Consider the following 72,089-nt stretch of genomic DNA (forward strand, 5'->3'; position numbering starts at 1 on the left):
ATGTGCACTATTTCTACCTATCTTGTAATAAATCTGGAGGGAAGGGATGCCATCCATTGACAGACTTGAGAGTGGGCCTGTACGAACCTCATGAAGTTCAAAAAAGCCAAGTGCAAAGTCCTGCACCTGGGTCAGGACAATCCCAAGCACAAATATGGGGTGGGTGAGAATGGATTTAGAGCAGCCCACTGGAGAAGGACTGGGTGGTGCTGTTGAATGAGAGGCTGGACATGACCTGTTGACATGTGCTTACAGCCCAGAAAGCCAACCACGCCCTGGGCTGCATCAAAAGAAATGCCACCAGTAGGACAAGGGAGGTGGTCCTGCCCTTCTACTTTGCCTTTGTGAGATCCCACCTGGAATTCTGTGTCCAGCTCTGAGGCCCTGAACACAAGAAAGATGTTGACATTCTGGAGGGAGTCCAGAGGATAAGCAAGTCCAAGCCTTGAAGAGGCCTGGAACAGCTCTCCTGTGAAGACAAGCTGGGAGAGTTGGGGCTGTTCAGCCTGGAGAGAAGACTTTGAGAAGACCTTTGCTGGACCAGCTGTCCAGCACCTAAAGGGGCCCTGGAAGAGAGCTGGAGGGGAACTTTTCATAAGGTCATGTAGTGATGGGGCAGGGAGGAATGGCCTTAAGGTGAAGTAGGGTAGGTTTAGGATTAGTTATTTGGAAGAAAGTCTTTACTGTAAGGGTGTTGAGGCACTGGAGCAGGTTGCTCTGAAAGGTTGTAGACTCCTTATCTCTGAAGGTGCTCAAGACCAGATTGGATGAGGTTCTGAGTAACGGAGTAATGGAATGTTCCTTTCTTATGGCAATGCAGTTGGAATTAGAAGATCTTTGAGGTCCCTTCCAACCCAAACCTTTCTACAATTCCATAGTTCCATAATTCAATGATTGATAGTATTTAATTTCTGGTGGTTTTTTTTTTTTTTTTCCTATGCTTCACAAAAAATCCCAGTCTTGTCATTTGATTTGGAATGGATTGGCACTGGTCAATTAGAGCTGAAGAATCACCACACCTATTTCTGCTCTATGTGAAGGTTGATAAGACAGTCAGAAAGCAACAGGTGGACACTCAACCATGTGCATTGTTAGAGAGGAACATCTGGGATTTACTTAATTAAAGCCTTTTTCTTATTTGCATTCAGCTTCTCATAATGTATGAGGGTAAATGCATAGAAAAACGCTAGGTACAATGAATGGGATAATTTAGTGTCCTTGTATTAACAAAGGGGCTTTCTTGTAGAATGACATGTGGGAAGTAATCTGAAACTTAGGTTTTGGTCTTTTTCCATGCCTTGATAGGCAAATGCATTTCCTTTATCACTTCAGCCCTTCTGTGTCTGTCACAGTGATAGACTCTTTTTGATTGCTTAAAATATTACTTTTAAAAGAAAAGAAGAATCTGTCTGATAGGTCAATGCTGGCTTTGAAAATGCTCATGGTCAGATATTCTTGTTTCAGGGCATTACAGAAAATATAATATATGGCATTACATTCAACATTCTCATCTGGATACTACTTCCCTCAGAGCTCATCAGCAGTCCTGCTCAAAAGCATGACTTTGATGTAGGTGCATTTTTTAGCTGCATATAGATGAGAATTAATTTTAAGATTATTAATGAGTCTACAAAGACAGAATCATGGCAGGGAAAGACAGAAAGAAGCCTGTCATCCTCCTTTCAATTGTGTGGTTTTCAGAAATGAAGTAACTTGTGTGAATCATATAATCAGTATTCACAGTGTCAGATGCAAATTTATGGTCCTACAGTTCTCTCTAAATGCAAATACTGGGGCTAGAATCAGTACTTTACTAAAGAATCAGATATTGACCATGTCAGCACATACTGAAATAGGCTTAGTTAAAACAATTTTAATGGAATCAAGCAACATCTTTAAAAGTGATCTCCTTTGTCACAGAACTTTAGTTTCTCTGTCTAATTCCGTAGCAGCACAGAAATGCAGGAATAAAGAAGTCATTACACTTCTTAGATGTCCTTTCTGCCTGCACAGCATGGGTACAGAAGAAGAAAAGGTTATACAGACTTGCTTAACAAGCACAATGTTGTAGTCAAAGTATGAAAATATGGTCTGCTAGGCAACACTGAACCTAACACTCAACCCAATCACATCCACCTCTGATAATAAATTATTGATGCTTTCCAGAGCTCCTTGAAAGTTAAGCTGAAGGTCTATGGAATTGATCACCAAATTTAATCAGACACAGCAAAATCTAGCAGCCACCCACTCTGCAGAAATACAAATATGTTGTGGCAAACTGCCTCTTAGAGGTGTTCATGTGTAGATATATGACTGGGTGATCAGAGAGAACTGACCTTGAATTCAGGGGACTCTCTCAACCTACAGTTTATTGATACTGAGTTTGGGATTTCCTCCTGAAGGCCACTCCTTCAGTGAAGAAGATGAGAAAAGTACCTCCAGCCCTGCATGGTCTGGCCAGATTACACTATTCCTGTCTCTTATAGACTGTGACATAGACACACAGGGGACAATACTGGCAAAACAGAGAGCCTAAAGTCAAAGAAGATTATATCGAGAGGGTTTGGAGGGAGACCACAAGGGAAAAACATATTTTACTTCTTTTACAGTTAGATAGTTCACTTCATAATTTTTTTGTTGAATTATCTTTGGAACTGTTACCTTTCAAGTCTGCCTTAAAAATATTTGTGTTATATGGCTTCTTATTCTTCATCCATTATTGTGTCTCAAGGTTTCATGAGGGAGGCTTTCACCTACATTGGTATGCAGCATATGTATCCTATCAGATGTTACTTATTATGCCATTAAAGAGTGACAAAGAATAACACCTCTATGCCAAAAGAAAAGGTTTTACAGACATCTCAAAAATCGTTCCTATAATCTTGACATGTCAACAATGTTTGAAAAGAGGAAACAATTTAATGGTAATTAGGATGTAACACCTCCAGCTTTGCATCTATCTGCACAGAAATAATGTAGGCCAAGAGTTGACAAGCGGAATGCAAGGAGAAGGATGTAGCATCTCTAAGCCAGCAGAAATCCCTATGCTTAACTTCCTCCTCAAGAGCTGGTGGTTTTTTTTTTTTTTTTTTTTTTTTTTTTTTTTTTTTTTTTTCTTAAGGATGCTAATACACAGTTTGTGAAGAGAAAAGGGCTTTATCATCATGTCAAATGAACAGCTATGTAATAAACTCTCTTTGCATATACAGATATATGCTACCCATCTCTCTTTTGTTAAAAAGTAGTGACCTGTTTTTATCCATTCCTATAAAGTGTACCTTTTGCTAAGGCTACTACTAACCCCAGAAATTTCAATGGTATGCTGTAGATTGTATCAGGTTTGAAATTTACATAAAAGTGTTGATATTTTGTCTTAAAATCTAAGGAAAAGATTAGCTTAATGGCAAAAAATACACTTTGAAATGGGTATTCTCTCTCCTCACCAAAATGGTTAGCTAATGAAACTGAAATAAATTAAAATCTGAAGGGAAGTGAAAACAGATTCTGAAAAAGATAGGGTGATACAACAATACAAACTGAGATGGGTAAAATCACATTGGAATGAATACAAATGAAGTTAAAAGAAAAGATAGTAGAACAAGATAGGGGACACAATGTCAAATGAAAAAAGTAGACAAAACCATTAAGAAGACGGGGGCAGGGGGGAGATAAGGATTCATAAACGTAGAAATGTAGAAGGATGTAAAAGGGAACAATGACAAATTGTCAGTGAAAAGGAAGGAGTAGGTAAAGAAATTTAAAGAGTCTTATGCCCCATGACATTAAAAGGAATAATTTAAATTACAATGCTAAAAAAATCCATAGGCATACAGTACTGGAAAAAAGTAGGAAATGAATGTTGCAATAAAATAACTGTGTTCAGAAAGATTACCTTCTAATTTGTGTCTTCAGAAAAAGAGAGAATGACAAAGGTAAAAATATTAAACACATCTGGAAGTTTCCCTTCCACAAGTGCAGCTAAACTAAGATAAGCTTATGTTTATTTTGGAAATAAGACTTTTCTTACCAGCCCTTATATGTAAAATTCTCTAAGAAAAAAAAAAAGGAATGCACATCACATTGTTAATAGTTTGACTTCAGAGAAACTGCTTCCCAGCATTTGCGTTACCTGAAATGAATTTTGCAGGCCCAGAGTACTCAGGAATGGATGAATTCCAAATCATGTAATGTCTGGGGGACTGTGATAACTCATCACACTTGGGAAATCCACCCTTTTTAAAACTTAGGAGTGTAATGAAAGAAGGGAAGGACACTATATCTAAACTGCTGTAGCAGAGGGATATATTGGATGAATTTTGTAAAATATAGTCACTGTGTCTGTGACTGGCAGTTCTTTTGGATTTATTTATTCTAAGCTCAGAGAAAAACCAAAATTGCTCCCTAAAAGTTCCAACAAAGACTCATCTCTCTGTGTCTCTCTGTTATGTCTAAGAAGACAAAAAAGCCAAAGAAGAATATTTTTTTCCTGAAAACAGTATCTCATAAGAAGTAAGACCATGAAACAAAGAGTGTGTTGTTGCAACTGATCTTTCCCCTGTTTGGAATCCTGCATTTAATGTTATGAAAGCAAGATATGACTGTATCTGCCAGCATATGACTATCTTGTGATTCTGATATAGAGCAACTTCTGCCTAAACTTTGGAAAATCAGTTAATCTTTAGTACAGTTTGATATGTCTAAAGAGGCTTATGACCCATAAAATACTTCATCCATTAGCATTGATATACAGAAGTGATGCATTTTGCTTCTTCATTCACATTGTCATCAATTCCATGTGTTCACTATAAAAAAGTAACTTTCTGTTTGGAAGCCTCTAATTCTAGAGTGAAACCTCAAAGAGATCCAAAACAAATGTTCAAATTTTTAAGAGTGTAGTATTTTTATATCTGCCTATCCCATTGGCCACCTTGAATTTTTTTGTTTAGAAATCCCTTTTTTTATATTTTAAGCTTCCTTTCAGTAAGAGAGACAAATCAATCACATTCACCAGTCACATATTTACACATAAAATTTAGAACAAATATTCTGCTATAAAACCAGTAAAAAAAATAATGAAAAAATAAAGCTTTTTGAGATACTCCACAATACCTATATGATTTAAATCCATAACTCACTCATAAAATTCTTCCACTATTTACAATGCTGAGAGATTACTAAAACTTAGATTTGCTCACTATCTGCCTATGTGACTTTCTGCTTTGAGAAAAAAACAAGTATAAATCCTACTAATGTAAAAGACCCACACATATGAAAACGGAAATGTTCATCGGTTTATATTATTGGTGCAACATTATCCAACATTCTGAAGGAGAAAAAGTTTGACAATGTAGATAGGTATGCTAGAGTTGTAGTGTAGTGAAACTGTAGCTTCTCTACCTTAAGCTGCCAGAAACTATAATTTAAAGCTCAATATATTTTCTTAACTATTATGTTGCACTCCCCCAAATTTTGTTCTAAACTTCCATCGTGACACACAGAAATTTAGGTTTGCTGCCGGCCTTTAGCGAGGTCTGTCAATACACCTCTGGGTAAGACTGAGGAAATGCCATATCACTCTCAAAGGTTTTTTCTGTTTTAAGAGTGATCCTCTTCTTCCACAAGATAGAAGTATGTATAATTCACAGGAAGAGACCTTGCCCATTTGTGCTTTTTGAGCATAGATGCAGTTTGTTTTTGATGCTCAAATACTTTGGTAATAGTGGAAGTGAAGTAGCATTTCCTGTCTGTTCCCACTCATGCTTTCTGCCAGGAGCTCTAGAGAGGGTCTTACGGTGAGTTGGATTGGCTCAAAGCACATCTTGTGGTCACATGATGTGGAGTTTAAAACTTTCCTTCCTTGTTCATTAGAGTATTGTCTGAATTTTGTAATATTTTATAGAGTTTTTCCAATTAAGTCTTCAGGTTGTGTGTAGAGGCATCACAGCTGTGCACTATGCTATCAGCATAGCCGTGTACTCAACACACTGCATCAACCCTCAGGCTCTAATACCTTAGGATTTATTGCACTGCAATTTAATGTATTTCTTTCTGGTTGTCTTGCTTTGAAAAAAAACCCGCAAAAATGAAACCAAAACCCAAACAAACAGACCCCTTGATACAAAACAAAACAAAAACCAAAAAACAAGCAAAAAAACCTAAAAAGAAACAAAGCCAAAAACTAAACAACCAACCAACCAACAAACAAAAAAACCTCACCACAAAACTAAAGCAAAAAACCTCATATATTTTATTGGTCTTCTAGCTCAGAGAGCAAAACTGCATATTTCTGAATTTTTCTTGTTTGAAATGCTAAGGAGACACCCTACTGCTGTCTCATATTAATACCAGTGTTGATATGTTCCTGCCTTTCATAAAGTGTTCTTTGAAAGCTACCTACCAATTTTGTTGTTAACAATAAGCTAAACGAACACCAAAAAATAAAACCAAGAGGAACTAAAAGAAGTGTATAAATATGGGTGCATTTCTAAAGTCAGCTACGTGGAAAAAGAAACCTGAACAGGCCCTCTGCAGAGCCAGAGGCAAAAGGATGATTCACTGTATTAAAGCTCACATCTGTTTCAGCACGTGACAGGAGCAGCTGCTCACCCTCACCAAAACACAGCACTGTGGTGAAAGATCTGAGCGTAGAAGTTCACAGAAGAGCCTTTTCTGTGGCTCATCTGGTGTAATATTGACATTTCAACATGCTTACACAGTAAAACAAGTTTTGGTGAGGCTTACCTTAAAAATACCTCCTAATCTTAATTGATTTACTGTTTTGTTCCATGAATTGGCATATGAATGGCACAGACATGGCAACTGTTTACAAATATGATACATCCAGGGAAAAACAACCAGCATCATGGAAAGCAGAAATGGTGAAGTCTGGTTTTTAGAATTACTTCCTTTTCTCCTGCTTGTGTGAAACAAGCAGTGAGTTCCAACTACAGCATTTCCATGGCTGGAAATTTCATGATATTCCTCTTGACAGTAGATTTCTGGATGTGTTTTTGAGCAACCAAACTGCATGGTCTCAGTAAAGGAACTAAGAAATCCATTCTCATCCAACTGAATGGCTTATTTGCTCTGTAAATTGGTGAAACTGGCCACATGACGACTTGTTCTGTCTGTCAAATTTAATTGTGCATACTATAAGAAAAATTACAGGATATGCAAACTCATATGTGATATATATACATAAAAAGTGGTTGCATAATTCTTGTGTCTTTGTGATAAAAATGAATTATGGCTTCCCAGAAGCCTGAAAAATAAGGAGATTAAGAGGAAAAAACCCAACTGCTTAATCCAACCACTTTCTGGTGTTTAAGTGCATAATTCTCTGTACTAAATTAAGAATTATTTCTTCAGATTTCAAGATGTTTGAAGTTACCTAATACATGTGAACATATTTAGCATGTAACATAGCAAGAAATATTTTAATGATGCTATGAAATGCTGACCAATAAATTATTAAACAAAATAGTTTTATGTTCTTCACTTAACATTCTGTAGCATGTTTTTTAATTATGCAAGCTGATAGAAGGTTAAAGTGTCTTTGAAACAAGTATACCTGCTCTTTATAAGTGGGAGTTTGGTACTCCAAAGGCATAATTGTCTCAAGGAAGAATTTTAACTCTTGTCTTCTGTTTTATATTCAGAAATTTGACTAGTGTCTTTAAAAATGAAAATCTTCTTATGGGTTAGTTTTCTGTTTCTTTATTTTCTAAGGTAATTATTCACCAACTATTCAACAGTCATGCTAAAAATCACCTATACAGTAAGAGACGGGAAGAATATCAAGGTTATATACAAACTCTGAAATAATTGGAGGACAGTCCAAATTTAGCATGAAGAGAACAAACATGAGGAACACAAAAAAATTTGTCCTTGAATTTTCTCTTTGAAAGCTGGATTTGAAGCAGGCTTAAATATTACATTTGATATACTGCAGTTTATGTTTCCTTTGAGCAATTATATTTACAGCAGTAATAAAATTAGATATTTTTAAAGGAAAATTACCAAATCAGTGAGAGATGCCACTTAGTAATAACTAGGTGTTCAGTTCACTTTTGTCTCCTCTTGATTCTGAGTTTCCTTCATTATTTCCCTGTGTACACTTTTTCCTAGCTTATGAATGATGTTGAATTTGGTAAATACAAAATTGTTACAGCCTAATTGAGAGATTCTTCTTGAGTTATGACTCTATATTTAAATGATTTCACTATTCAAATGAATAATTGAATATCACTAATAATATTTTGTCTCTTCCCTGTGAATGTTTGTGAGTCAACAAATTTGAAAGATTTTGAGAACTTGAAGCACCCTTGCTAGTGTTATGTACAAGTGGAAGATTTTATGGTGTATATTTAGTTAGACAGAAGTGAAGACCAGGTGAGATACCACCCTTTTGCAGGCTGAAGCATTTTCTTCCTAAAGGTATTGTCCCATGACAGAGGACAAGAGAAAGTATTTCCCGCCAATTCATTTGATTTGGGTGTGTTCTTAAGCACAATGGCAGTTTATTGCCCACCTTTCTCTGCATCTGAATTAATGAAAGCATTTTAATTAATTAATTAATTGAATTAATCAGACAACTCCAAAGGGGAGCACTGTGAAGAGCTGGATGGTTCTGTGAAGGGGATGACAGCAGCCTCTACTGCAGGATGGAGCCCAGCCCTGCTGTGCCTCACCACGGGGACATGAGTGTCACCAGAGGGTGGTTCTGTGGCACCAATCTGCCTCCAGCCCTGCTGGGCCTGCCTCGCGTGCACTCTTGTATCCCACCTCACTGCTCGAGGAAATGCAGGTCTGGAAACTTCCTTGAAATGGGGAAGCATGGAGGTAAGTCTGGGCTGAGCACACACTGGCAGGATGAATGATTTTCCTCTGTTCTAGGTTTTGGGGTTTTTTAATAGTAATAATTTTAATAATTCTCAAGGAGACAGTGATATATCTGAAAAGTGAGAGACCAGGTGATATACCCTGGACTTCAGGAAAGCATACTTTGGCCTCTTCAGGGATCTGCCTGGTAGAGTATCATAGCATTAAGCCCTGGCTGGAAGAGGAACTCAGGAAAGCTGGATGATATTCAAGGTTCATCTCTGAGCTCATGAGTATGCATCCTAATGAAGAAGTCAGGAAAAATGCCAGGAGTCCTGTGTAGATGAAAAAGGAGCTCCAGGACAAACTCAGGCAAAAAAAGGAAGCCTACAGGGGATAGAAGAAAGGACTGGTAGCCTGGGAGGAATGCAAAGGAATTGTCCTAGCAGCCAAGGATCACATTAGGAAAGTTAAAGCCCTGTTAGAGATATATTTGGCTCAGAATATTGAGCGCAACAAGAAAAGCTTCTGTAGCTTTGTTGGCGAAAAACAGAAGACTAGGAAAAATGTGGTCCCTCTCCAAAAGGAAATATGAGATTTGGTTACCTGGCATATGGAGAAGGCTGAGGTACTCCAAGAATTTTTTGCCTCAGTCTTCACCAGCAAGTGCTCCAGCCACATTGCCCAAATCACAAAAGATGAAGGCAGAGACTGGGAGAATGTATTGGGTTCCATTGTAGGACATCAGGTTTGAGACCAGGTAAGGAGCCTGAAGTCCATGGGACCCGATGAAACACATCTGTGGATCCTGAGGGGACTCTGAGCCATGAAAATGATTGGAGGGTTGGAGCAGTTCTCCTGTGAAACCAGGTTAAGAAACTTGGGATTATTTAGATTGAAGAAGAGAAGGTGCCAGGAAGACCCTATAGCAGCCTTCCAGCCCCTAAAGGTACTACAAGAAAGATGGAGAAGAACTTTATACAAGGACACTGAGTGACAGGATATGGGATAATGGCTTTGAACTAAAAGAAGGTAGGCTTAGGCTGGACACAGAAAAGAAATTTTTTACTGTGAAGATGGTGAGACACCAAAACAGGATTCTTGGAGACATTGTGGATGCCCCATCCCTGAAAGTGTTCAAGGCCCAATTGGATTGGACTTTAATTGGACCAACTCAAACCATACTGTAATACTGTGAAAACCTGTGAATGATAGACTTAAAAAATACATGATAAAAATTAATATTGGTTAAAGAGGTCATATTAAATTATTCTTTCAGTGTCAGAAGTATCAGAAGTAATCTTTTTCTTTCCTCCACATGATTTTCAGATAGTTACGTATTTAGAGGCCATTTTTGATAAATTAACAACTTAAGTAATTTTCCCGGTGGGGGGGGATATGGTGGAGAAGAGAGAAAACACTTCTCTAAAACAACTTTTTGGGCAGATTTTGACATTTGTAATATTTTGTGACAGCTTGAGAATGACTGTATTGGCCAAAATTCCTACAGATCTTAGGGTATGAAATTATTGTCTTGTAGAGGCCTGATCTGGCCAGAAGAGAGCACTGTAAATCCAAAGAACGCCAGCTTCAGCAAAGTTCATGAGACCCAAATGTGATGTTTTCCTCCACTGCTGTCAGAAACCTCGAGAAATTATAACTATGTTTATTGATGTTAGCACCAGACAGATAATTAATTATTTAGGGTTTTCTTCTGAGAAGTGAAAAGGTCACCTTCATTACACACAACTTAAAAAACACCGTGCATGATACTGCAGATCATGAAACATTAAAATGCAAGCAGTGATTGAGAATTTCAGAGCTCATGTATTTGCTTTACATGTCCTTCCAGCTTTGAAATGCTCACATTTCTACACTACTGAATGGTTAGAAAAATATTTTTCATAGAAAAATATGATTTTCAAACCCTACATTGAAAAAGAGATGCTCAGGTCTTGTCTATTGTATCTGTAAGGAAGATGAGAATTGCTGAAAAGAAAGGCCGAGAGAAATTACAGGGTATGATTTTTCAGTTTCAAGAAAGAGTAGAAACCTAGCAAACAAAGGGTCAAGACCAGAAAAGAAGGAAAAATGAAAATCAGGAAGGAAAAAAAAATTAGGCTCTAGGCAAGAAATATTAAAAGGAAAAGCTAGAAGGCAACATGAGAAACCAGATTTCCAGCTGTAGGTCCTGACAGCCTCTGGGCATGCACATGACTGCTCACTGCATGCGTCTTTCTCTCCAAGCTTCTCCAGCAAGCAATGACCATATTCCACACCTCACATTCCACACCTGTGCATGGGATTCTCCTTGGGTCTGATCACAGAAGCCCCTGCTAAGCCTTGACCAAACTGTTTGAGCAGTGGAGCATTCTTGGACCTTACCAGCTGAGCTGTGAGGCACCCACTCCCTGATCATAGCAGGAGACCTTGCATGGTAGAGGTGGCAATAATCAGAAATACTGGATGCCTAACCCAGGTGTGGAACATCCATATCCTTTGCATCCTTACTCCACTTTACATTCCTGCCATCCATGTAAATCATTCCAAACTGCTTCTAATTTGATCTTCCTTTGTATGCTTTACCTTGTGTAGTAAGCAATAGAGTAAAACCTTGCCATTGAAATCTGTAAAGTTGTATTTTCACAAATTCATATTAAACCTTGATTTTGCCATGATCTTTTCACCGTGGTTCTTTAAGTGACCAAACCACTCATTTGGAACAGCTGCCCAGGTCAGCTCTAGGAGCTCTTCCTGGTTTAGGCTTGGGAAGTCCCATCCTCTTCACACATTCCTGCTAATTCTGCATGATGAGGCTGCATAGAAAGACTCACCTTATTTTCTCTGTTTCCTTGGGTGTCAGTTTCAGACATAGGGTTATTTCTTGTTTAAGACTGATAAAAGAGCAACATCCTATCTCCACACCGCCTTGAAATCCCCCTCTCCAATCCTGTGGCTCCCCACTGCCATGGGGAAGTGTGGTCATCTGCAGGATGGGGCTGTTCTCTGGGACACAGTGTTCTGCATGGCCTTGCTGGGGGAAAATGGAAGAATAGCACAGTGGGACAAGCATCCCTGATCAGAATTTGTGCCAGAGATGCATCAACCATTTGGGCAGGGATACGGTGGCATAATAAATGGGTTGAAATAATAATGGAAAATATTTTAAATTTATAACATTTTATGCATTATGTCTGCTGGTTTAATCAAGTCTATTTAGAAGGGTTAATAGAGAGAAATTTCAATAAATACATGCAAAACATGCCAGCTGCAGGGTCTTCCAGCAGTGATTCTTGCAAAATATGAGTGTACAAGCAGCTTGAGAGTTTTATCCAGATACAGAGTACAAACCTCCTAAACTCACTGAAAATAAACAGTGAAACACAGTGTGAATAAAGGGATGGTTCTGTGACATCAAAAAATTATGTCACTTCTGTAGAGATCATATTTTAGTCATCAGAGAGACCAGATAAAAATAACCTATAATTTTCTTCATGCTTTATGTCTCCTCTGCTGTCTGGCTTTAGCCCTTAGAAAATATCTTGACAAGGAGAAATAGAATGCATAGAACTGTAGAACTCAAGGTGAAACTGAGAAAAACAACTGTAATGATATGAAAAAGATGAGGTTGTGCATTACATTTCTTGATAATCTTTGTACCTGAACTTATAAGGAACATGAAATTAAACTAGTAATGAAATTTAACGTGCCTTTCAGAGTTGTTTACAGTGAAATTTGGTGGTGTGCAATGGGTGATAAAAAGTGAATTTCTGTTAATAAAGCTGCAACATTCCTGCTCAGGTGATTGTCTGCCCTGATCTGCATGCAAAGCTACATTTTTATGATCATAATTTGTCCAGATTTGGTGGTGCCTCAAATGTCTCTTCTTTTAGATGCTGTCAAAACCTTGCTTGATAACCTGTTTGGTTAAAAGCTGGGCAAAATACAGACAGCTATTCCACTTTCTTTGCTCTTGTTTTTAATATATTCACTGGTCAACTCTTTATCCAAAAATTATGTTTGATTAGGTGTTTTATTCCCCCATTATTTTTTTCAAATATAACTTGCTTGCTGTCTTGCGAGGGAGAATTAAAAAATTGGTAGCTCTCAAAACAAAGCGAAAAAAAAGTGGGGGAAATAAGAGACCTTGAGGAGAATCCTTACCACAGCTGTGAATCTTTGGCCAATTTTTTTTCCCTACTGATGCTGGGTTGCTAGCAAGCTAAGCCCTAGGGGCAGGGTGTAAGCCCTGTCTCTACGCTCTGCTGAGGACAGGTTGGGGTACTGTTCCAATGTGAGGTTTGGTTGGACAGTGAGAACCTGGCATGGGCCACTGGCACTGGCACTTTGATAGTGGAAGCCTTGGGACAATCTCATCCTGGAAGACTGGGCTGAGGGATACATCAAAATTCAGCTTTTTTGCAAGAAATGCCAAACTCCTTCCTATTTCCCAAGGAACTGGCTAGCTCCCTGACTGTAACAGTGGTGAGTGAAACTGTCAGTCCCAACTACAGCAGTTTTTTGGATGAAAACAGGGAGCACATTTGGCTTCTTGCAGTTAATCCAGGATGGAAGCTCAGGATTATTTGACTTCCATAATTTTGCTATTAGGTTCCAAATCTCAGGCAGTGATTCAGCTCTCAGAGCACCACACTAATTTGATACTAAACCGTGAAAGGTCATTGCTAGCATAACAGTATCCCATAATAGCAGAACAAGAATATTCAGTGGCATTTTACATGTGTTTGCTGATGTTAAGCTAGCATTTTGTGACACTACAGGTATTATGCAGTGGTGAATGTTAAAACTAAGCCTTTTTCGTCCCTTAATTCTACCTCCTAATGCAAATACAAATACAGGCTAAGACAAATACACACTGGAAACACTGAGAGGGCAATAGATGCACTTTGAATGTAATGTTAGTCTAAATTTGATCTTTGATGAGATGCTATCTGATGAGGCAAAGCAGAAGCTCTGGGTCTTGATAACTGAGCCAGAAGGGTCTGTCACAGAGGAAAGACTATGAAAGTTGGGAAGTCCTCAGAGCCTTAAGAATCTGGAGAAACTACTCAAAGTAGAACTGACAGGGATGTTGATTTCACTGAGGCTTTGGTTTTGCCACAGGCCCAAGAAGTTCTAGTTTTGTGAGAAATGTCAAAAAATGTTGGTTTTAGCTTTATCCAGGCCTAGCACTTCTGCATTTTCATCTGCACTTTTCACTAGATGACCGTGTGCTCCCTGACTATCTCATCTTCCAACAGACAGCCAGAAGAAATTGTGAGCAGGACTGAAAACAATTGCTGTTCTCAAGTCCATTACATACCCAGCATGAAATACTTTACATGTAACTTATTTTCATAATGCTTGGACCATTATTTGAATTAAAGAGTAAAACCGTTGTATTCATGTTGAGAAAGTGACAGTCATTAAAATGAACAAGTGCCTGTTACCTATGAAGTAAGCCTTGGAGCAAGTCTCTCTCTGATCCAAACATCCAAATGAAGGGAGAGATGAGAAGGGGAATTGTAATGAGAAACTGGATGGAAGTTAAAAAGCAGCTGCCTTTGGCATGTTTTTATTAATTTTTGGTTGATATGCAAGAAAGGGTTGGTGTGTTTAGTGATGTTTTAGTGCTTCACAAAATTATGATGAAAATAGAACAGTAAATAAGGGTTGAAGTAAAAATTTCTTCAAAAATATTAATATGAAGAGTAAAAAATCAGGCAATAAAAATTTTTCTAAAACAGCTGCTTTATGTAGTTATCCCATCAAAGTAAGAATTTACATCTATGTGTCACAAAACAGCACTTTGAGCTGGTGTGTGAGAAAAATGTTTCCTGGCTGTTCATTAAAACCATTAAGACAGAGGAAGAGCCGGTTACTTTGGTTGCTGCTCCTTTCCTAATTTTGTGCCATTGCATGTGAGGAAAATCCAGCCTTATACTCTGTGAGTCTCCTTGCCCAGGCTGCCTTCTTTCCCTTTTGCCACTGTTCTGTTCCCAGGATACAGGTTTCTGTAGTAGTTTCTGTTTTTGCATGGAAGGAAGCACATTAATTCTATTTGTGCTAAGGACCTCCTTGGAAACATCCTTTGAAAGTTTGCTTTTGTACTACCTGTTACAATACCACAAGACTGGGTCTTCTTCAATTCTTTCAGTTTCTAAAACTTCCAGTGAGAATTTGATCAGCAGTAACCTGGCAGGCTGAGCACAAATGTACCTGTGCATCTGGCTGCAGAAGGCCTTTCCATAGCTTTATTTTCTTGCTCAGATAATAATTTCCTTTGAACCAGAGCTCCTTTTTCTATCCTCTTAGTGTAACTCGTATGTCTTGGAAATGCTTGTAAAGGAGCTCCCCATTGAAATTCTGGCAATTTTTTTTTTTCCAAATACAAAGCATCACTTTTTTCTGTGTAGTTATATACTCTGTCAATACCTTTGTAGTTGAGGTTGGTAACATTATAGATTCTGTGCTGTGTTAACAGGCAGCCATACACTGAGGGACATGAATGATATGGAAAAGGTGGAGACAAACAAAAAATATGGAATCACCACTTCATACTCAATATGTCCCCAGTTCTTCTAATAAAGTAAGTCAATTCTTTCAGGAATATGGGGTTTTCATTACATCCATTAACACTTTTACATCTTGTTGTGCTTAACTACATTTTGGATTTCTAACCTATATAAACCACATCTGTTGCAGAGATGAGATGGACTTGAATTGCAGCAAAGAACTTTTGTCACATTAAAGTAGAGAAGGACTACACAAGCTCCTAATTTAAATGTGCATTAACACTGAATATTATGAACAGGCTTGAAGATTTTTACAAAGGCAAGTTTTACAAAAGAAAGGACCCCAGAAAAGAATTTTAAGTACTTCAAAATGAAGAAAAACGTTTTCAATTAGAAAATAACCAGTGGCATAAAGACATAAAGTGCATTACATAACATTTTCATGATGGAAACAGTCAGGTGATATTTTCCTTACCCTCATTTTCTTCCTGCAAATCTGGGTGTCTCCTTCTGTGATCATTTGTGCAGTTAGTAATTAAGGCTGAATCTATTACATACATTCGACTTCAGTTGAGCATCTGTGTAACATGAGAGTTCAGTCTCCATGTTTTTTGGATGGTTGGATGCTTTGTGAAATTTCACAATTGCACACCAAAGATTAATTAACCTGTTCTCATATTTAATTTAACTTCATTTAATTTTAATGTTGTTGTAAGAATTACTTGATATTAATATGTCAAAAGCACTATATATTTCCTTACCAGATTATTATCAGATTTGTTTTTGGATAACTTCTCTTTTGTCAGGACAGGTGCTATTACATTTCCATACCACAAAAATGTTGGATACTCCCAAGAAATAATAAATGATATAAGTTAATATTTATGATAAAATTATTATCTATTTTCTCTGAGATTACCAGGAACATTTGGCACGGTTTATGTTAATGAGGTGTTCAAAATCTTTCTGTCAAATTAAACTGTACAGAACTATAGAATAATTTATGTTTCAAAAGACCCTTCAGATCAGGTCCAACACATCCAGGTCTGCCACTAAACCATGTCCCTAAGGCCCAGGTCCACATGTCTTTTAAATACCTTTAAATACCAGTGACTCAACCACTTCCCTGGGCAATCTGTTCCAATGCTTGACAACATGTTTGGTGAAGAAATCTTTCCTAATATCCAAACTAAACCTCCCCTGGCACAACTTGAGATTGTTTCCTCTTGTCTTACTGCTTGTTACTTGTGCAGAGACTGACACCTGCTTGGCCACAGCTTCCTTTCAGGAAGCTGTAGAGAGTGATAAGGTCTCCCCTTTGAGCCTCCTTTTCTCCAGGTAAAACAAACTCAGCTCTCTCAGCTGCCCTTCATAAGTACTGTTTTCTATGTTTTATGTTAATGAAGAATTAGCTGATTTTCAAATAAATGTATTCACACTGTAGGTGAGATAAATGTGGAGTCATAGGACATCAGGTATATTGGCTTAAGTGAGGGCACAACAAAGTCAATGAACAGCTTTGAGTATGTTGAATTTTGTTGTAATTAGAAGTGTCTTTTAAAATATCATCAAGAAGGACACTATTTGCTGTTCTAAAACAGATTTTGCATCCATAATAATAATAGATATTAATAAAGATTGACTAGTATTTTACAATTGGTCTTCAAAGGTTTAAGGTGAGAAAGGACAGACTCCAAATTTTTGAAACATTTCATCTTGGCATAAGTCCAGGAAAATTTGGATGCTAATTTAATAAAAAGTGTAATGTACTGCTGTTCCTAATTATTTCTTTGACATTCTCTTGTCTTGGCTTCTCAAATTTCTATCTTCCATCAGTCTTGACCTTTACTACACCCTAATCATTTTCTGTATCTAAAATTTTTACTCTACTTATCATATGAGTTGGCAGAGGCAAGCAGCTGGGATAACCACAAACCCATGGCTAAAGCACAAGGACTAAATTTATTTCCTTTACCTCACTACTGGGGTATGCCTGAAGCAATTCCAGGGCAGAGGCACACAGGCAGAGATGCACATGCTCTTGAACTCAGTCCATGCCAGAGGATTACCAGCCCGCTGCTCACACTTGTTTATCCGGGGTTATTTCCAATTACAGAATCACTTGAGCATATTTACAGTCCTCCTTGCCAGTCACTCCTATGCTAAAGTCCACCTCATAACCCTGTAACCAGGATATTTAGATCTGAGGGGCACTCTGGAGGTCACTTAGCTCAAAATCCTGCTCAAAGCAGGTCTACCTCAATTAGATTGCTAAGTATTTGTATAGTTGAGTATCTCTGAGGATATTTAGATTCCCTATTACCTCTCATAGTAAAATAAATACATAAATCTAATAGGATAGCAATACCACACCTTTTAAAATTTTATTTATTTATTATTTTGTAGTTTTTCTAATTTCATTCTATAGACTTAATAAGCAGCAGGAGATTTTATGTTTGCTTGTGGAGCATCCTTTCTGGCTTGTTTTAGCTAAAGAAATCATCTTCACAAGGTGCAAGTACAGTTCATCCTGTGAACCAAGTAGAGACAATGACTTCAGAAGAGCTCTTCTGAGCTCAACCAAAGTGCTTATGCTGTCACACAAGAAAGACCTATCATGACCACCTGGTGATTCATTTAGATTTCCTCATCTTCTCTGTTGACTGCTTTAATGAAATACACATCTGATTTTCTGTGTTTTAACCTGGAAGCAGTGACAACTCCTCCAAGTTTGTGGTCATTTCTAGCAAACATACATAGAACTTCAAGCTTCCTTTATAGGGAATTTGACATCTGCTAGATTAAGGAGGTGATACAGATCTGCTTTGTAATGTTATCTGTTGGAAAAGGATATCCCTGTCTGATTCTCCATGAAACAGTGAGAAAATTCTGTGGTAGGGTAAGATGCCAGGTAAATATAGGCTTACATCAAACAGATAAATATTTTGAATTTAGGCACAAATTAGAGTTGTTTTTATTTTATTTTATTTTATTCAACAAAGCAAATTTTGTTGAACGGGATTATACATTTTGATTACATATTCTTATCCCCAAAAATATCAGTGAGAGAGGCAGCTTTTTCTTTAGTAATATGAACTGTGCTAGGGGTCTGAAGAGTCAAGACACAAGAGTTTTTTAGGAAATAAGTTTTTCTTTACCTCACCTTGATTCTGAAAAACGTACTTACAATGTAGTTCATCAAAAAAGTGAGATTTTGTGAGTTCCTAATAGAAACTGAGCATTTTGACTGTTAATTGAAACTTGCAAATAAGAGCTAGTGAACAAATTATGCTCTTGGTTATGTTGTACAGCCAAGCAGTCACCGAGGGCTGTTATAGTTCTCACAGTTGGAGAACACAGTAGTTTTCAATCCAAACTCAATTTAAGGGAAAATAGCAAGACTGAGAACGAGCCTGAAACTTTTATGACAACAGAACATGAATTTTCTGTAACATAGTATAAAATTCTCCTTCAAAAATGACCTTTGCCCCTGCAGAAATGGATTTGTGAGGATTTATAGATATGGTACCAAGGCAATCTTTACAAATATGTAGCTACATACACTCTGGTTACACTGTGGTAATTTAAACCTCACAGGCATGTTTGTACACTGTTTTTTGGGGGTTTTTTTGTGCAGTCTTGTAAGACGGTTCAAAAGTTTTGGTGGCTTGGCAGTACGTTACTTTGATCCCTTTCTTCCCATTTAAGAACACAGACACAGGGCTGACTAAGAGGTAAATTTTAATAGATAAAACTATAATACCCTGAAAATAATACAACCCCTCCTCAACTCTTTCCTGTTTTGTTGTGATTTTTTTTCTTTCCTGAGTCTTCATTCCAGGTCTAACAGGCCCCAGGTCCTGTGATAATCAGCATACAAGATATAGTGAAAATACTGCTACTGCATGAGGTCCATTATCCTTTCTTACCTGAAAACAAGAGCTACACTCTGTTTATATGCTGAGGAAAATGCTGCTGATGGTTCTTCCTGGGTTCTTCCTACCATGTGTGACTGCTTGTAGCATCTCACCAGAAATGGCAAGAGTGAGATGAACAAACACAACAGGATGGGTGCACTTGAGCAGGAATGGGAAGGAACATGGGAAAACTAAATTTCCCTCATTATCTGGTGCTCTTTGAGACACTGTTCCATGTTTGTATGAGCTGCTTTTCTCAAGCACTCCAAGCAGTCCACAGGACCTCCACAGAGGGGTGCTTTGTGATACTTTTTACATGAATACATATATCTATCACAAAAATATATCATTTAAAAATACAAGCAATGTACAACATGTGAATGAGAAAAGAAAATGTAATTCATTTAATTAATAGTGATGCAATAGGACTGGTATTAGTTTCACTTTTTAAATATGAAACAAGTTTTACAAAGGTATAGGATGGTCTTTACTTTATTTTTCTGCTGACTTCAGTGCAATACCCTGGAGGATAAATACAGTTGCAATTCTCAAGCAACAAGCAACCTCTCTTCATTAAAAATGAAACATCCCACTTAATATAAGACATCCATTATCCTATGCTTTTTGTCAAAGGTAAATCTGGGGCGACATAATGGAATGAACAGAGTAGTACTGGGGTTAAACTGTTGGGAAATTACATTTTGCCAGATCAGATTCTTCCCAGAATTTCTCATTATTAACACATTTTTATAATTCATCAGTTGAAATTAAGCTGGCACAGAAACTGAGTAGGCTGTATCATGTCCTTTAGTCTCTATGTAAACAAAGCAAAGCCTTTTCTAGGCATCGTCTGTCTTGTTTGTTGGCCTGAGGAAATTAGAATTTCCTTTCTACATTTTCTCTCTCAGTTTGAAATGATACTTCTTTCAAGAGTCATCTCTGGTCCCCTGATCATCCATTCTAAATTAATTCTATTTTTTCATCTGGGAAACTGTGGAAGAACTAGGTGCATTTCAGGAGTATGGATACATAGTATGTGAAGATAAAATCTTTCAGCATTTCCTGAGAATGTCTTTTGTGCAGGTCAGCCCCAAATATGCTTTGAACTACCCACCCATGAAAGGAAGCTCAAGTCTCACTTTTCCTAAAGAATCGGTTTTAGAACTTGTTGATTCTCTTTATTTTGTGTTTGTCTAGTTCCCTCCACTAACAGAGGAGGCTTTTACCTAAGACAACAAAAAAAGCAATCAGAAAAAAACAGTAGAGGGTTCCTTATAAGCCTGGTGCTAAACATGGCTGAGAATCTTGCTGTTTCTCAACATAACAGATACACAGGACAGTGCAAGTTCAGTGCCAAATAAGAAGCAGGTGATCTGCATGAAGATCCCTGACAAGAAAAAGCAATTATTTCTTTAGCATGGCAAGTTTTGACCACAATGACACCTTGGTCCATCACTCACTGTCCTAAGATTTCTGGGCACGAGGCCAGGCATGATGTCTTTATGCCCTATATCTGTCACACCCGTTTGTTTCAAAGTTGTTTAATAATGGTGTTATAAACTTTTGTTCTTTTCTCATACGGGAGGATTTGATTAGGCTTCCTAGATGATAATGAGTACAATAAATAAATGCCCGTGCTATTGCCGTGTGTATTCAAAAGCAGTAAATTGCTCATCAGTATTCTATTGCAGGAATGAAATTAAAAGACTACGCCATTAGCCAAATGATGATGGCTATAACTTTTTAATCAAAACATATAATTTTATGGTTTATAAGTTAACTAATGCTTGTGGAGCCTGACATGTGGTTGATACATGATCATAACACAGGTCTCAGGGAAGATCTTGGTTGGTATGAAAAAAAAAGCAGTTCAAATATATGGCTAGTGCTTTGTTTCACATCAGTAGTTGTCACCTTTTGCTATTTCTAGAGCAAACATGAAGACTGATACATCTAGATTTGTACTGTGATGGTGGCTCTCCTTAATATAACCTCTTCTGTCTGCAGTTTTCTTTATAACAAACTGGCTGTGAGACGTTCATCTGTCAATGTTTCAAGAATTGACAGCCCACCTCTGATATGTTTTGGGTACACAGCCTTGACTCAGACTGCTGAGAAAGTTGCTAAGTTGAGACAAAATTCTGACAATGTCTGCCAAGTTTTTAAGAATTTTTGAGACATGGCAAACGAGGAGCCCAACATTTTGATGAGAAAAATATTGGCCCAACAGGGTATAAAATCTTCAAGGGAAGAAGGTGATGAGGATTCATCCAACTGTCAGTACTATTGGTGTGTCAGTATTGATGGAACTGGGGTATGACAGCAGCTCAGCATCAGTCAGGGGCTCATTTCCAGCTCCCTGACTCTCCTTCTCCACTGATTGATCCTCTCCTCACTGGCAGAATATCTTTTGAGTATTTTGTTGAGGTGGAGAATGTGCTAATGTCTAGCCTTGAAGTCTGTGAAAGCTCAGCCACCATCCTCTGTGTGAGTTGACCAATAAATCCCTGCTTTATACTTTTAAGTGTGCTGTTTACAGATCACCTTTGCACAGCCCAGGATATCTAAACAACAGGCCTGCAAACATTTAAAAATATATAGATTTGTTCCTTTCCAGGAACAAAACACACTACATTTGCCTAGAAGAAAATTTAAAAAAACATACGCTTTTGGGGACAATTTGATAAACCATGTGTTTTTCTAGAGGCACAGAACTGAGTTAGACAAGCACAACAGCTTGTAAAGAGAGGGAAGTTTGATAGCTTTTGCTAAATGCACCATGTCAGCAAATATATGGAACTAGAGTCTAGGATTGTCAGCACATCTTAAAATCATAGAATATCCTGAGCTGGGAGGGTCTGAAAGGATCATCAAAGTCCAGCTCTGGCCATGCACAGTACAGCCCCAAGAATCTCAACCTTGGGCTTAAAAATGTTGTGCAAAATCTTAAACTCTGGCAAGTTTTGTGATTGCTTCCCTGGGAAACCTGTTCCAGTGCCCAGCCACGCTCTGGGTGAACAACTTTTTCCTAATACCCAACCTAAACCTCTTCTGATATAGCTTGAGTCCTGTCACTGGTCACAAGAGAGAAAACACTGTCTGCCCCTTCTCCTCCCCTCATGAGGAAGTTGTATTCTGCAATGAGTTCTCCCCTCAGTCTCCTCTTCTCCAGGCTGAACAGGCTAAGTGACCTCAGCCACTCCTCTTATAGCTTCCTCTCCAGACCCTTCACCATTTTGTAGCCATGCTACAAAGTTTTCTAATCGCTTTAGATCTTTCTTACATTGCAGTGACCAAAACCTGGGTAAGCAAAAGAGTATGAAAATCCATTTGCTAGCTTGAAGGTCCAGATATTATCTAAATAATATCTGACCAGATAATGGTCCAGACAATGTTTTGTTTCCTTCACTTGAAAATCAGAGAGAACACAAAAGTGAGAAAGTGAAAGATTGCCCTTAGTTTTCAGTAGTTGAAGTGGGAGTCAATAGGTTGATATATACCTTTAAATTTTTTTTTTGTTTGTTTGTTTTTTTTTTTTTTCCAGTCTTGGATTATATTCTCTGATTTGGAATGATTTTTAACTTGTTTGAAAGTTGAGTAGTGGTGTAAAAAGAATGAATTGCCTATAATACAGGATCAATATAGATATTGAATTGAAATAATGGAAAAGATTTTGCACTTTGGCAAATGTCAGGTGTGTTCAAAGAGAGCTTGACTGAACACCCAGGACATGGTTTATCCTTATTTACAGAGGTGTGTGTGGCATAAGCAGTTTAACTGTTCAATGTGATAAGTGGAGAAACTGTTTCTGCTTTTTTCCTCTTCTCTTTCTTTCTTTCTTTCTTTTCTTTCTCTTGAAAAATTTGATTCTATATTTTCAAGCAAGCTGTACTGTTGCTGAGGTATAAGGTCTCTTCTTGGATTTAAATCCGTTATTAAAATAGTATTGTAGCAGTACTGGCTAATGAGATTTCTGCTTTCCTCTCTGAGGGCTTCTTGCGGGAGGGTGAGGGCTGCGGGGCACTTACACTCCAGGGGACAGTGAGTAGCTGCTGAGCTGGCTGGAACACCACATTTTACCCTGGGGGTAAATTCTCACAATCTGTAGTGTTTTCATTTTAAGTAATAAAATTTTAAGTTTCTCTCAGGAGATAAAACTTTTTCCAGAGAATTTAGATTTGAAAATACCACAATCATCATGCTAAAATGCGTTTTTTCTCCCAATTTATGTCCAGATACTTAATAAAAAGATCATGCCTGCTGTAACAACACCAGTTCCAAATTTCCCTCTATGGCATAGGATTTAAGATTCTAAATGGATCTGTAGAGAGGAAACACTGTGTTTTGAATTTGAATAAGTCTAATAATTTTTCCACTGGAAACTCAAAAGGAGCATTTTGTTTTTTGACCAAACAACGTATTGGAATAGACAGCTGTGTTATAAAATAAACGTTTAAATAGTTATGTTTGTTATTTCTTAATTTCAGCCTCATATTGCTCAAGCCAGCACTATAAAAAGCTCTGCTATTTCATCATGTAGGGGTCAGTACTAGACAGTGTCTTTGCTTGATATTAAGCTTTCTTTTTTATATAATAACTCAACCCTAAAATATAATTACAACTCAGCGTCTTTAAAATATTAAAGTGATTATAAATGCCATATAAGTGATGCACCAAAACAGGATAAAGTTCACTGTAGGTCACACCTGCCATCAAGCTTAATATCTCTCATCACAATGCTTTTCTGCTCCCAAGACTCACTCCTGTTGTAACTTTTTTTTATGTTGAGGCTGGTTCATCATAAAAAGAACAGCTGCTCTTTGTCACCCTTAATCTTCCCAAGGTGATTTAGGTTGTTGAAGTGTTGTTTTTTTTTTTTTTTTTTTTAAACCTCAATATATAAGAGACAACTGTCCTGTGTACCCAGGGACCCGAGATTTTTTTTCTGTCCCTTCTGTTCCTTAATGGATATTATCCAAGCAACCCTGGCAAATAATCTCTGCCCTTCCTGAACTGAGCAGGTAAATTAGCCAATTACCAAAGCTCTGACAGTATTTATAACATAGAGTGTAACTGCTGGAAAATTAAATAAAACCAAAGGAGCACAAAAAAGCATAAGTACAAATTTTATCAGCTTGAAGATCAGGGAATTGGTGATGAACATTTCATTAATGCTAATAGGAGTGCAAATGCATTGCCATGTTGTGTTGAAAGTCTATGTTTTGGAAGCTAATAACCTTGAAAACTGATAGACACACTACAAGACTTGGATTGAAATTAAAAAAAGAATTAATTTCTTAAATTTTCTTATCCCAATTATTTTGGGCTTGTTAAAAATTTAGGCAGAAATTGAAAGGGAAAAACACTCTGGAAATCTAAAATGGTTAGATGAGAGAGAAACGTAGTTCAGTTTTTTCCTTAATGAGAAGGGAATGTAGTTCAATCTTTTTCTTACATGTTGAAATGCAAGAAACCTTAACATTACTGACACTATGCAAATAATGGTAAATGCAAACTCTTGGTGAATTTCAGCTGCAATTTCTCATGTGAAAAGGCTGTAAAATCAGAATCAGTAGTACAATACCAAGTGCACAGATTATGATTAGTTTTAAATTATACTAAACAGTACAAATACACAAAGGAAATTCTGCAGTATTACAGAAATCTTACACTGAATAATGATGGCAGTGAACAACACCCCTGGGCCAAGATTTTCTGCTGGTGATGACCCTGCCACTCCAGAGGCAGCTCAGAATGCTGCCTCTGCCTGAAAGAGAGATGCCAGTGTTTGGTGAATTTCTGTGTGGGGCACACTGAGAACAAGACAGGACAGACTATGGCAGGCAGAGAAGCCTTTAGGTGGAGTTAAATTTTTAAATAAGCATGGGCTGGTACTTAAGAGAGCAATAACTTACCTTTTATAACACCCACAGGCTCAGATTCTCTGTGTGGATGTAGTAAGGGATCAAAGCCCTTTTCTGTTAGGTTTATATAAGAAGTAGATAATATGAAGCCATTAATTACTCTGCTAATGAAATGTATTGATTCCCTCTTTTAAACCAGTAAATCAATTACAAAACTTTATTAATCAGTTTATTACCCAAGAGCACTTACAGTAATAAAAATAGTCAGCAATATTTCATTTTGTTTAAACATTATAAAAGCAGAAATTATCTGTTGAAATTCATGCACTATGCATTCTGGAGCATGTCCAGTTGGGAAAAGGAACAGTAATACTTGAAGACTGATTCACAGCAACATCCAAGTAAATTGCCTGGTTGGTGGGTCCTAGGAGTATGCCTGTGTCTTTCTTTGTGTTTGTACATGGACAAATAAACTGGAAGATGTAGCTCATATCAGATCTTGCAGAGTGAAAGAGTTTGTGCTCCTGTTAACTCTGTTTCTGTCCCTCAGGTACACTTCCTACCATGGTGCTGGTATGGATCCAGAGGGAGCCTTTTCCATGAGGGAAAATGGTAGCAGCAGAGTTGCTTTTGTCACTATGGTTGAGACATAGCCCCTTCTTCGCATTCTGTGAGCACATAATTTTTTGTGACTTTCAGGATTTGTGCCTTGTGTAGAAACTGACTCCATAACTATTCAAGTTTATGACACAGAACAAGGAAACTAGCTCAAGAATCATCACATAATTGCTGCATTTTGCTGAAACAAAGAAAAATTTGTTAGCATGCTTCCTGGCATAACTTCAATTCAGGCCAAGTAATCTTTGCCACACAATTCCTGTGGGAGTGTGGTGTTAGGGCTGGCATAGACCAGGGTTTCTGTCCACAGGTCAGCGTGAGGCAGACTGCTCTGGAAAGCAGAAAGTATATCCACATGCCATGGTTAGAAAGCACACTATGACCTTTCCCAGAAACCAGACCCAGTTCTGTGTGTTTATAGCTGTGCAGCTGGTGATCTCTCTCTATTTGCCAGCTCACCTCAAATGACATGCCCTCTTTAACGGGTCATGAATATGAAACAGGCTCTCTCTTTTCTCCCACTGACATCAAATCTCATGAGCCTTTGAGAAGAGGAGCCCAGGACCTGATACAAACTCGGGCAGGAGAAGGAGCAAGAGCAAACAGTATTTAACATGCTCTGGCTCTAATTTTCTTTGGTCTGCAGTAGGTGAGAGGTGGTAGGGCAAGATTGTTCCCAACCTCAGCAGCTCAGCTCTATATCAAGGACAGGAAAATGAAAAGGTCTCATTACAGTCAGATGAGATAATGGGGAAAAAGGTAAAGCAATAGTATTTTGATAAGGACTGAAGTTAATAACTCAGCTAGTGCTATGAATCATTATACAACAATTAGCCCAGCTCTGCCCACTTTCCGGGATTGTCAAGAAGAAAGGCATAAATAAAGACTTTCCTAAATTCTAAGCATACATATGCACATGTATATGCACCAATTTTAATAATAAATACTGGGGAGGTCTACTACACTATTGTTTCATAAGCCATTGGTGTAAGTGGGTCACAGTTACTGTTAAAATAGTATTCCTAACATATTCTTCTATGAAATAGCTCACAGATCATCTACATGCTTTAAAAAAACCTGTTGGGACTGGCTTATGGTGAAGAATTACTTACTTGGGTACGTGTTTTAATAGAAAGTATGTAAAGATAATTTATGTGCATGGCAGTGACGGGATTTTGAGCAAAAACCACTCTTATAGAGTCGTCAATTAATTTGTCAGCATGTTAGAACTATTTCAATGGCACAAGAAGAATCTGCCAGGACATACTGTTTACAAAATAGCACCAGCATAGCATGCAAAATCTGATTCTTACTAGTTTTTCAAAAGATGTTCTGCATAACATAAAGGAGAATGTATTAAATGTCTAACACAAGCTAATTTGTGAACAAAAGGGAAAAGCAGAGACTGGATTATCAATCAGTCAATGGAAACTGATAATTTCCATTAAAAAACCCTTTGAAGAAGGTAATGAATTGGACATGGTGCCTAAGGCACTATGCATTAATACAGAATTTATTTTTGCTTTCAAGATATCTTTGACAACAGTAGACATTACTAGCTTAAAATAATCTGCCTTTGCCAATCTCCCTGTGCAGTTAGGGCAAACAATTTAAGATGACCTATTGAATCACTGGGTTCTACATGGCTGTGGATAAGAAAAACAGGGTCATCACCAAAGATGCTGCACTCCATCATGTGGCAGTGATCAGCCAGCCATTACAGAAAGCTGCTTGTGCACTGCTTTTTGCTTGTTTTCCTGTGCCACAGCTTTTTCTTGTGTTTCAGCCTGGCTTTAATTTCCAGCTTCAGATAACAACATGTAAACAATCATCTCTGTAGATGATCAGCTCTATCCCTCATCTTTAAAGTTTGGACAGATCTGGGCAGAGTCCAATCCTAGACTCTGGCAGAGCTGTGAACTTCAGATTAAAGGGAAAGGTAAAGGTGACTATGTTCCAGTACTTCAGAGTTACAGATGAATTTATTTTAATATATACATATATATAGGATGAATAAATGTGCATTAAACTGTAATTGCACCTAATGAAATGGAATTTTTTTCAGGAAATAGGTACATTATAAGAGATAAGGGTTTTTCCCCTTGAGTACTAAAGAAATATGATGTGTAAAAGCATACTTCCTATCTACACAAGCATGGGAAAGAACAGAAAACTGGTCTGGAAGGGATCCAAAAAGTTTGGTCAGACTATGCCCTGCTCCAAAGCAGAACAAGCTCTATATAAATCATCTCTGACAGATGGCTGTGTTATGTCCTTCTCAAAAGAAACCCCAGTGAGGCAGACACTATAGCTCCCTGGGTAGTCTTCATTACTCAATGATCTTTCCATTAGAGAGTTTATCTCTGGCTGCAGTGCAAGACCCTGATTCTTTTTCTGTTGTTGTTCGACCAAGATTAGAAAAAGAGTCTTATTCCCTTTCTCTTTGCAACGAGCATGTGCTGCAGAAGAGCAGAACACTCTTAGGAGAGGGCTCTACACAGGGAGACTGTGACATGGGCCACACTATTTTCCCAAATCCGGCAACTTTGGGAGGCCTGTCCAGTTAAACGCATGTAATGAGGTATCTATCTTTACAAGTTCCTGAACAGAAAGGTAAAGTGTTCATTGGAACCTTGCTGGTATGTGTCCCCACGACCTTTCCCTGTGATTACTTTTAGCTATGATCCCCCAACACAAGCACACAAATACTCTGCTCTCTGTTCTCCCCCTGCCCTGGCCACAGAGTGGGCCGCATGCAATGGATCACATTAGTAGGGCAGGGTCACTGAGCCTGCTGATCTGTGTGTTAACTCATAACACAACCAAAGCAAACTCACACCTTTCCAGGGCTGCCTATTTTAGTACTAAAGGACTGCTTGTATGGGGAGCTTAGTGTGAGGCAAGTCAGGAGATAGGCACGGCAGTCATGAGCTGCTCCATAAGAAGGATCTGTGCAGGAAGCATGCGCAGAACATCAGGAATGAAGGAATGCCAGGCTGACTAATTAAAAGACATCTCCCTGTTTTCCTGACCCAGTTATGGAGCTCTGTGGGTAACAGCATGGAAATCAGACCACCATGTGCCTTGGGTGACCTGGCAGGAGCTCAGATGCAATATGATGCAGAAGAGACACAGCACCAGCACAAGGCTGTACAAGGAGACAGCCTGGCGCCCTCTTGGCTGCAGAGCCTTGTGCAGAGGTAAGGCCAATCACCCTGACTCCCAAGAAGAAGCTATAGATCTTGGATATGAGATTCCCTTAATTAGTGAGTCCATGAACAAGTGGGTTCATAAAGGAACAAGGCCTCCAGGAGAAGAATGAGTGAGGGTCTCTGTACATGAAAGGTAATGCCCTCTAATTTCATATATTATATCACTTTTCAAAAATCTGATTTCATATGTTGGCCCCAAAAGTACTTTTGTGTGATGCAGCTGACTTGACATCAAGTACGGGGCAAATTATTTCAGTATGAATGTACAGTATGGAGAAAGTGGATGCTAGACCTAGCACACTGATGTCCCCATGTAGATGTGCCCACATAGGTAAATGCTGAATTTAGTTCAAACATGTTTTTCTTTCACCTGATATTTTATCTTTCTTCTTTTCTGCTTTTTTCACTGTGTTTCTAACCAATCTCAATTTCCTCAGTGAAAGGTAATGGTTCAATCTTTCACATGTGATTGAAATTTGAGACTTCACCCTTCCTTAATATTAAAGGTAAACTAAAAAATTAGAAAAGCACACAAATTTAGGTTTAATGCCTTCTCTAATCTAATCTTAATCTTCATCCTTTAAAGTTTGTATGAGTCATAAAACTATGTGCTGATACAAGATAATTTTAAGAACAAGAAATACTGCTGAGTGGTTGAGTCAGCAGGTTTTGTCCTAACAATTAATTTTCTAGCTTTTATGCTTGCATCCACATTAAAGCAGCGAACACATTATTCTGCCAAACAATCCCCATCCCCACCAACTGAATTAAAAAAAAACCAAGTAATGAGCTAGGTAGACCTGTGAGACATGCACAGGCATACACATTTCTTTCAGAACCCTTACAGTATCTCTTTTACTTCTATGCATACATCAATATTTTGAATACATGACATTGTAATGAAAACAAGACTCATGGTTTGCAGTAGGATTCTAAAGCTTCTTAACTGAAGAAATTTGAGATAACACTTAAGTGTATAGTGTCTTTAGCCTATGGATTCTGTTCTTTTGTTCTTGAACAAGTCTAAAAACATCTCTGTGTTGATAGACATGTAACAGACACCAGAAAACACAGAAGCAGTTCATCATATTTTAAATATAACCATTCAAATGTTTACAAATGATACTATTCTATCAGTCAAAGAGTAGATTTTTTTTCCCTCAGAACATGTATATTTTATGAATGTAGAAGGTTGGCATCTCTATATGTAAGAAAAACATTCCTTATGAAAGTTTGGCTTTAAATACATCTTCTCTTTGACATCTGGGCAGAAGGCTGAGGGAGAAGAGTGAGGGTTTCTTTTCATTTTCTGTAAAGTACGTTGCTTTTCTCTGGCAACTTGCTGATTTTAGTCTTATGGTAAATTTCTTAAATGTCACTTGTATTTATGAATAATTAAAAAAATATATCTATGTGTGACTTTTCAGCATTTAGTTTTAGGGTGGAGTGTATATGTTAGAATACATAAATACAGAGAGACTATGTTAAGAGAAAATTTTGTTGCTACAATATGGTATTTTAAAAAGACTTACACAGGCACCTAGGGATAATCAAAATGGGAGAGTTTTCCTACCACAGAAAATAATTTAAGGACAGAATTCTTCCAGTGTTTCCAGCAGCAGAGATGCGTTCTTTCTCAGCTTTAAATCCAACATCAACAAACTTGGTTAAGCCATTAAAATCCACAGAGGTTTGGTATTCTTCATGTTGCTAGGAATCCCAGAATGTACACATTCTTAAAGCAATATATTTTTGAGACATATCCCATTGGCTTCCTGTGAAAAACATGTTAAGAAGCCTAAATTAGAGAAAAAAGCTCAAACTGTGGCTTCCAGCCACAGAGGCAAAGAGCCTTGCATGAGGCAGAATGTAATTAGGAATTTGCAATACAATGATGCTTAATACCTTCCCAATCTGCAGGCTAATCAGGATGGTGCAGATCATTTATTCTGCAGGCCTGATGTAGCCTATAATAATAGGCTAAATACCTTTGGGCAACCTTGTCCAGTTTGCAATGGCTCCTTTTCTTATGTCTTTTGGGACGTGGTTGTTGAGTCAGGGAATAGTCCTGAATTCTGAAATTGTGACTGTAACCTTGACTCTTTGTTTGAGGGTAAATACTCCTTTTAGTCAAGACTGCAATGATGTATTGCATTCTGGCTTTTAATATTTATAAAACCCTTAGACAAAAGGTGCTGCATATTGCAAATTTCATTCAGTTATAAGACTTTTCCCTGAAGCCTGTTTTTTTTCACTTAACCTGATCAAGAGGATTTTAGTTGAATTAGCATTTGGTCTGTATGTTATTATTAATATATACCAAGAAAAATATCCTAGCTTGTTTTGCCTATTTTCATGAGGGCTTAAACTGTTCTAAGCTGCATTAAAGAAACAGCTTAGAAATAAAATGAAATTATTCATTTTCCTCATAGTTGTGGTGAGGTCCTGAAGCATGTTAGCTTAATACACGTTAAAATTCCTTGGTTAAAAATTAAATCAGAATATAGTGAGTTTGTAGCAAAGAAAACAAAAAAAAATGGGATAGAAAATGCTTTAGATATGTCCCACGATCATGAGCATTCTGTTCAGAAATCTGAACTTGTGTTTCACTAAATGTCAGAGGATGTTGCTTGCACATAGGATTCAACTTTCGATGTTTTCCTCTTGCTGTTTTCACTGTATTCCTTTGGGTTACCTTTGCCCTACAAAAGGCTCTTGGTTACTACATGCTGTAGTATACGTGAACAGCAAATTAAAAGCAGAGGAACACATCTACAGCACAACAGTCTATTTTAGTAGCTAGTAAACTGGGGTAAAGGTTACAGCTGGTTAGCAAATATTTTGGCAGCGCATATAAAGGAGCAAAAGGAAATGCAGAGTGCTGAGCTTTGCATTATCAAAGGCTTTTCAATCTGTATTCGTTTTTAAACACCATAAATTGCTTGGCGTGAACATACAGGCATAAAATAACATTAATCATGTTTTTTAATATGAAGGCTTGAAACAAGGAGTTGCTGACACAAATCTTTTGAATGCAACTCCACTGTTACATATCTTAAATGGAGAAAATTTACTTTTGAGCTATATCATATCAAGGCAGCTGAATGCTTTGGCTGGAAATATAAAATAAGATGAACCAATTTATTCCTGTTACTCCTCCTACGTGTGGTTCAGCAGAAAAAGGATAATACTGTTTTAGGGCTTGACTTTACTGACTGGTTGTCTTAAATTACCCCACTTGAATAATACTGACAGGGTTTAATTCTAAGGAACATAAATAAAAAAAAAACAACAAAAACATGAGAGGTGGACAGACATGGTTTGAAGTACAGAAAATGGCAGTTTTAGCAGAGGGACCACATGAACTCCCCTCTCCAGATGAGCACCACCAGCATTCAAGTTGAAAACTGTCCCCTAATCTGCCAGCCTAAGTACAACCTTGTGTACAACTCATTCTGAAGTGCAAAGCATCCAGTATGGATGCGTATTCAGATGGGCCTTGAGCTGGCCTTGCACTTTGGGCTGACACTCCTGCCCAGACGGGACTTCAGTCCTGAGTGTGTCCCACAGAATGGGAAGGTCATCCTGCCTGCCTTGCAAAGCCAGGCTTGAGGCACCTCTAAGCCTGTCAGCCCATCTCATGGGCTAGTTTATGGGGCAGAGTATTTCACTGCCAGTGAATTACATAAGAATTTACAATAGATCATGGAACATGTATTCATTATTCGTTTGATGTTCACTGGACACTGTTTTAGTCAAGTCAAGTTTTCCTTAAAGAGCACTATGTAGAGATGACTCACAGAGGGCTGGGCAAATAGTAGAACTATGTTTATGTCTGAAGAACAGGGATTTCCAGGGTAAAATTAGTGCTGTTTCCTGTTTCTCAGAATTCCAGTGGACTTTGAGCAGTGCAGGATGTAACTTGGCATGCTCTGCTTCCAGATGCTCTAATGCATATTTGCTCTGTTTCTTCCAGCAATCCCCTGTATCTCATTCACCTGATGCTGGGAAGAGAGGCAGGAGAGGTTACAGCTGAAAAGTACATGATGTTGTTTTGAACACATTTTTGAAAGATGGAGCAATATTCTGAACTTTCTCACCAGCTTAGTCTCTCTCCAACTGAATTGATGCCAGGGACTGACAACAGCAGTCCTTGATGCAAGAGAACCAGCATTTGAGGTTTGGCTCAAAATAAAAATAAAATAATTTTAAAATTATTTAAAGAAGTTATAAGCTATTTAAAACTTAAGTCCTTTCACCTTCCAAACAGATTTTCTCATAATTACAATCATATAATTTTCAGCCAATCCATAAAACATAAAGCAACTGCAGACTCTGAATAAATAGGATCTATAGGCCAAACTACACAAAAGATGTACACTACCACAAGAATTCAGCAGGTATTTTCTTCCACATGTGTCTTTGAAAGTTACTTCCTAAAGAAGCTCAGCACAGAGTCCATACCGAGTTTTATCGTCACCATGTTTTTACCTTGTTTCCTGACTTGAGGAAGCATGAGCACTGAAAAATACTTCTCAACAGCAACCCAGGATGGTTTCAAAGCAAGGCATGGCAACAAATGGTTTTCCCTGAAGATCTATCTGCTTGTGGCAGTTGGTTTTTCTATCCTTTGTATAGTTTTAAATTAATTTAGCAGGAAATTTATGGATTTTGACAGGTGAAACTCTGTTCCAGGACTTTCTTCTCAATGAGGTGCAAAGACAATAACTAAAGAAATCCAAACATTGGTATAAAAACATCTTTCCCACCAAAAGTGGTAGAAAAGGCCAGCCTTTCCCTTGTATCTGTAGCAAAAATAAATATACTTCTCAGAAAAAATGGTGCATAAATAGTTCAACAGAAAATTATCTAAAGCATCAGCTAGGTGATAGGGTGGACCTAGCAAGAGAATTCAACTTTTGAGGACTACAACAACAAAGTCTTGCTTTTTATCTCACAGTAGTAAAACCAGTACCAAGTAGATACAAAGGATCAAATTTAAAAATATGTAGTTTTGAGGGTTCAAAACCTTTCAGAGGATGGTGTAAGTTTTAAACTTCTGATACAGGGGTTAACTTGGAGTTACATTGGTACAGAGGGATTGCCACACAGAAGTGCTAAGTTCACACGAATCCTTTATGAGATGAATCAAATGGAACAAAAGATGCCTTGCTGTGCTGAGCACTAGAAAAAATGTACAACCTAAGGTCCTTCCTGTCCCTGTGGAGCCCTACAGCCCTGCCCTGCAGAGAAGTCAATGGTGCAGCCCATGACTCAGAGTGCAGAGCCTGCAGTGGTACTGGGTTTACAGTGCAGGAAGAGCACTCTGGTGGGATTCCTATGAAAAGTTTTGGAAAGTTTCTGAGTTTTTCTCATGAAAGCTGACCATGCGTATTCTGTTGTGTCAGAACTCAGCCAGAAAATGTTGCTCTTTTAAAGTAAATAAATCCTGTCAAAATCAGCTGCTGCTCCAGTTGATGTAATTGCTAGAATAAGAAAGGCTCCTTTCTTGTGTATCAGCTTTACTAGAACTCTACATGTGCTTAACAATCAACAGTGACCAAAAGTAGCAAAAGATACCACTCTAGATGCCATTGTCCATAAATTAGAAAACTGAAATTACAGGAAAATGCAGGCCAGACAGAAAAGTGGCAGGGTCTCCCTCTTTTGCTGCCTTCAAAATGAGATCAGGTGTTTCCTGAAAGATATTATTCAGCCAGAGAGAAGTCTTTGCGCACAGCAGAGGACAATATCCTGTGGCTGATGTTGTACAGAAGCTTGAATTAGTTTATTTAGTAGTCCTTAAACTCAATGTGAAGCTGAAAAAATGCAAGGGAAAGCAAAGACAGCAATGAGGGGAGGAAAGAGATAGAACATTTCCAGTCTTATAAATCAGAAATTAATCCTCTGTCAGCAACAGTTTTACATCAATGGAACAGCAGAGCAAGACCTACAGACAGCTGTGTTAAAAAAGCCTTGCAAGGGAAAGTATAGCATTTCTCACACCTGAGGCTCTGCAGAGGCTTTCAGGAAGGGAAAAAAAAAAGTTATAATATGCAGCTATAAAGGATTTTTTTCTTTCATAGTATGTGAGGCAACTTAGTATATATTTGGATGTGTATAGAAAACTGCGCTGCATTTCTATGCTCTTCCTAGTATCACATGCTCTGTGAGAAATTTTTTTTTCCTGCTGCTGGTAGCTTATAAAACATTGATAGTAAAATATGTGAATAGTGCTGTAAATACTGCAAAAAGGATTCTAGTGCATGTTGCAGAGAACCAATAAACAGCCAACAATGTATGGGTAACGTGAAATGACTGGCTGCTCTTCCACAGTGCTCTAGGAAAATTGTGATTTTCAGTTACGATCTGTTCAGTCAAATTAAAGTCTGATGACTGCCTCAAGATGTTCATTTATCACCCAAAATAAATCAAACTGAGAGAACAGGCAACAATATGTGATTGTATTCAAAGGCAACGCATCAGGACCTATGGGTAGAATTTCTAGCAGCAGTCAGATAAAAGTGGCTGGAAATAAGAGTACAACAATAGATCACATCAGGACAGGATATTATAGAATCTCAGCTTGGTTCATAAATATAAAATAATGAGCTACTGCTTTCATAGTCTTACCTGTCAAACTGTATTAAAATACTTGAAAAAAAGCTATTTTCAACTGCTACAGCTGAAGATTTGGTAAAAAAAAATTAACAGATTATACTAAATGGGTACACTGGCTTTTTTATTTTATGTATGCAGACCTGAAAACAAGAAAAATAAAGATAATAGAGTATGTGATGCTAATTTTCAGATTTTCTACCTGTAGCAGATGTGTGCATGGCTCAGTCTTGTGTGCATGCATTGCCTTTGGGTTCTCAGCCCACGAGAGTGTGTTAAGCACTGGCCTTGCCCAGGGAACACTGAGCAGGCAAAAATGTCATCATCACATCCTACATAGCACAGCTGAGAGTGCTATCCCCTGTGAATACAGCAAAGATGTCCAGGATGGTGTAGATTTTCACCAGACAGGAAAATAGCAGTTGGTGGCGGCCTGCAGATTTTCATTGCATCCACAGCCACAACAGCTTTACTGACACCAGCCTGCTGTTCCATGGGTCTAAAGGAGTCTGGCAGAAATGGCTTTCAAGAAAAAATGCCCATACACTTCTAAACTTGGAAAGTGGAAAGAGAAGCAGGTGTGATACCACTCCAGCACTGAACAGTTTCTGAGAAGGAACCAAAAATTAGCACCAGGAGGGGCTCATGATGCATGTCCAGAGCTATTAAGACTTGGCAAAACTGAGTTTGATGGTGCATCTGGCATGCTTTCAGTGCATCAGAAAATCAGACATTCATTTGGTGTTGGCACAACTTTTGAAGAGCATAGCGAAGGAGATCCAGAAGCTGAATGGCCTCCAGAAACCATCTGGGAAGATGGGCTTTACTGTTCTTGAATCTGGAGGGTACCTGGAGCTTTTTTGCCACCTCTGTTGTCCTTTGACAATGTCACAAGCTGTAGCTTGCTGTAATAGAGTGACCACAGCGTGGATGCTGTAAGGCAGCAGCAGGCAGTGATCTTACAGGTCCTGTAGGTCTGGGCAGGAGCAAGAGACATCTTTCAAAGGAGACAGAAGAGCTTGCATGATTGCAGTCACGGCCTTGAGGGCTTCATCCTTGGCGCAGCACAGCATGCCTGCAGCAAACTAAGGGAACTGCAGACACAGACAAGGCACTGCAGCCTGGGCCGCCTTCCTGTGCTCCTGGGAAGGGTGCTGACAGGGGTTAATTCTGCCTGCTTGTCTTGCAGCACTGCAGATCCATGAAAGAAACAGCTGAACAGGTAAATATCTGCCTTTGTCAGGTTTCCACGTAGCTCAGATATGTGCATATATAAAAGGCCAGTGCTAATAGTGCATTGCCAAACTTTATTACAGAATTCATAAGGTTCAAATACTTGCTTTCAGATGTTCCATTCAGTAAAAAATAATAATTAAAAAAAAGTAAAAAAGTGAGTTCTTTTATGCATGTATTAAGAATGTACCTTTTTTCTCTTAAAAAAACCAAAAATGAAAAAATTTACTTTAATGACCCTTTGGCAAGATGCAAATTTACAGAAGGTGGAATTTGAAGCCCTAAGGCAGCCAAGAGATGCTCCTTTCCAAGCTGAGCCTGCTGCCAATGCAAAGAACAAGGTGAGCCAGATTTCATTTACTACCTGGAATAGTACAGCAGGGAAACCACAGGGAGAGGTGTTTACTCACTGGTAACACAGATGCTTCACAGGCCCTCTTGTGCTTCTCAGGTGCTGCCAGTGCCACCCTGGTGATTCTCGTGAACCCTGCTCCTTGGGCAGACACCTGCACCAGTTCAGTCTCCTGGTTTTGAGCTCCAGTGTTTGTAGTGGGGGGTGACAGGGCCAAACTACACGATTTACTCCTAATTTCTAAGCTTACTTAACTATGGCATAAATGAAAGTGTTGATGTGGATTAAGTGCTTGAGTTTAAACAATTCATTTGAGAAACCCTAAATAAACAAGTCAAGGAGAAGGAAAGAATGCTTTAAAATTTATGAAACACTATCCATTACAGAACTATTAAATTTCCCATCAATTTAAAAACCATAAAATCACTCACACTTTAATACAAATTTCTGTTAGAAAAATATTTTGTGACTATATTTTGTGAGAAAACTGAAATTCTGCAGTAAGATTTTCTGGTCTTTTTTTCTTATTTTTTGTACTTCTGACAAATTAAAGAAGTCATTATGGTCTAATAGAAAAGGATATAATTTTGAACTGGGTAACAATGAAAATTAATGAGGTTAATGAATTAATGGAATTAATTAATTAATGGTTAATAAATGTATCTGAAACACTGCTTTCATATTCAGAAATGTTATTTGGTTCAGGTGCCATTTTATGCCTATACTATATGTACCACACTTTCAGACAAATAAAAAAATAGAAAACTCTATTTGTGATAGAAAAAAATCATATTAATTATGTGCAAAATGTGAATGTTAGAGGATAGGACTTGTTGGCTTTTAATTTATTGCTGACTAACTTCCCCTGCTCTATGTACCTGTTTTGATTAATGCAGAATGATCTTGTCCACATGTGCCTGAAATTCCGAATATTGCAAATCATACATAAACAAATATACCTAAAGATTTAAACTATTAAATCTGAGCTGCAATTATTTGTGAATATTTTGTTTAACAAGCTAGTTAGGAGAAAAAAATCCATTATAAAAAAGTTTCAAGATTTTATGGAGTAAAATTTAAAAAAAAGGTGGGATTTTGAGAATTAATCTCTCCAACAATATTCATAAAAATAACTTCAGGTGTTTGGCATCCCTGGGTCACCCAGACGAAATTACAGGGATAGAGCTCTGCTGTTAAACCAAACAGTACCTGAACCCAGATCCACAGAAATATTTAGAAACAGTTGTCTTGTATTCTGCTCAGGCGCTGGTCCTTCCAAAGGCTGACAGCACCAGGCTGGTGAATTACAGAGCAGATGTGTGAGAGTTGAAGCCAATGCTGAGCAAAACGACTTTGTTCTGGCAGCTTGCCTGACTTTAACCTTGCTGTGCACGACCCAGCTCCAATACCAAAGCTCTTTCAGGCACACAGAACTACTGTTTCCCAAAGGTGACTTACAAGAAAACTCTAGGTAGAATGGAAAACTGTTCTTTTAAACAATTATTTCTCAAACTGCAGGCCAGTACCTTTTTGGCAGTCCTGAAATGGCCTGAAGTGGGTTGGTCAAATATGTGGCAGCAGTTCTCTCTCAGGGTAGCAGCATCTGCTGCATTAACAAGTGAGGACAGCCTAAGACCGTGGTTGCAGGATTGATAACCACCTTAAATTGCGGACAGCAGTTTATTTACTCCAAGGCAAAGGTGTGAATATGAACACTTGTAGGCAAGTATAAACTCCTCTCTCTTGACTGATATGGTTCTAAGCTGCTGAAAAGTCTAATTGAAGGTAAATGAGATGAACCAAATGGAAGTGACATTTTCAGATTTGTATAAAACAGTCCTAGATGTTTCAAGATTCTCTTGCTGAGTTCAAACAATCTATTCTCTGCATTTGTTCTGACAGTGATATGTGAAATTAACCCAGCACTTCTCACAGCCCCTTTTACTCTTGCAAAAGACAGACACATGTCCTGTATCATATCCTCTAGAACATTTCATATTACTAACAATCAACTAATTGTTTACAGTTTTATTGGAGTAACTGTTTCACCTTCTTGCTCTGTTTCATTATAAGGCTTGGTGTGTCCTACAATGCCTTTTATAACTTTGATGTACAAACAGATTTGGTGATCTCCTTTAATTTCGCAGTCTTCTATAACTTGCTTTTCTCAACAAAATTCTTCAAATGCACTAGGCTGCATTGTCACAGATGCATGATAGGAAACAGGAAGAGGAATGGAGGGAACAAATTAGCAGTAATCATAACCTCTGTCACATACATAATTATTTAGTGTACCTTTTGATTACAGCTAATTCCAGTATTCTGCCAAAAGTCAACTTGCATTGAGAGTGTGAAATACTTTCCATTCAAAGTGTATAAAGGATCTGTTGGACTTGAATTCACTTGAGAAAATTGCAGTTAACTGCAATGCAAGCAAAAGGGAGGAAAAAAATGAATTTAAGCAGGGTGAGGAAAATGGGCTATGCACTTTCTGTCTGATCAGACTACTCATACCTGACACTGACCCTTGTAAAACTATTTTAAAATTGTTGTACTTCAGTAGGATGAAGATAAATGAAAAACTGCCTATCATTATTTTCACTGGTAAATCAGAAAATAGATAAACTCAACACTTGACAACTGATCTAGTGATCAGAAGCAGACAGAACACTGATCAAATGAAAATAATTCGAAAACCTCATTAAACTGTATCAAACTTTGACTGCACTATCAACTCTAATCTTTAGACCTTTGTCTATGTTTGGTTTTTCCATATCGGCATTTGCTAGGAAAACCTACTGTGAACCTAACCAATAAAATCATACTACAAGTATACTTGTGTTCCTGAAATTGCAAGGCTACAGGTAGGCCTCAGTTCTCATTTGTCAGGAAAAAAATGGACTAAACTTCTGCAAGTATGGAATTATTTAAACGATAAGAAAAGTGAAAGTCAAGGAATGAGATGTTTTTTGTCTAGCAGCTGTATTCAGAGTCGAGTCTAGTCATTCTGAGGAGAGGCACCTGTAGCAACACCAGTGTGGTCACACTCCCACTTATCTGAAGGAGATCCCCCCCATCAGCAGAACATCAGTGGCAATTCCTCTGATTCTTCATCAATTTTGATATGATTCAGCATCACAGGTAGTAGACAAACACTTGTCAGTGCAGTTTGTGTCATAAGAGCCGGAAGACTGGAGGAACACATCTCAACTGAGTTGGTCTTATTTAGAGTAAATTACTGTCTTTTTTGATGCACTCAATGTAACTCTGTGGTGAGAATGGTTTGTTTATGTCTTCTTGCTAGTGCCTTGGCAAGATACATCCTACAGATTAAGACACTCTGGATTGAAGGACCCCTTGACATATTTTATTTCATCATTTCATTTCATTTCATTTCAGTTCATTTCATTTCATTTCATTTCATCCTCTTCTGTGTTTCTTGAGTGTACTACTACTGTTTCAAACCTGTAATTCTAGTGGTTCAGTAGCAGTGAATATGGCCTCAGATCCCCATGTGGGAATGGAAACAGTATATCCTGACACAGACTAACCACTTGCTTCCACCTTCTAGTTTGATAGGATGAAGAAGCTCTTACTGTCTTTCGTCAGCTCCAGGAAATGCTGCCAACTATGCCTTCATTGCCAGTGAGATGAGTTCATATTTGGAGCAAATTCTGCTGGGATGCTGGGCACTTTTACCTTGTGAAGTGCTCAGCTTGGCTACCTTTCCTTTTTCATAAGGCAAATCGAAGTGCAGTGTCAGTATGTCATGCTTAGAGGATCAGCAATGGTGTCAGTTAGGATTGAGACTGGGAAGAATGGTCTCCCAAATAAGTTGCATGTCTGGCTATTTTCTCTCCTGTTTTCTGAATTTTTTTTTTTTTTTTTTTTTTTTTGGCTCCTAAATGATCACAGAAACACAGATTGGCAGTGCCTGTGCCTGTTCTCCTCTCTTTTTATTGCTGGTGTGTTGCATATTTAAGGCTGAAGGCCCTTCCTGGTTGTGTGAATAGGACTGTGCTCTGGCCCTTGCTGTGCTAAAAGACTTGGCACTGTGTGTGTGTGGAGGCAGCTTTGCAGAAGACTCAGAGAAAGACTTCCCGCCAGCAGCATCTGTGGAGATGGAAACAGCCACTGCCTTAGATCTAAAGAAATGTAATAACTGGACCCTAATTAGCCATCTACACCCAAATGTTAAACACGGTAGGTTTTCAAATGGATGCCTAGCAGAGTCATTTGTCTGCCAGTTTATTGGACTCTGGATCTTACACTAGGCATCGGTGACGTCACATTAAATTAACTAACCCTTGAATTAATGCCAGGGAACCTTGACAGGAGACAGAACATGATTGTCTATGCTATTAAGATAATTAGAAATGTCCTGGAATGGCTTAGAGCTTTCCCTGTTTTTTTCCCAAAAAACTGCCAAGCAGCTTGGGTTTTAACACAAGCAAGAGAGAATTCTTCATCATTTTGATTGTAAACATCTTATTTTGCAGTATAAAATAATATGCTTGTTGGCCATTTCTGTTGTCTTCAGGGCCAAAGAACGGTACTAAGCATTTTTAAACTACGATTTCAGATGAAATTAAGTGTGTGGGAGTCTAGAAAAAATGGCAGAGTCTCTGATCAGTCCTAATAGTGTTTGCACTTTTGAGGTCAACTGGTTAAATTTTGAGGGAAAAAGGAAACAACAAGCACAATGAACTGAGGATCAGACCTGACGTCCTGGTGTGATAAGTCAGACACAGCCAGCCTTCCTCCTCTGCAGGCTGGAGGGATTTGTGACTGAATTAAGGCTTCCATGTTTCTTCAGGTGTTGCTGTCACAACCTCACCATGTAGACGTAAGTCTGCCACACCTTGAGGATGTACAGTTTGCTCTAAGACAGCTGTACAAGTACACTTTGGCTTCTTAATTTTGGAACAGTTCTGCTCTGTGATGTCCTGGGCCAGCTCTGTTGCTAGGTTAATGGGAAATTTTCCAGCTGCAAAATTATGAATATGTTCTTCTTATTCACAAGTTGCCTGATTCTTTTTGCACCTCATGCTGCTCCATTCTGAGGATCTGGCCTGGTGACAGAACAACTAGTAAAGAAATGAGGATGCCAACATGTCTCAATTCTGAGGAATATTGTCTATGCACTGTGGGGCATGATGGGCTACTACAACTTTCTAGTATGCTTTTGCAGAGGTATCAGGTTGTGTTCAAGCTGGTGAGCCTCAGTCCATTCTACCTTCAAGGACAGAGAGAGAGTAGGTACAGAAGTGAATGAAGGAAGAGTCTGTGGGTGTACATCAAAATGCACAGTACTCTTTACAGCAATTTGAAAAAGTGGATGCTATTCAATAAAATGTTTGTTTTAACCAAAATGGACAAGAATATTAAAAATATGCAATTTGGCCCTGCATCTCAGTAATGGCTGTGAAATTGGATAACCAGCCAACTTTTCTGATCTCTATAGATCAATAAATTTCCAGGGACATATTAAAAAGGTATATAAATATGCCTAAGTTTCAATTTTGCTTTATTCAGTTACATTTCAATCAATTACATATTCTGTTTTGTAGAAATACAATTTATAATCCTTGTATTTTGTGATACTGGGAGCTTAAGTCTTCTTATTCAGAATACTTGAGAAACAAAAGTAACAAAAAGTCCAAGTATTCATAATTCTTCTGAGAAAGATGTAAAAGATGCAGCTTGCTGGAAGAAGTTTGTGCAGCTTGTTGCATTTGGATCCAAAGAAAAATGGGTTTCAGTTAAGTGCTAAGATAAAAATAAAATGACAAATGCTAAAATGTTTTTGTGTGAGTGTAGTGCTGCATTGGACATGAATTGGACTGCATAAAGAGAAATTTTTTGTATTTTAGCCTTTGAAAACTGTCATTTAACAGTAAATGCACAAAGATGTATTAACAATTTAGAAATGCAGTCTTTCTCAATGTTCTTGCCATGAAGTTTGTATGTAAAAGTATGCATTTTCCCTGCTTTCACTGACGTTTCTGGCAATGTGCATCATTCAGGGGTGTATTCCATGCACTCTAGAGATCAGTAGCTACCCTTTGCTTTCAGTATTCTCTCATCCAATATCTTAAATGGTCAGGAAAAAGTAATCTTTTTCTCTTCATCAAATGTGTTTCTTCATTTTGTTTTTTGCCAAGATTATTCACATTTGTAGTAAAGATTAAAAATAAAAACAATGAAAGAAAGTGCTGCAGCTCTCAGTAAACAATCAGTTCATTACTGGGAGTGGTCATTACTACAGAGCTGATGATTTGCAGTGGTGTCACACACTGCAGTGGTGAAGAAAATTTTTTCTTGTCCCTTCTGTGCTCAGGCTCTCCCCAGCAGCTCTACGGCTCCATGTATTTTTTGCAGGCTACATACAATATGTATTTCCATTCCCCTGCCATGTCTCACTCTGCCATTTAATTTTTCATCAATACCTCAATTCCTCTTGGTTTTGATAGATGAGCCCTGCATTCCTGCTGAGCTGTTTGGCTTGGAGGAATATTTGAAGAGCAAAATAAATGAATGAAAAAAGTAAGTGATGGCACTGGTCCTTGGAAGCAGCTAACAAACTAAACAGGTTTTGATAAGTAAATTTTGCATGGCAAAGTTTTTTTACTTCACATCGTGGAACTTTCTTTAATGCAAGCCTCTTTTATAGACTCTTTTCACAATTTGACTGAATAGGTATGCAAAATAATTTGTTGAAATAAATAGTGAATAATTAGAGTTACTAACAGATCCATGAAGGAAAAGATTCTGACAGTTCTCTAAAAAAGTCAATATACATCCATTACAAAATACTGCTCAGGGAAGTTTGTCTTCTCATGGAAAACTGGTACACAATTCCCTTAAAAAAAGAGTGATTTCTACTTTCTGTAAAAAATTGGAATGAAATATTAGCTGTGGATGGGTAATAAGATTAATTTTGAGATTAGCTCAGTTTGTTAGAGCTTGGTGCTAATAATGTCAAGGCTCGATCCCTGTATGTGCCATTCACTTACCAGCTGGACTTAGTGATCCTTCTAGGTGCCTTTAGACTCAGACTATTTTGTGCTTCTGTGATTTAGGAAAAGGTGCAAAATCTGCTTTTCCAGAGGCTTGTGGGGAGAGAATATTCAACCTTCATGCGCCAAAACGATACCTTTCTGCATGTTCATTTGGAAAGCTGCTTTTACTCAAATTGTTCACATCTCTCTAAACAATGTCAGAGGACCCATATTATTATACACAGGACACAGCCCTGAAGCAACTGTAGAATTTCTAATGCCACAGTACTCTTACAGAAGTTTAAGTGACACGGAAAAGTAAAAAAAAAAGTCATAAAAGTACACGGAAGTAAATACCCAAAACAAGTCCCCAGAAAGCACCAGGCTCACAGATGTTCCAAGAAGTGAAAGAGTAGCTAAGTTTATCAGATAAGCTTTTTTTAGTGAATAATTAACAGGTCAGCTTCAAAGTGTAACTCAATATAGACTGTTTGTTTTTCTTTTTGTGACAGTGATGTTTTGCTTTTAATGTACAATAAAGGGTTATATCAGGTAATCCTGGCACAATACGGTGGGAGATTGATCCATTTAATCAGTCATATGGATATAATTTTTAATTTCAAGTTACTTTCCGATAAATATCCATGTTTCATGGGATCACAAATAATTCAATACTGTGTCTATTTAATTGTTATGCATATACAAATGTTGTATTAACACTGTTGTTAAGGTCATAGTATTAGTCATTCAAAGGGTTGGAAATGTACATTTTGTAAAAACATTTTTACAAAATTGGGGATGATGTACTATTTATTTCATAGGGCCCCTGCCTCTTTCTGCATAAAGCATGGATATGAACTAAGTTTGTTATATTCAAGAGAGTATAGCATGTATTTAATACACTACTTCCATATTCATGACAGAATTTGAGAAGTGATGCAGCCAAGGCTTTCAGGGAGAAAATAATGGGTCAGTGGTTAAGGCAATTGAATGCTGTCTTGAAAGTTAAATTGTAACCTTGCCCCTGAGTTTGTAATTGATGCTTTGTGAGATACTTAATCGTAGGTAGCCACTAATCAAGTTTTTCAATGTCTGATTGAGAATCTGATTTATCAACACACTGAGTACTTAAATCTGGATCGGAAGTAAATGAGAGCTATAAGTGGGTAAATGAAGTACGGCATGAAGCAGTTATAAAAAAATAAAGCTCTAAACAGCTCTCATATGAGACATGTAAGATTTTTAGTAAATTTTATCTTATCTCCTATGGATCTCAGAATTCCCTCTTAGCTGAAGATAATAGCATGCCTTGGTTTTGTAGCAATACTTTAAAATAATTGTGCCAGTATTTTAGAAACAGTCTGCCAGAATGACCATGCACGAAAAAACACTGGGGAAACCTGCAGTTTTATATTCAGAGGATTCTGTATTCTTACTAAAAGAAAATTCAATAGATAGGACATAATGACAGATTGAGTGAGAGAAATAGTGGAAAATTTCTCAATAAATAAGCCCTTTCTATTCCAGTGCATTAAAAAAGGCTCCAAACCAAAAGTGGTAAATGACCAGGTATTCTAAATGATAAAGCCAAATTATACACATGCAGCAGTGAAACAACTGAAAATTTTACAGACCTGGTGTTCCACAGCTCCTGAGTATTTTGGTATGGCTCTGAAACGGATGGATGTTTGTGAGGCTTGCAAGAGAGATAATTATATCTGTTTACTTGTAAAATACAAAGCCTATACCATGGGCATGTTAGAGCCTAAACAGCTTTTCTGATAATGTCCTTGACAAACCAATGAACATTACCAAAACATTAAAACAGGATTTTAAAGCTGAAAGACAAAACCAGATACAATAAATGATAATGTTACTAGCTCTGTCTAGGACATAGTGCTATCACTACAAATGCCCACCCTCACAGCCCAAGAAGACTATTTCTTATGGGAAGATACTTCCTCTCTTTCAGGAATGGAGCTGACAATTCAAGAGAGTGCTCAATGTGAGGGCATTTATGGTGACAAAAACAAATGGGATGTTGCAGAAACTTATTGCCTTCAAATAGAACAAGACTGAAAACGGAAATTGATTACTAAGCAGGAAACAAGGTGACTGATACACTGAATTAATGACTAATAGTATTAACAAGCTAATACATTTAGATATCCATAAACCAGTAACTGCAACAGTGAGTACTACTACTCTTACAGTGCTTTTTTACATAACAGGATAAATGTATGGGGTAACTGGTGTTAGTGCTCGGTATGAACTTATCCGCATATAATTTTCTGTGTCTCTCTTGCAGATTTCTCAGTGGTGAGCCTTCAATCTTTGCCCAGGAAAGACCATCACAATGCCAAGACTCTGACAGCACATCAGTAAAAAGGCCTATGAAAATACACTCTGCTTACCTGCTACAAATGCTGTGTGGGTATTGTTTTAGAGGTGGTTTCCCTGCACGAGAGACCACCACAATATCAAGACTGACAGCACATCAGTAAAAAGGCCTATGAAAATACACTCTGCTTACCTGCTACAAATGCTGTGTGGGTATTGTTTTAGAGGTGGTTTCCCTGCAGTGTGGTTTACAGTCTCATAAACATGCTAGGAGCTATTGTGAGTTATGTCCTTATCATTTGAGATGGAATTCACTATTCAAGTAGATGTGACAGTAAAATCTTAGCACACACGCTCCACCTCTGTGTTCTTACCCACAGCTCCTGCTAGGGAAGAAAAAAAGGACAAAAAGTTTTGTCATGGAGCGGGAGCAAACCAAATAGCTACAGCTGTTTGTTGTTTTTTCTGTTGACAATTCTGAAAGGTGAGGACAAACACTGTTGGACTAGTTTTGCCATACAATACAACAATGAAAAGGAGCTGTGCATTTATCTTGGGAAGGTAAAAGTAGTTTTGTGATCTATCTTGGATTCATTCTAATTTTACCAAGACTGCATGATCACAGGTTTTAATCATTACCGTGAGAGTGGAGGTAATTCCTTTGCCTTCACTAAATTAGTGTATTTGCATAGCCACGTTCGCGTTTCTGAACAAAAATCTTTACCCAAACCGGCACCTGTTTGCTTCACCCCGCTCTTCCCATTCCCCACAGGGAAGAGATATTTAACGCAGCAGCTCCTAGTCCCCGCTCCAGCGATGCGCTCGGCACGACGGGCAGGAGCAGGGGCCGAGGGGGCCGCTGCGGGGACGCGGCCACGGCCGGGGACTGTCCCGGCCCGACCTGGGCGGTGCAGGGCGGCTGTGGCCAAGGTCTCCTTCCCCTGCCGTCCCCTCGCTCCCGTCCCGCCCGTGCCACCGCCCCCGGGCGGGGGGAGCCGCTGCCGCGCCCCATAAAGGGCGGCCGGGCCCGGCGGCGCTCGCTGCGCTGTGGGCCTCTCTCTCTTCGTGCCGCTGCACGGCCGCTCGCCCTGGGACACAGGTGAGCCGCAGCCACGGGACACAGCGGGGTTCTTCCCCCGCCACAGCGCGTCCTTTCCCCCTTACAGCGCGTCCTTTCCCCCGCAGGCTCCTCCCGGAGAAAGCCGGATTCCCGTCTGTCGCTGCCATGGCCTCCGTCCCGTCCGCCGGCTGCCTCCTGGCCAAGAACCAGTACTACAGGAGTGAGTGCTCGGCGGGGCCGGGAGCTGCGTGTTGTCCCCAAACGCACCCCCGCCCGTCTCTCCCCTCTTCCTTTCTCTCTGTCTGGGGAGCGCCTCGGGGGGAGGGAGGCTGAGCCCTCCAGCCTCTCCCGAGAAAGTGGCACTCAGGAAAAGTGTCAGAAAGTGTTTCAGGTGATGATGTCTGGATGAGCTGGAGGCAAGGAGTTGTCTTTGCCTAAATAGCTTTTAATTTATTGGAGAGTTTTTCATATCATAGAGCTTTAGTTTTAATGACCATCTGCTTCTGGCTATTAACCTACCTTTTTCTATTTAGAATTATTTATTAGGGTTATCATATATCTATATCTATCTATCTATCTACCTACCTATCTATATACATACACATATATGTATCTATTTAAAACATGACCTCAAAAAAGTGCTAGCCTAGCAAGTCATGCGGTTTCTATTTACTTCCTATTTACTTCCTATTTACTTTGCAAATCTAGACACAGTACAAATCAATTCAGATTTTTGTTTCTAAATATGTGAAATAATCACTGCTTTGAGAGTACACATGGCGTATTAGGATTCCTAGATCCACGATGGACACTAATGTGAGTGTAATATTTAGTTGTGTTGCGAGGGAAAGCATGGCAATTGGGTTGTTGTGGATTTAAATGTCAAAGGATGTACTTGCTTGTCTTGACAGCAGCGTGGCCATGATCTTAAACTTTGTCAGTGATTTCAGTGAAAGTTATGCAGACAGATCTCATTATGCTTTTAAGGGCAGTGTGAGTAGAGTGAGAGAGAAACTGATACAAAAGATCTTATGAAAACTGTAGTAGAACAGTTACACTCTGTAGCTCAGTGAAATTGTTTCCTCTGAGGTAGCAGCATGTCTGAAAAACTCCTGACATATAAAGAGTGCACTCTCTCAAAGCATTTTTTTTGTTACATGTGTCTCTGTTTTCTACAAACAGCAAGACTGAACTCAGAATCCAGCGTTTCTTCCAGCTCCTCCTGCTGTTTGGATGCTGTGAATATCACAGACCAGGACAAAGCATTGCATGGTATTGTTGCCTTCTTTGAAACACTTTTCAGTTTCCTGTTGGTCATCCAGTGTCCAATGTTGTGGGCTTTTCTCCTTTGGCAGGGTTACCAGAGTTAATTGATAAACATTGGTGGATAAAAAGCTTCTTCCATAGTGAACCCTCTCCACCAACTGTTGGCAGAAAAACACTGTCAGCAAGCAGGTGAGTCCTGGCTCTAAAACAGTGGGGATAACTTGCTCTGCTTTCCTTTTGGTAACAGTGTTAGCAAACAAGTCATAATCAGCTACAACCATCTGGTGAGGTGCAATGCTGTTTTGATGATTTAAGTAGAATATACATCAAGTGTAATGCTATACAACCTTTCCATGTTTTCATTTTAACAAATGAACTCATATGCTACTGCACATTATGCAGGTGGTAGTGCCTATTACTGTTTCACACTTATGGTGATGTTTATTTAATCATCTACCTCTACAACTTGCATAACCATTTATACAGTTTGGTCATTTTACTTTATGTTAAAAAGCTGATATGAATGCCTTCAAAAATACTTAGGCAGATAAATATATTTGAGGTAAATACAGTGAAAATTCTATTTATAACCTTACTTTTTATATATTTCTGCAGTACCAACAGTTGAAAAGGACAGCATGATGGCTTTTCTGGCTGAGATGATACAGACTTGTTTTTCCAAGAGGCTTGGGATCTTCCTAATGTCTGGGTTCAGCTGCAAGAAGAAAACAAAACCTTTAAGAGAGTGGAAAAGTGTATTTTCAAAATATTTTTTCAGTAGCTAAAATGATATTGCTTAATGGACATATCCATGGCCATATCCATGTGTTCTTTCCAGATTTGCCATAATTTGTGATGTCTCTCTAATGAAAGTTTCCAGGAGTAAACATCCTGATGACTTGAATAATTAGAGAAAGGTGACAGAAGAAATAAGACATCATAGATTTAGGAGGAAGAAGTGCATTGAATGACTTTGCAATAGGTGATTCAGTTAAGTTGCCTTTAAGACACCAGCTCTGTAGGCAGTTGCACTGATGTAAACAAGATTCAGATATATAATCCAGAGTAAGACTGCTGTGTGGCACATGTCTTTTATCCAGTATTTGTGTACCAGTTACAGGGTGTAAGTTTACAAGAATGCTTGTCAATAGCTTTGCTTTTAGAAAGCCCAATGACATGAACAAGCAATAGTCGGTTTGGTTTCTTTGATAAAGCAGAGTGCATACATCCCAGCTTCAAATACCCAGGTACCAATTTAATTCCTGCCTATGTATGCTGGTATTTGAGGACAGGATAGAGGAGAGGCACAAGAAACCAGTAATCCTAATGGAAACTGACCTCTTCCAAGGAGAAGAACTACCTTAATCAGAGCTGATACTTCTAGTTAGTTTTTAGATTTCTTCTGCCTGCTTTGTTGTGGCTTAAAGATCTACTTGTTCCTAAGTAACTAATTCTATCAATATTCTGCTGTCAGATTAGTTATGAAGGCTAGATCTGGCAAAGGATTCCACTCAAAATAATCACATTATTGTAGTTATCCAAGTGTACCTTTGTCATGCTTTTGAAATGCACTGTAACATTGCAATGCTGAAGACTAAATGAAGCTAATTAATATAATGATTGTTTATTCTGCTGGGCATGACTGAAATGCATCAAAGATTATGGAAAACAACAAGTATTTGGTTGGATGGTAACATTTGTGACAATTATCTATGCAACTTTTTGATGTACTGTCATTAAACCTGCTGGATATTTGTCCATCACTGGATGAACTAACAGTAGCAAACATTAATGTAGGCAACATCTTTTTATAAAGGCTAATGGTTGTCATGGTTATGCATAACTCCAAGGTGTATCAAGTGGTTGCTTCAGGGAGTTCACACTCTTGGTGGAGGCAATAATGGCAGATGACAACAGAAAAGAGAACAATTCTGAAAACATGATTTCAAGGGTCTTTAAATTAACTTGTGTCTTACTTTACTGCTATTGTATAGTTTCATCTTTGTCTGTTCTTTAAGTATACTTAGAGAATCTAAGAATGACTTTTTTTATACTAAGATTTTTTTTTATTAATAAAGATTTAATCAATATTTTGTCTGACTTATTTTTGGCCTCCAAAAACAAACTGGTGTTCCATATTGCCTGTAGTGGAGATGCTGTGTGGGTTTGGGTTTTCTGTTTTGAATGAGTATTTATTTTTCTTTTTTTAAAACAAAGTATTTGAAAAATTTAAAATCCCCTCAAAGTCTATGTTGTATGTACATCACATTCTTCCTTTAGTCACTTTAAGGTCTGAAGTGACTTGGGAAAGGAGTGCAAGCTAAGAAAAAGCCCCTACACCTTTTTCTATAAAACCATGTTGTAAAGGAAGAGAGCAAGGCAACACCATAGTTACAAGAAGGTGACTGAGACTCTCTTTGAAGATCTCTCTTGAAATCACAGAAGAAAGAGATGCTGTAGCCTTATTATTACACATGTGAAATACCAGATTCTGGAAACACCATGGAAAAGAAGTGGCAAGTTTCCATATTAGTCATTGAGCTTGAGCTGCTTCTGTCCTTACAGAGCCAAGTCTTGGGGTGCAGAACGGGCTTAAAGTCCCCTAAACCAAAACACAGTTATTTTTCAGGGAGTGGCGAGGGCAGGAAGGCTGTGTGTTGTTTGCTTTCATCTGCTTAGGCCCTATGAACAACGTGTTTTTGTAATGGCAACAATGTGATAGAAATCCCTGCTCTGGAGAGGTGTCCTCATGCCATCCAGATCCTCTTCTACTGTGATCAGCTCAGCATTTGGGCAGCAGCCTGCCAACTCAGAGTGATTTGTGCCAGTTCTTCAAAGTATGCAATGGGCCAGCTCCATTAATTAATATCTAATGTTGCTGTAACAAACTCCTGAGAGGATATGGGTAAATGGGACATGAAAGTGTTTGCAAAGAAAGGGCTGCAGGTTTTATGCCTCAGTAATAGGGAAATGTTAGTTTTCTTGATTTACATGCCAATTCAATGCTCCTTTGAGAGGAGAGGAAAGCCAAAATTTAATTGATTTAAAGAGAAGCTGAAGTAAATAGGAAGGGGAAGATATATTGTATAGTATAAACTTAGAATAAGAAAAACAGGAAAATAGTATGATTATGTGTGCCAGTCTGGACAAGACAGGTACAAATGTTTGATCAATGATTAATTGTAATAGAAAAGAAACCCTTTTTTTTGCTTTTTGCTGTTATAAGGTCTGTAAGTAGAGATCTATTTGAAGTTAATCTGTATATTGTTATCCATCCGGAAAAAAGTAAGTATTAGACACAAGAATTATGCCTGCATGTAAATACCAAGTTAGATCCAACTATCATAACCAAATTGGGAGTGGAGAGCTGGCCTTGAGAAAGATTTTTTTTTTTCTTTACCTTAAGCACATGTATAGCAATGATACTTAATAATATACTTCCATTTCTTTCCTAAAGGGAAATTTAAGTCATAGTGTCCTGGTCCTAGTAGTATCCTGTTTAAAAGTTAAAATAGAAGAAAATTCTTGTACCTTTTGTTTTGATTCAAGAAGGAGGAAATCTGCCTGTTCTGCACATTTAGAGAAAGAAATTCATAATAATGATTTTTTTCCCCCGTTGTTGTTATTTGGAAGAAATACTGTAAAGTTACATTTCTTTCTTGGAGTTTTCTTGCCTGTATGTGAGGTAAGCAATACTGTATATTGTGGATGGACAATAGTGAGGATGAACTCTAAAGACTGTAGCTATTGCAGTGAAATGGGATTTTTATTTTTAATAAACTTGCTTTTTCTGTAGAAGCAAGAATGATAAATGGACTGAGGTAAATACAACAGGTTTTCAATATAAGAATGAAGAGAAAATCTAACAGCAAATCAAACTAATTTTGAGTTCTTAGGAGTAAGTAATATCCTTGTAATTTTTTGGTTAGGGTTACTTCTCTTTGTGATATTACAACATCCTGACACTTGAAAATAATTGCAAATCCCTCTTCATTTATTTTGCGATCTTAAATGTTAGTTCATTATTTCTTCTTGAAAGAAGGCTCTCTGTTATTGTCACTTCTCAACTCTTCTGTGAAGGAAAACCTAAGCAGGGTTTACTCAGACATTTCTACCAGGATTAATATTGTTTGCAAAACATTTCTCGGGTTATTGCACATACAGCTGCTGACTGAAAATTTTGACCATGACCATGTTCATTGCCCTGGCTGACTTTTCATTGATGGAGGGATTCTGTCAGATTTCTTTTGTCATGCACTCTGTCATATGCCATTTTAAGCTGTTCTGGCAGTAGCAGATGTGAAATACACTTTTTGTAATCACTGGAAGATAGGTTTTTGTAATAGAAAGAAACTATCGCTAAGGAAGAGAATCAGATCAGCCTTTTGGGAGGAAGTTGTGGAAAACATTTTTTTTTCATTTTTTTTTCCATTTCCATCCCACTCAGAAACTGTGGGGAAAGAAATTGCTGTTCCCAGGCCATTGAAAAAAGAGAAGATTCAGATCCCACTTACAGTTCTTGATGGTATGTTCGGAGACACTCTATTGACTTTTCCTCAAAAATAAAATTATAAAAAGCGCTTTTAGTCAAAATTACAGAACATCATCTGGACATAGATATAATGTTAGAGCAGCTCACAAAAGGAATAAAAAAGGGCCTGTACACTCAAAAAGTTGCTTTTCTTAGCTATGTCAACCACTGTGTCTCCTTCAAACTCAACTGTCTTTAGCATCAACAAAATTAATTTTCATTTATACCTGTAACACAGAAGACATGATCTCACTTTTTCAGTTGAAGTAACACCACTGAGGGCAAGATAAAACCCTTTTTCAGTTTATAGAGGAGAACCAAGGTACAGATTGATGTCAGCCACCCTGCGCAGATCATCTCCAGGACAGACTTATGCCTGGATGTCCAGGAGAAATCCAGCAGTACTGGAAGTAGCTTTTCAGAAAGGTATTCTGATTTTGTTTCCCTTTCTGTTTATTTTGTTTTCACTTGCTCTTTTGGCACAAAGTGAAAAATCACTTCATCCTGACTTTGAAGCAGTCAGGGATGGAGGGTCTGTAAAACAGCCTAAAAGTAAAAGAAAGTAAAATAATTTTTTTTTTTTTTTTTTGTGGTTGAGCACCTTCATCTTTGAAGATCTTTCCCATTGGTACTGACTTGAACTTCTCTGTAAACAGCAGGTCAGTCGCTAGTCATAAATGCACAACTTAAATAGCAAGTAAAGTTTGAAAGCGCTGATTCCGCCTTCTCTTCAAGGATCGGTGCGAAGGGGTTGCATCATTTTGTTTAATATCCAGGTATACTGACTTCAAGAAGTATTTCAGCACTGTAGAAGTGGAACAATAGGTGGAAGCAGGTACAGATGAGCTTTTATCTTCTGTGAGTCAAAGCTAAAAGCCAAGCTCCCAGAGTATGCTTTGGACTCTAGTATACACACCACTGCTAAGTGAACCAAATGAGATGGAAAAAGTGCAGTATTTCCTGCACTTTGGTGCAGTATTGGCATGGCATCAAAATGTTAGCCAGTTTGAAGTCTTGGATCCTGAGCTGCCACCGACTACCACTTTAAATTTAATGAGTAAATTCTTTAATATCTCATAAAAGAATATGTTTAAAGAGTTCTACTTATCACAACTAAATACTTGTATGAAATAACACAAGAACTCACATTTTTGAAATTTAATTTTGAAATAATTTTTAATCTTCTCTTTGATAAAATATATATTTTAATTTTTTCAAAATTCTCTTATTACACATTATGACATTATGTAGAGAGTAGCTTCTTCATCTTGAAAAAAAGCCACTTTACATTTTGAACAAAATTTTGGAACCTATGAAAGATTTTTACAATACTAGTTTGGATATCATATATCTCTCCAAGAACCTATACAAGCCATGTTTCACTCATTCATAATAGTCCAGAAGTGCAAGATAATACTAGGGGTAAAATACACAATGAAATAAGTTCCTTTGAATAGGTGTTTTCCCAACATATTTTAAGCAGGTTAATTTATTGTTGTCATGACTCCAGCTCTGACCCTCCATATGCTTAAGTTCAGATGAAATCTGGAGCCACCATAGCATCACACTGACGGAATGTGTTAGTGGCTCCACAATATCTCCATGGCAGCAACAGACTGAGTGGAGTAGTGCATGTAAAATGCAAGGTAACTCTATGTTTTATGTAGTGATACCTTCACATTCTGTTATGCCACCAAAATACAAAATCATTTTGTGAAAAAAACAAACCAAAACTAAACTGCAAAAAAAAATATTTCCTCCTCCTTCATATTTTGTGCTTTCCAGAGACATATTTTTGTTGATGAAGTATTACTTCCTTTGTATTTCTTTCTAATGTGGCTGCAAAAGACTGACAAACAGAAATACATTTTGCAAATAAGTTGTTACTTCCACTGCTAGTTCTACTTGGTGTTATAATTATTGTCCTAAATTAATTATTCGCCAATACTGTATAATGTAGCTAGTGGGAAAGTTGTTTTTCCATGTGTCTGTCACTGTACTGTGAATTTAACTACTTTTTTGTCTGGAGGGGGCACCTTTATGGTGAATATGGTGAATATGAATACTTTTTAAACACCGACTCCCCACTAAAATAGAGCTCCAGTAACTCAATCAGTCAGCTCAGACCTTCTGAGATAAATGTGCCTAGGCTGTAACTCTCTCATGTAAGGATTGACTTTTATTCTGCATTTTTACAACACAGCATTGCCTATTAATCTTGAAAGGCATCAACTGCTTGGCATTATAAAATTATATAAGGCCTTTATGACTAATTCTGAAAATGGATGTCCCTTCGCTTCCCTTTGGACATTAAAGCATCTGCGGCATTTAAAATACACAGAAAGCAAAAGTGCTTTTTGTAATAAATAAATGTAAACTAATTGATGATGGATTTGAAGTAAAAAAGACAAAAACAACAAAAAGGATCACAAGGTGGATGGTTGCGATAGTCATTCACACCTACCTAAAATCCTAATTATAGGTAGGGATCATTATGACTCAAAGACTTTCACAGTTTTTTATCAATGCTCATTTACTCTTCTCTCCTCTCCCCCTGGTTTTCTCTGCACTAATTAAAAAAATCAACCAAACAAACAAACAATACAAGAACAAACTTCATTTTAGCACCTACACAAAAAGAGTAAAATGAGAGAGAAAGGGCAGCCAGGGCAGTCAGCAGTCCCTTAAAGCCTAGAATGGATCAGCCTATCTTAGGACATATTTTCTGCCACTGGTTAAAGAAAAAAAAAAAGTCAACACCCCCCCTGCCCACCTCTCCCCGACACCCCCTTGCCAACACAAAAGTGTTTTGCTGTGGCCGAGAAATAATCTAGGCAATATTAGAAGCTCAAAAAGAGCAGGCCCTCATATCTTTTATACTGAGCCAACTCTAAAGAAGGAAAATGGATGGAAAGAAACCACAGTGTGGCTGTAAAACAGGGGGCAGGACTGCAGCACAATCTTTTACCTCAATAAAACCTTGACTTTTAGGCTGAAAGATAGCATCCCTGAAATGTGTTGACAGGATATGTTCCTGCAGTGGCTAACAGGAGTTTTGTTCAAGACCTCTTTTATGGGCTAATCTTCTCAGAAATTGCTTCCCTCATCGCAATGTTGTCCTGTCCCTCCCTCACCCCTCCCCCCTCAGTTTTATGCACATATTACATTGAAGTGGATGAAGTGTTTATGGGGCACATGGTGATGGGCTGTAGTTAAGCAAAAGCTCCTTGAGACATACCCCATGTGTGCATTTAATTCACAATGTTGTGAATTTCATGATTTTTAAAAAATATGCAGTATTTCAGTGAAAGAACAGAAAATATATGTCAAAACATTTTGATTGCTCATAACAATGACTTCTATAAGATGTAGAGTGAGGAATAACCTGAATTTAACATTTACCTGCAAATCAGAGAGAGCAAGAATTTTACTAATCTCTGAGAAAGCAACATTAAATGCTGCAGTAAATTGTATATGGGGGCTAAATTCTCTCTTCCTTCCACTAAAAAGCACTAACAGTGATGCCACTAAATAGACCAGAGCCACCAAATAAGCAGGCTGAAAGTAGGAAAGGAGGATGAATCAACCAAACCCTGACTGGCTGCAGCAAATTATCAGAAAGAAAATCTGCAGATTTATCTGCGGTCCTGACGAAACATGACAAATATCTTGGCACAGAACCAGTGGAGGTTGTTCATTATTTTACAGTTAAGCAGTCAGGACTATTTATTTATTTATTTATTTAGTCTGATGAACATTTTGGCTGTAGGGACTGGAACCTCTAATGAGCTGAAAATTCTTGGGCAAATGCATGCTGAAAAATTGATGTTGTTAGCTTTTATCTCCTGAGAATTTTTATCTGAAGCACAACTATACAACTATATAATATTATTATTTTGATATGCTTTAGTTAGTAATAATCAAATTTATTAATTGAAGTTAATTTTTATTTCTATAGTTTGCAATCTGAAGAATGACTATGCAGTGTATGGAAAAATGTAGGTAAGGACATGTTTTTAGTCAGGTTTCAGCTGTTTTAGTATCCATTTAGTTGATGAGAGGGATGCACTTTCAGTGTGAAGAGATAAAGGACAATTTTATGGTGTCTTTTCAGGATTGAAAAGAATGTACAGCTGAAAATAAATTTCAGTTAATAAACCTCACTCCCATTTCCCTGATGTGGAGGAGTGACCTAGAAAGAGCACTGCTTATGTTTGTCTGCTGAAAGAGTGTACTACAAATACAGGCCGAAGAGTTTGTTGTAGTAATAGATCCTTATTTCCAAGAAATCCAAGTGCCTCTAGTCTTACATAAGTCACACAGGACACGACAGCTGAAGTTACTGTGCTGTGACTTGCTTTACACTGTTCTATAATTAGCTAGAAAGTCAATTCAACATTTATTTCAAGTGTATGAGGGAGAAGCAACTTCATGAATAGGTAATAGAGAGAAGGCATACATTGTCTGAATGCATTAGTTTAAAAAAGTGTTCTTAAATTACTGTTTTATTGAAAGTGTGCATTTGAAGATCCTAGATTATTCCATTTGCAAGTCAACACATTATGTGCATTACACTTGTATTAAATTATTATGCCTCAGCTAAATAAAGGCCCTCATCCCTGGTGCTTTACTTTTATGAGCCTCCTACATTAATGTGTGTGAAGGCACATGGGAGTGAAGGAGAGAGAGAATTCCTTGTACTTTCAGTGTTTATTGAACCACAGTTTTTGGGTCATCTCAAAGAGAAGGCACAATTTGAGCAGTAAAAACATAAGTAAAATCTCTCTTTTGAGAATTTTCTTTTGAGACTTGCCAAGATTTCCTTTATTATTGTCTAATTATTCCTGCTTTCTCACAAAACATGAAATGAGGACACAAAGCGTTCTCAATTTATGGGGCAGTGAGGGGATGTTTCATGAAGTGTACATTAAAAACATCAACAGAATGCCAGACTTACAGTCAGTATTTAAAGATATGTTTGAGAAGGGAGAAACAGGAACAGAGAAGGTGGGATAAAAGCACCTTGCCTTCAGGTTTCTTCTTTTCACAGTTCTTTGCAAACTCAGGTGACTGTTATCAATTGACTTTTTCCCGTGTTATAGCTGTTTTACTCTTGCCAGTTTAGACTCTGTCTGGGCAGGAATGGGAATAGTTAACATCAGTGATTTCTAACATATGGGGTCTAAAAGTTGGATTTTAAAACTAATATCAGTAGGTACAAGCTTTTTTCTTTCAATATCAGCTAAAATGTTGTTCAAAAACCTAGATAAATATAAAATAAAGCATCATTGCTATATCCAACTAAATGCAAACCCCAGTATTTCTGGAAATGATTTAGAAGTTTTATACACTGATACGTGTGTCATGGCTTAACCCAGCCAGCAACCAGGCCCCATGCAGTTGCTTGCTAACCCCACCAAGCAGCAGGATTGGGCAGAGAATGGGAAGGGTAAAAGGTAGAAAACTCGTGGATTGAGCTAAAGGCAGTTTAATAGGGAAAGCTAAAGCCATGCACAAACAAAGTGATACAAGGAATTAACCCACTGCTTCCCTGGGCGGGCAGGTGTTCAGCCATCTCCAGGAGAGCAGGACCCTATCTCATGTAATGGTGACTTGAAAAGACAAAAGCCTTCACTCCAAACATCCAGCCCTTCCTTGTTCTTCCCTCCATGTTATATACTGGGCATGATGCCATGTGGTCTGGAATATCCCTTTGTAGGTTTGGGTCACTTGTCCTCTCTGTCTCTTTCCCACTTCCTGTGCCCACTCACTTTCATCACCAGTCTGGCAGCACGAGAAGCAGAAAAGGCCTTGGTTCTGTGCAAGCCCTGCTCAACAATAGCAAAAACATCTCTGTTTTATCAACCCTGTGTTCAGCACAGATCCAAAACAAAGCCCCAGAGCAGCCACTGTGAAGAAAGTTAACTCTACTGCAGCCAAAACCAACCCAATACTCTATAATTCTCCTTAAAGAGTAGAGATTGTATTTATTGAACTACAGCACCTCCCTCCAAAATTATCAATACAGTGTTCAGCATTTCCATAGAAATTCTTATTAGCATATACTAACTTTTTCAGCTGTGTAATGTTCAAACTGGATTAGCATTTTTTTCTTTCATATAAAATGGGTGATTCATAGAGCAATCTATTTAATTTTGTAGTTCCCCCGCTTCAGTCTCATATCACAGAATCCCAGAATAAGCTGAGTTGGAAAGTACTCACAAGGATCGTTGACTCCAACTCCCAGCCCTGCACAGCACCTTCCCCAAGAGCTACACCATGTTCCTGAGAATATTGTCCAAATGCTTCTTGAACTTTGCCAGGCTGGTGCAGGATATCAAAACACCAAAGTACCATTAATGATGCCTATTGTCAGGGCCTGTACCAGAAAAGTTTATCATCAAGGACACTGTGTATTGGTATTTGCATTTGTGCAGGGAAAATTGTTTCTGCACATACTATATTCTTATACAGCAGTCTTCTTTTTCCTAGCAGATTGCTACATTTTTCCAAAAAAACCACTTTCATGCACCTTTTGCTGTGTACACGTAAACTTATATCTAGAAATTTTCATACATTGTATATTTTAAAAATATTTTTATATTTTGAAATATAGCAGTAATATTAGACCCGGTAATTTTATATTCATTATAATGCTTATGCAATCATTAAAATATTATTTAATTGGAGCTGAGCTTCAGACTGAAACAAAATTTTACATTGTACCATTTCCAATGTGGTTTATCTTTTAAGCACCATAGTTAATGACAACTTTCATCACAAGATCTACCAAGTCAGCTGAAAATATACCACATTTATCTTTTCTTTTACTGATAAGGTGGTATAAAAAAATAGTTGTGTGGATGAAGTTTCCTAGCCTGCATTATGGTCCTTACATACCCACTGGATTCAGAATCACGAGTCCAAACTCACTTGAGGTTGCTCTTCTACCAGAGGCATTTTGCTTTGTGTTTTAATGATTGATTAAGCAGGCCTAAGCATATGTCATACTCCTTTCATATCTATCTAATCCCTTCTGGCTGAGGGATCCATCAACAAACTAAATGACCTCTCAGTAACTCAAATTAATCAGTGAGTCCAGAGATGTTCCCAGTATTATGCGTGACTGCGAAGGCATGCATCAAACATTGTAGTAAAATCTGCACTGCTATCTCCAGAAGCAGCAATGGTCTTAAATCGTAAGATCATAATTTGGAAAACTGCTATCTCTGCCAGAGTAATTAATATCAGCTCTGTTGGCCCAAGATGTTTTCTAGTTCTCTTTCCTGATGGTAATAGCCTGTGTCTAAATCCTCTCTGCTAACCTCAAGATTTAATCTTATTTCCACTAAAATAGTGATTATGATCACAGTAATACCTGTAACAGAGACCTCACTTCTAGGCCACTTGAAGAGGCTGTCCCTGTAACAAAATATATTTCAGGAAAGACAAATCATCTTGGTGCAATTATGCATTTAAAGCAGGTTTTGAACTTTACATTTTTGTTCTTAAATATACGTTTATTCTTGAGCATATATTTTCCCTTACATTTATCAGGGACAGGTGTGCCCTTCCTTCTTGTTCAGTTCTCATATTTAGGACAATTCAGCAAAAATAAAAATCAATCAAGTTGCAAAAATGGTGAATTTTTCTGGAAGTCTTTTATAATGGGAGTTGTTTTTATTGGTGGGTCTAGGACCCAAGAGTTTCTTCTGCTGGATTTAAATGGTGTTCCATATCAGAAAAAGAATCGACAGGTAAAATGAGTATGTAGAGTAGCAGTTCCTGGGATTCACTATTTTACATAGTGTACTCATGTGTATTTATTGTTAGTGGCATTATATATCATTAATTTTGCCTTTTTATATATAGGCCTTCTCCTTTTCCTTTTAGAATTAATGCCCTGTGGAAGTGGCAATTTTGTTTATTAAACCCTTTTAATTCCATACATGGATTTCTGAGTGTGTGTGCTAACAGAAGCTGCAGGCATGACCAGTTTTTATGAAAATACATCACTGAGGAGCCAACATGCCAATTTCAAATACTGTAGGTGTTATAAATGGAGGTGAGAACAGCAAACAATTTAAATAACTTCCCATTGCCAAGCCATCTCCCACCCTAGGAGGATTCTAAAGCACATTTTGCCCTAGAAAAAAGGACATTGTTTGCTATTTTTCTATGCGGCTGAATTACAAATTACTTCTTCAGCAAAGACCAATAGGGAGAAAAGTAGATATGTGGGATATTGGTACCCAGACATGATTTTAGTAAATTTTAGTGGAAATTTTAGTAAAAGTTTTTCTAACACTTTTAGAAAAGAAGTGTTCTGTCAACAACTGATTATGGTCACTGTCACTCATTCACATTTTCTACTATACACTAGGTACCAGTAATGTGCTCAGAGCTATGCAAAATACAGTTGCTGCCTGCTCCTTTAGGCCAGGAGTCAGACAGCATAGATAGTAAGGAGGAAGTACATTTGTTTTATGCCTAGAGGAAAAAAAAATTGAATGATTTTGTTTTAATTGCTTATTTCTGTATTGTTTCAGTGGAAAATGCCACATAGCTTTTTAAAGACAAAGAATGATTTATAACCTTTGCAGAAGATGTCACTTCCAGTAATGTCAAGCCCTCATTTGTTTTGATGAGCCGGATAATGTGATTTTCAGACAGCCATTTAAATTTTCACAGATGGGATGATAGGTGTCCAACTTACTCAAGTTTCCACTCCATATATAGTTTACAAATAATTTATCAATGATAATATAAATAAATTTTGTTTGTAATTATCCCTTAACAGATGGAAATATGCACACAAATGTCTAACTTAGTACATGTTTCCTAATTATTTATGGGCTCATTCTTTTAAATAAGCATAATTTGCATGTCAAACTTCTGAATTCCAGCCCAAAAGAACATTGAACCCAACCATGGTCCGTGGCATAGGAATCATGGCTGAATAAGCAATGTAACTGCTGTCCATGGTTCTGGTGCAAGGCATTATTTCACTATTTTTCTAGAACTTCTATGTTTTGGTTTTCTTTTTTTTTCCCCTGGGATCTTTATGCCAATTTTATGTCAGGATTTATGGCAGTCAATTTTTGTATCTACCACTTTCCTAAGCTTTTTGAAGATATGGGAGTGAAATCTGCCCTCACTGAAATCTCAACCAAGAGCCCATGAACAGAGTTTAGGTGAGAACTAATTCTGAGTTTTCCTCAGAATTTAGGTGAGAACTCTTTATGCAAACCAAATGACTTTTGAGACAGCAAAGTCCTCTGCTTTGATGGGAGATAATTTTATCCCAGACTTTTTTCAGCATACTAACCACAGGTAGTTCCATAAAATTAACATGCAATGTCTGGGTTGTCTTTAAGAATAATCAATAGTCAATTTTTTAAAAGTCACTTTTTAAAGTATAAAATGAAAGCCAAACAACAATAAAAAAAATCACATTTCTGAAAAATGTGAAGAATAAAACATTAGATTAGTCAAGGCACATCTGAAGGAGAAAGCTAGTCATGAAATATTAGTACAAGAAAAGCAAAATGTTCTCCCTTTTCTTAAAAGTCAGTTCAGCTCACACATGATTACAAAGTGACTCCTATATTTCTTCATTTTTGACAATTCCGAATCAGGTACAAGAGGACAGAAACCTCCTTCAGCACAGAGGGTTAATTTGTTTGTATCATAAATTCTCCATTGCTTTATTAAATAGTAATCCAGATAGCAAAAGATACATTAAAAGTTAGACTAAAGAACTTTGTTCAAAGAATTACCTTTTGCCAAACACTGACTTGGAGAAGTTTAGATGCCCTGTCTTCTTACTTCCATTGCATTTATACATAAGCAGAGGGAATGCGATACCCTTACTGCTGGTTCCACTATGTTTTGCCCAAAGTTGTGCTGAGTGAGACACAGGTCTCTCTTGCAGGGTTTAGTGGACAGAATTGATGGTGGAGATAAAGCAAGAGCAATTTGGAAATGAATATTTTTTAAGTTAAGCATTTTTAGGGAAATGCATTTTACCAGATTTGCCTCAGTGGTGGTGCGTCAGGCCATAGACTCATGTTAAACAAAGAGGACTTGTTTTAAGGGACATTAAATGCAAAAGACTTCTCTGGACCTCAGTGGTTGTGAGTGAATACCAGCTGACAGCACAAGAAACGATGTTAGTGGAACAGCTTCAAGTAAACTAAAATGCTATGGCAGTGTAACAAAACAAATGGAGAAGGATTAAGCAATCTCTATTCATTTGATATTTGCAAGAAACAGTTGTCATAAAAAATTAGAAAATCATAGGCAGCTTTTTCGGAAAACCCTTTGAAGTGGATATGGACTTCACAGCTACCCAAAAGGAGACGTGTAATCCTGAAAATATATTACATACCTGTGAAGCCTCATTAAACAAGAAATATAAAAGGGAAAATGTTTGGAAAGAAAATACCCATCTTTTTTGTTAAAAATGGGACATATCAAGAGAAATTGGAGCAACAGTGAACCAAATCCTCTGAGACATCATTTGAAACTTTTTGTTAAGGATAAAGAAGCCCTGAACACTAAGCATTGATACCTTCGTTTTCCTGGGAAATATTTCTCCCTTTCTAATTAACAGCTGAAAAAGGAGTAAGTAGATTTTTTGCCATGTACCCTTTTCCCCTAGAGAAAAATATTAGTCTTGCTAGTCGCTGAACAAAGGAAAACTGGTGAAGCAGTTTACCTAAGGAGGCTTGAAACAGGCAGGTCACCATATGCTACAGCACTTAAATTTAAGAAGTACTAACTCGGTGATGCTAATGTTGAGATTTGTGAAACAAGAGCCACAGAGTATCCTGGAAGCATCAGAGAAGGGTTGAAAACAGTTAGCAAAGAGCAGTGTTCATATTAACTTCCTAAAGAGGTGATGGCCCAGCCTGACATCAAGAGAGAAAGGAGAATTGTGCCATGGGGACACAAAGACATGACATGGGAGCAAGCACTTCACCTGTCCAAGGGAGAAAGCTAATAGATGTCACAAATCCATGCCTGTTTAGGAAGTTCATCTCTTGCTTAATGTTATGAGGGAAGATCTTGCTCTTTTACAGGGTAAAGGTGTGGAGCAACTGCATTTGAAGCAATTCTTCACTGTCTTGACACACTGAAACCAGGAGTTCACTCCATGTTGCTACTGCTCATGAGGATCAGCTCATGCTGTTTCATGAGAATCAACTGTCTCCAGACATAGGAGCTCAGTGATAAAACCTTCTGAAGGGAAAAATCCATCAAAAACGTTAAGAATTAACTCCAATTAACTGTAATTGCTGCAGAACTATTTCCATACCCTGTGCATGTTCTGCTGCAGCCTGAAAATATTACTTTCCATGACACCTCACCTGCAAGAGGAATTAAAAAGATTCACTTAGAAAAGGGTGAAAGCTGCCTCCTGGCAGAGAAATCTGCCATTAGGAGGCAATAGAACTGAAAAATCACCCGGCAAAAGTAGGAAATGCAATTTTATTTTTTTCTATACTATATTGTCTTTCAAATCCGGCCTTGTTGCAGAGACATTTGGACAAAGTATTTTTTAAAAGGAAAAAGTAATAATTTATTGGAATCTTGGAATAGTATAACACTTGCATGGAGAACCAGATCTCTGAATCAGAATGACTGATTCTGGTGGTGATAGGTGGCTCAGTCAAGTGGATCCTCACAGTGCAGCATTCAGCTGAATCTGGAGACACTCCTCAAATTGACATTTTGTTCTGTCCTTACAAGTCAGCTGGCCGTGATGCTGTGTGACCGTCCCAGTGCGGGTACAGCTGTTATGGATACATCCTAACTTCTCACAAAGCACCTCTTAAGTGACCATTTCTGCTGGAGCGGTTTCTTTTACAATGTCTCATCCGTGCACTGTCCCACACTTCTGCAGGAGTGACACTTTGGGACACTCCATGGATGGGACACACCATGGATGTGACACTTAGAGACATTCCCACCATGGATGTTAATGGGCACATCTAGGAGAACAAATAGGTCCAGGCAGAGGGGAAGGTGCTGTGGGGCAATAGACACAACTATTCAGACCTACCAACAGCAGGGCTGCTGTAAACATCAATCAAACATTTAATGATGGGTCAGTTAGGTTTCAGGTTGGTCCATTGACTCAAGCTGATTTATTATTTCACTTATGCATGTGACTGGCTGGGGAAATCCTGAACCCCTCAAGGAGTTAAGTGTGCACTGGGCATTGACATGGGCACAGCACCAGAACCCACCTACACCACAACTAAACTTTATTTTTATGCTTTGAGCTCACTTTCAACTAAAATCCCATGGGCATAGTTTGAGTACTTGAAGAGATTATATTTTTCAAAATTAATGATAAATATTCTGCATACACTTGGGGTAAAATTTTTCTTTTTTTTTTTTTGATATGTTTCTAGAAGTTTGACTAAGAAAAGAGAACTAAAAGGAGAGCATCTCTTGAAAGGCTTGATAGGTAGAAAGGCCATTAATTGAAAAAGACAAATAAATATGGGATAATAGTTCTTTTTTCAATAAATGGTGAAAAAAAGAGAAAAGACAGCAATATTGATGTATTTGGCAGATTTCAAGATGAGGAAAAGAAGTTAGCTCAATTAAAATGGGCAACAAAAAAAAAAAAAATTATTTAATGAGACAAAAGAAATAAAACCCTTTTTACTAATTCACAAATTGGTGCTGGAAATTAATATAGGCTTGCTTGCTTATAAAATAATTAGAGGTAACATGGGAATATAGTGGGGAAAACAGCCCTGACAGGGAGGAAACTGAGGAGACAACCAACTTCCACACTTCTGGTTGATGCAAACCAGCTGCCTCCAGGAAAAAGGGATTAACTGTGGACAGCAACAATAATGACTGCTATTTGCATAGTTTTCTTTTTAAGATGAGAAAACAAAAATTGTTTAAACTCAGTGAATATGAAAGCATATAAACTGCTCTTAAACTGTGAAGCAGCTCCTGAGGGCTACATCATCATTTACTCAAGAATTAAAGACTTACAAAAGAGACAGAAGTAGAACAGCTGGCTTCCAGGATGTGGCTTGATGTCAGTGTAGGCATGGGCCATGTCTATACCAGATCCAAAGTACAAATCACATGAACTTGTTTATGTAGGCTAGACTACTGCTGTTGCCTCCTGGTTCCATTTCTTTAGGCAGTAAAAAGTTGTACTGTTTTATTTGAAATGTTTATAGTTGTTTTGAATATGCTAGTGTTTTATTAGAATACTGTAATTTTCAGAATGTGTAGTTCTAGCATGCATCCTGAGATTAAATTCTTGACTATCTCAAAACTTAAAAATTCTATTTTGACTTGACTAAACTTCCAGTGATTATGAATTTGACTGATCAGTGTATTTTTAAACTGTCTGCAGAAGCTAAGAATAATTCTGATTAATTATATTATATAATTAATCAGAACAATATATTTAATATAATTAATTACATTAATAATTCTCAGGTTATTATAAAATTGATATTTTTCAGTAGAGATTTTTTTTTAGCTAGATTTTTTAGATTTTTTTACATGAAAATTACATGAAAGCTCTCATACAAAAAACTACGTGAAGTAACATGGAATTCGTGCTATCCCTATATGTACAAAAGATGCTAAAACATTTATTTTAATAAAATTTTGGATGAAAATATTTTTTTTTCTTTTTCTTTTTTGAAAAATTCATTCTCCTCAAGTTTTCATTCATTAGGATTCTCCGCTCTAGTATTAACACTTTCTATCATTACTTAACTCATCTTGTTCTGACAAAAAATGATAATTTAGACTACACAAATGTAACTTGACTTCCCTTTCATCCTTTCTCCAATTTCCCTTTTAACTGACTACTGAAAAGATTAAAAAAATTACAATCACTTCAATAAGGGAAGTTGACTTTGTTTCAGCCTTCCTTCTTTCCCTGTCATTCATTTTCTGGTTTTGGAAACTTCAAAAAGTTTTATGTTGTTCCTAATGAGAAACAAATGTCTTTCTAAAGCACCTCTTCCTTTTACTACTTAGACAAAAATCTGGTTTAAGAAGAAACCAAATGGGTCCATCCATGATCAGTGACTTTCTTGTGTTCAGGACGTGAAGCCAGAAATAGCTCATAATTTAATGGAAATTTGAAAATCTGAAAGTTGATAAAATGTGGGGTTTTCTTCCTAAAAAAAGGTATGATGTACTTCTGCTCCCAGAAATAGGTTTTGATTTTTTTCTCTCATATTAAGGAATGAGTCCCACAGTCCCACAAATTATTAGGACTCACACAACTATGACAATTTCACCAGAACAAGATGTACAGGATCAGACATTATGATTTTTTCATAAATTGCTATTGTGTTGGGTTTTCTTTCTAAATTTAATTGGAATTAGAGTCTTTACGAGGGAAAAAGGAAAAAAACCTGATTTTTTTTAAAGCTCACTTCAAACTAAGTTTTTAATTAAATTACTGCTTTTTTCTCACCACAATTTGCCATCTCAGGTAAGAATGTGGGTACCCACATTAGAGATAATGAAGCATATTTTAAAAACAAATTTGACTAACTTTTAAATTTTGCTTCAGACTTCTAACCCAAACTCCAGGTTTCAGTATTTTATATAGTCCTGAATGAAATTTCTAAATCTGAATGTCTCCACCATCTATTCTTTGTCAGAGGTTGCTACAATCAGCTGAAACTAATAGTAATTATTATGCATATATTAACTGAAAAAAGTTGATTTTTCACAGGCTTTAATATCACAATACTTTTTAGAGTATAAAAAATTGCTTGTAGAGCACTGCATGGGAATTAAAAAAAAAAAAAAAAACAAAACAAAACAGAAAATCACATTCTCAGATCCAACTGAAGCTTTGTAATTCATACAGAACCTAAAATTACAGACACATGTATTAGAAATATATAAAGAAGTTAACTGACTTGTAAGTTGTGAAGACCATCTCCCTCGAAGCATTTGGAGTTTGGGGCTGTTCCATAGAGGCTTTAAAAGCCCTCTTCCTCTCAATGAACTCTTAAATTAAAGCAAAAAACAAGTATTTAAACTATTTGTTATCTATTGTCTATGCTTGTTACTATTCTTTGCCTTCAGAAACTTCTGAGACAATAATCATCACTTAATTAAGGTATAGTTTTGCTCCATCTCACCCTGTATGCACACAATCACTGCACAATATTCTTCAGGCTTTCTGAAAAGAAACACCTCACTGCCACATGCAAGTAAAAGCTTTAGAGGATTAAATAGAACTGTTGGCTTATTTTTACTCAGTGGCATCATTACTGAGCTATGAAATTACTGAATTAAAGGAAATTTAAATATACCATGATGACTCTGCATGCCTTCATTCATCTAGCCAATCATGTGTGTAATGATCAGGAACCTTTATTAGGAATCTTCTCTCCAGAAGAAGCAACCACTCTTATTGGGTTTATATACAGCATAATTCCTCCACAGGTGAATGAATTAGCATGGCAAAGTGCATGCCAGACTGTGTATGTGTGAACATCCAGGTTGCTGGGTAGGAAAAAGCAAGAGAGGACATGGAAGGGAAACCCTAGATGGGAGTGGAGAACACTCAGAGTCATGATTCCAAGGCTTAGAAAAGACAGATGCTTCCTATGGACCCTGTGGGGATGTTATTTCCTCCTGCAACACCAAATGCCACTGGAATTTGCTGGACAGAGATTAAGTTTGGAACAACCTGCAAGGTCACATTGGCTGTGAAGGATGTATGTGTTCCCAAAGCATTTTATTTTGATCTGCCAATTGATCAGAAACTTGCTGTGCTCAGAAAGCTTTTCTAACTTGTGTTCCTTTTGACATATTCTCCTTAAGAAAAATAGCAGGCACGTTCATCTCAAGGCTTTGGCTGAATTTAGGTCCTGTCACAAAATATTTCACATTTTTCCAGGACATTATTTACCCTAATTTCAGATAGACCTCTTCTGAGAGAGCCATAAATCATAGGTCCACATTTTCAGTCCTGAATACTTAAACCCACACATCTAAAAATACATGCTGGTCATTGATTTAAAATTAGAAATTTAGAGGTCTCCTGAAGATTTTCTAGTGTTCTGTTCCTTCTTTCTTGCAGTCTACCCTTGCAACCGAAAAGCACAATTAAAGTATTATTGAAGATTAAATAAAAGTAATGTCAATTACCTCTCATTCTAAAAATGAATGAGAAATTGTTTTTGCAGAGTACTCAGGCATTGCAATGAAGTGTAGGGAAGAAATGCTTAGCTTCTCAAATGAGCTTTGGGAGCACTGGAGTATCAGTTATTAGGAACTGAATTTACCTTAAATGTATCTTAACCCATCCATGTAGTTTTGCATCATGAAAGCTAAAACCCCTAGGTGTTAGGTTAAGCTGGAAAATGGACACTTCTCTTTCCTATTTTCTGCCTATGTCTCTCTTTTCACAGGCAAACAGGACTTGATGTGATGTAGGATGCAGTTAGTTAAAGTGGTTTCTGCTTTATACATATTTTCACATGCTTATGTTCCCTGGTAGTGTATGTTTACAAATAACCCAATCTTAATTATTAAGTTCTTTGCTTTTTATTCCAGAACTATCCTTGGCAGCTGCAATCTTCTTGAATCTATCATCACCCAAAGCAGGGAACATATTTCATTTTTTCCCCTCATGAGAGCTAGAAAGATAAATACTGTCAAAAAAGAAAGTGTTCTGAAAATGAAACATTTACTAAGGAAAAAAAAAAGGAAGGCTTCAGTAACAAGGTAGCTCTAAACAATCATTTCATGATCAAACTCTAAGAGCCTAAATTTAGCTTTGCCAATGCTGATCTGGACTGGTGAAAAACTACTGTGTTCTTTGAGAGGTCAGTGTTTAAAGAAATAAACGTACCAGACCAAGCTTAATTTATTACCAAGCTTTATATTTTAATTTTCAGCTCTACCTTTGCCTTCTGTTTGAACTGTTGAACTAATGATATAGATACAATATGATACAAGTGCTCTTATAACTCTCATTAAATTAAAACCCTATGAATTGCTGGTTTTGCATGTGTTCATTTTACAAAACATGTTTTTTAAGCAGTTACTGGAATGGAGTTTTTCTAAGTAATCTAACATTCAAGTTCTTTTGCATGACTATTAAGTGCAGTTAGCAATACAAGCACAAAATCTTGCCCCCAGTCCTGAAAGAAACTACAATTGAATTGAACCTTACACATGTTTATGCAGGTGGTCAAATAGGTTTGTATATTCCTGAGAATTACCTTAATCTTGTATTCACTGTTTGAACATCAGCTGACAGTGTTTGCTTTTCCTCTGGTTGAAAGCATCTGCTGCTGCTTTTGCTGATGCTGATCCAGGATTTAAATTTACTGTTGCTGTAACCAAACACATTTAAATATGTTAACCTAAATGTTGTATGTGGGTGCTCTAAAAATGTCTTTATTCCTGTGTGTCTAAACTTAAATTTGATTTATGCTTACAGTATTACTTTCGTAAAGAAATTTTATGTTCCAGTTTTATGTAGGAAGTCTAAACATCTAATTTAAACATTTGCTAGTCATTAGGCAACTAGAAGCTTTTCTCTGAAACTGTGTCCTGCAAGAAAATAAGGTGATTACTTGTTTCTGTAATAATACTGATGAACCAAAAAAAGATTTTTGTCTTGAATACACATAATTATAATATGTAGGCGTCATTGCAAAACAGATATTTAGTCTATCAGAATTTGAAACTAGCACTTTTAATTTTTTGCTTTACCACAGCAAAGGAATGGGTACCCAAAAAATTTGCCATAGCCATATATACTTTTATTTAAAAATGTGTTTCAGATTTCCATTTCAGTATACAGAGTGGCCCAAAAGAGAAATGTTTTTAAAATGCCAGTAACATAACAAGCTTGCATTGCATTGTTGTTAAAAACGAAGACAAAATTGGTAGGCATGGCTGCTGTTGCAACATATCTGCCCTGTTCAGCTTTACCTTCTGTTGTGGAGTCCCATTGCTAAGTTAGTCCACAATAAACATTTTTTAACTTGGATGTGGTGTTGACCTTTAATAAATCTTTCTGTTTTCTTTAGGATTAGCAGGAGGTACATTCCACCCTGCACAATGCGGATCAAATCTCTAATATTTGCATTAATTTGCTCTTTCTTAGGTTTGATGATGAGACAGTTCAGGTGGATATTAAAAGATCAAACCTTAAGAGAAATAGAAGTAGAACAATTCTTAGTAATAGTGAGTTGCTCTGTGAAGAAGAGGACTTGAGATTTTTCTCTGCTCACTAGCTCATGCCTTGTAAATCTTCTAAAGGACTAATGGATAAGGTTATAAGGAAAACTTCAGCTCTCTCTTTCCTTTTTCCAAGAACAAAATACTACTGTTTACTGAAACTTTTAAAAACATGTTTTATCACAAGGTAACAAGACAAAACCCTCACTTACACAAAGCAGGAAGCCCCAAGGATGGGTTCTGCAAGGCTGCTTCTTCAAGCAATGGTTAATAACTTAGGTTAATATAGTTAATACCTGAAATGGATATTCTGCATCTGAGGTACAAGCTAAAATGCAATACAGTATCCTCAATCTAGGGAACTTTTTTATATCAGCTGGAGACTATATTAAAATACATTACTTGTGGTTCCCATTTTGGTATTGAATGCACTTTGTCCAGTAAATACTCAGGTATTCAGAAAACATATGTCAATGAAAGCACTTTGCATACACACAGATATCACTCTTAGAGAAAATGCCAC

At 37.6% G+C, this 72,089-nt stretch overlaps 1 protein-coding gene across 9 annotated transcripts; it reads left to right on the top strand.

The window, feature by feature from the left end:
- The first annotated feature begins 28,648 nt into the window (after positions 1-28,648).
- PPDPFL (pancreatic progenitor cell differentiation and proliferation factor like) lies at positions 28,649-50,906 on the top strand. Of its 9 annotated transcripts, XM_041412528.1 has the most exons (7): positions 28,721-28,934; positions 43,623-43,695; positions 46,459-46,580; positions 47,676-47,770; positions 48,733-48,822; positions 48,906-49,005; positions 49,432-50,906. In XM_041412528.1, exons 4-7 carry the CDS (start codon positions 47,716-47,718, stop codon positions 49,442-49,444), a joined length of 258 nt encoding a protein of 85 aa, XP_041268462.1. In that variant the 5' UTR covers positions 28,721-28,934; positions 43,623-43,695; positions 46,459-46,580; positions 47,676-47,715; the 3' UTR covers positions 49,445-50,906. The 9 variants fall into 9 exon arrangements, with proteins under 9 accessions (XP_041268458.1, XP_041268461.1, XP_041268456.1 ...); XM_041412526.1 differs by lacking the exons at positions 28,721-28,934; positions 43,623-43,695; positions 46,459-46,580 and adding exons at positions 46,622-46,699; positions 46,966-47,051; XM_041412524.1 differs by lacking the exons at positions 43,623-43,695; positions 49,432-50,906 and having other exon boundaries at positions 28,649-28,934; positions 48,737-48,822; positions 48,906-48,957.
- Positions 50,907-72,089: the final 21,183 nt, after the last annotated feature.

This window comes from Onychostruthus taczanowskii, unplaced genomic scaffold (genome assembly GCF_017590055.1).
Source record: "Onychostruthus taczanowskii isolate IOZ18803 unplaced genomic scaffold, ASM1759005v1 scaffold4, whole genome shotgun sequence".
Classification (NCBI taxonomy): Eukaryota; Metazoa; Chordata; class Aves; order Passeriformes; family Passeridae; genus Onychostruthus; species Onychostruthus taczanowskii.

Bases quoted from the DNA above. Each gene is read 5' to 3' on its own strand.
- PPDPFL (XM_041412522.1), top strand. From the start codon at position 28,795: ATGGAAATCAGACCACCATGTGCCTTGGGTGACCTGGCAGGAGCTCAG. The intron at 28,935-46,458 runs GTAAGGCCAATC...TCTCTCTTGCAG, and splicing joins CTGCAGAGCCTTGTGCAGAG to ATTTCTCAGTGGTGAGCCTT. The intron at 46,581-47,675 runs GTGGGTATTGTT...TTTCCCCCGCAG, and splicing joins TTACCTGCTACAAATGCTGT to GCTCCTCCCGGAGAAAGCCG.